At 35.8% G+C, this 66,979-nt stretch overlaps 4 protein-coding genes and 1 non-coding gene across 6 annotated transcripts; all 5 read left to right on the forward strand.

Moving 5' to 3' along the window:
* Nucleotides 1–19,314: 19,314 nt before the first annotated feature.
* On the forward strand, nt 19,315–21,861 carry LOC125478330 (aspartyl protease AED3-like). The gene is made up of 3 exons (XM_048586473.1): nt 19,315–19,812; nt 20,205–20,679; nt 21,110–21,861. Exons 1-3 carry the CDS (start codon nt 19,342–19,344, stop codon nt 21,466–21,468), a joined length of 1,305 nt encoding a protein of 434 aa, XP_048442430.1. The 5' UTR covers nt 19,315–19,341; the 3' UTR covers nt 21,469–21,861.
* A 7,750-nt stretch (nt 21,862–29,611) lies between these two features.
* LOC103961855 (protein spotted leaf 11) lies at nt 29,612–30,785 on the forward strand. Its single transcript, XM_009374492.3, has one exon. It carries the CDS (start codon nt 29,646–29,648, stop codon nt 30,603–30,605), a length of 960 nt encoding a protein of 319 aa, XP_009372767.2. The 5' UTR covers nt 29,612–29,645; the 3' UTR covers nt 30,606–30,785.
* A 15,048-nt stretch (nt 30,786–45,833) lies between these two features.
* Nucleotides 45,834–45,907, forward strand: TRNAN-GUU. Its single transcript has one exon. It is a non-coding gene; the product is annotated as a tRNA-Asn (tRNA).
* Nucleotides 45,908–49,584: 3,677 nt separating this feature from the next.
* LOC125478173 (trihelix transcription factor ASIL2-like) lies at nt 49,585–51,718 on the forward strand. Its single transcript, XM_048585947.1, has 2 exons — nt 49,585–50,652; nt 51,094–51,718. The coding sequence occupies exons 1-2, from the start codon at nt 49,990–49,992 to the stop codon at nt 51,490–51,492; spliced, it is 1,062 nt and encodes a 353-aa protein (XP_048441904.1). The 5' UTR covers nt 49,585–49,989; the 3' UTR covers nt 51,493–51,718.
* Nucleotides 51,719–53,567: 1,849 nt separating this feature from the next.
* LOC125478191 (thioredoxin-like protein CITRX, chloroplastic) lies at nt 53,568–56,023 on the forward strand. 2 transcript variants are annotated; one of them, XM_048586018.1, is made up of 4 exons: nt 53,568–53,863; nt 54,228–54,350; nt 55,187–55,267; nt 55,566–56,023. In XM_048586018.1, the coding sequence occupies exons 1-4, from the start codon at nt 53,627–53,629 to the stop codon at nt 55,680–55,682; spliced, it is 558 nt and encodes a 185-aa protein (XP_048441975.1). In that variant the 5' UTR covers nt 53,568–53,626; the 3' UTR covers nt 55,683–56,023. The 2 variants fall into 2 exon arrangements, with proteins under 2 accessions (XP_048441975.1, XP_048441976.1); XM_048586019.1 differs by lacking the exon at nt 55,187–55,267.
* The last annotated feature ends 10,956 nt before the right edge of the window (nt 56,024–66,979 follow it).

The raw sequence follows: 66,979 nt of genomic DNA on the forward strand, positions 1-66,979 counted from the left end.
AATTTAAGAAGCATTTGATTCTTTCTACTGCATTCGATACTTTCTACTGCATTTGATTCTTTCTACTGCTATTCAAATCAGCTATTCAAATCACACGTTTAACATTTGATTCTTTCTACTGCACAAAGGCACTTCACCCATAAAATTCTAAATCGAAAGATATCAGGAAACCGAAAAACCAATGTTTGAATTCATCCGTATCGAATCAGCGTAATAACAATTCCTCACCAACCCATCAACAATCGAGTGCGCGTGCAGCAAAATCACAAAGTGAAACCCTACACTGAACTGCAATTTCACCCTAATCCCTAAATAACAAAAACCCATCGCAAATCACAAACCCTTACCTTGATTTTGGGACTTGATTCCCGTTGGCTTCAACATTCGTGTGGCTACCCGTCGTTTAGAACGAGAAGGAAGAGAGAAGTCTATGGGAAAGAGAGAGGAAGACCGAGAGGAAGAGGATAAGAGGAAGAGGAAGAGGTCTGCAATTTCCAACCAAAACCGAAAGTCTGCAATTTCCAACCAAAACCGAAAGTCTGCAATTTAAGCAAAACCGAGAGGAAGAGGATAAGAGGAAGAGGAAGAGGTCTGAAAAGAGGTCTACGGAAAGAAAAACCGAGAGGGAAAGAGGATAGGATATATGGTTGGAAAATTTGGAAAAATTGAAAAAAAGCGCCTATTTTTTGTTAAGGACCGCCAAAATTATCAACTGGCGTGACGCAGTTTTACAATTTGACGTCACGCAAAGTGGTTTTGCGCTACGATTAAAGCGTCGCGCAAGGTTTTTTTTTTTTTTTTTTTTTTAAGTATTAAAAAAATTACCAAAAATGTGACTTTACTCCTTTCAAGTTCAATTTTTATTTCACATAAACACCACAATAATATATTATTCTAAAAAAAACCCATAATAATTTTTTTTACATATATATCATTCAATTTCTTAAGTGTTATAAGTAGAAATTAAATAAATTAAAATCTACTTAGTAAATTCATATACCATTGCACTTGATGGGAAACACATTGTACGAAACTAGTTTCAACAATCCAACCGTCAAACTTGTTCGTATATGCTTCGAGATCGCATACGCCAAAAATAGGAAAAAAAAAACATTTAGAGATCAAGTAACGCGACAAAACTTTTCGACGGTTATAAATGAAAAATAACGATTTAACGGTAGTTTTAACTCCGATTTTGATGATTTTTTACAGCTACACTCCTTGACCCTATATGAATACAATGAACTAATTCGATCGTCAATTTAATGTATTTACACAAGTGGATACCACAAAATCTTATGTTATACTTAATGAAAGTATTAATAAACTCTAAGTGTTAGTAAATCTACCATTTTGATGGGAAACACATTGTACGAAACTAGTTTCAACGATCCAACCGTCAAACTTGTTCGTATATGCTTCGAGATCGCATACGCCAAAAATAGGGAAAAAAAAACATTTAGAGATCAAGTAACGCGACAAAACTTTTCGACGGTTATAAATGAAAAATAACGATTTAACGGTAGTTTTAACTCCGATTTTGATGATTTTTTACAGCTACACTCCTTGACCCTATATGAATACAATGAACTAATTCGATCGTCAATTTAATGTATTTACACAAGTGGATACCACAAAATCTTATGTTATACTTAATGAAAGTATTAATAAACTCTAAGTGTTAGTAAATCTACCATTTTGATGGGAAACACATTGTACGAAACTAGTTTCAACGATCCAACCATCAAACTTGTTCGTATATGCTTTGAGATCGCATACGCCAAAAATAGGAAAAAAAAAAGGGGAAACTTGATATAGGTCCAATTTTTTGAGCCAATAGTAGGAATAATCCAATTTATTAAAATAAGTCCAATTCCTTAAAGCTTATTATTTTATTATCAATAATTATCTCTTAAATTATAAGATTTATTATAAAAATCAAATTTCTTCCTAATTATCTCTTTGATTTTTTTTTTTTTTTGTTCTTTCTTGTTCTTTATCCCTTTTTAAACCCCATTTATAGATTTTATTTTTTATTTTTATAATCAACCTATATCACAGGTTAATTATATTTATCTACCTATATGATAGATTCTTTTTTATAATCAAGTAAGATTCATGTGTCTTGCTTACCGGATACAAATAGATTAAGGAACGGAGAGAATTGGAGAACGTTTAGAACAGAGATGGGGGACGTTTAGAACAGAGATGGGGGAGGGAGGTAGTTTCTGCAACTAGTTTGCAGTTTCTACCACCCAAACTGAGAAAAAAAGTCGTCGACTTTGCGTGACGCATATGGCGTCGCGCAAAACATCTTTGCGCGACGCAAGTGCATGTACGTCGCGCAAAGATGTTTTGCGTGACGCCACATACGTCACGCAAAGATGTTTTGCGCGACGTACGTCCACTTGCGTCGCGCAAAGCTCTTTTGCGCGACGCATGTAGCCTTGCGTCACGCAAAGTCAACAGAAAAAGCGGTAAACCTTACTTGGTTTAGCGCCAAAATCTTGCGTGACGCCACATACGTCACGCAAAGATGTTTTGCGCGACGTACGTGCACATGCGTCGCGCAAAGCTGTTTTGCCCGACTCATGTAGCCCTGCGTCACGCAAAGTCAATAGAAAACCTTACTTGATTTAGCGCCAAAATCTTGCGGGACACAAAAAACGTCGCGCAAATGGCCTTTGCGCGACTGCACTTTGCGCGACGAAGATTGGCGTCGCGCAATCCCGTTTTGCGCGACGTAGGTGCCCTTACGTCGCGCAAAGTATGTTTGCGCGACGCCAATCTTCGTCGCGCAAAGGCCATTTGCGCGACGTTTTTTGTTTAGCGTCACGCAAACATACTTTGCGCGACGCATTTAGCTGCGTCGCGCAAAGTGCAGTCGCGCAAACATGTTTTTGTACTAGTGTCCTTTGTCTGAATATCCTAAAGCAAGCAAAATGAAGGCAAAATGAAGGATACAGTACTACAATACAATCCAATTGTTCAGTGACGTGAGGTACAGACAATAAGTGATGAGAAAATGATGGAACCAATAAACAATTATGTAACGGAATAGAGAGTGTAAGCGACACTGTTCCCGCTCCAACAACAGCAGCAGTAGTACCATTGGCAGTTGCCACACACTTTCTATGAGAAACTTTCATGGACTGAAACAAAGTTCTATCATACATCATATGATCCGTTGCACCAGAATCTAAAATCCAACTGTATTTGCCATTTAATAATACGCAAAATGACAATCACAAGTACACGGCAATCACAGCACCCTACCAATTACGGAACCACAAGCTGCAAGAACGAACAAGTAGCAGCCACTCACGACAACCACCCACGGTAGAATAGACGATTTTTTTCCTGCAGAGGAAATCGCAGCAAACACACGGCTGCACAGTTTGAAATACTTACGGTAGTAGTAGAAAAAATACTTCAAGTCTGTTGCTCTTACACGGGCATATATCACAGCAATTGCGAGCCGCAATTACAAGCAGCAACAATTGTTAAAACACACACGGCACAATTGCAAAGCACCACAACATTTGTAAAGCACACACGTCACAATTGCAAAGCAGCAACAATTGTGAAACACACACGACACAATTGCAAATCGACACAACAATTGTACGCGATGCACGAACCCTAGCTCTTTATGCCAAATAGAAATTTACGGCTTAATTTCTCTATATTCTACAATTCTGAATAAAAGGTACATACAATCCTTGTTACAAAAGAAAACAAAATAAAGAACACAATATTCTTCCTAAAACATGACTTTAATAATTATAAAAATATTTACATTCTTTTTTTTCTTAAATATTGACTTATTCCAATGTATAAAACAGGAAAGCAGAAGGATCAAACAAAACCAGGTAGGGTTTGAAATCATGGAAATGACAAAAACTCCCGTCGCAGGCAAACACATGCCATAAAGGTTTCTGCTTTCCACAATTCCCTTTCTATTTGCAACTTTTCTCTATTTTTATAATTTGAGTATCAGATCCATTTTTTTTTTCAATTGATGACAACAACTATCTAGTACCAAACATAACTAATATGTATTTAAAAGAGAAAAGACATAACTAATATGTATCTTCTTTTTAATAACTGCGAAATATTCGAATTTAAGACATGTTTCAATAGTATATATGATCAACAAAATATCACTACGTTAAGTACTACCTTGTTGTTTACGTAACACATATCATATATGTTAGTAATGTGATTTAACACTGCTAGAAGATCTTATAGTCAACACAAGAGTAAGTGGTAGAGATTTTGATAATTACATATAAATTTAGGTCGGCCATGACTATTTGGCGGCCTTATTTAAGGCAAAACCAAAATGAATTCCTTGTAATCGGGTCAAGATCCTCTTCAAATCTCCCTCTACGTAGATATACTCATATACATAATGGCGTAACTACACCATAGAGATGGCAATTCAAACAGTTAAACCCAATAATTGTGGATAACTACTCGGATGAAACGGATTTGTAGATGAAAATGCGGTTATATTTCGGATATGGAGAAAAACTAGAAATATTATTCGGTTATTGTTTCAAATTTGGTTATAGGGTCCTGATTCGTATCCGTCACCAAAGCCGATCCGAATAATACATATTATATATAAATATAATTTATATATAATAAATATAGTATTGTATAATATGTACGTATATTCATCGAACCCATTACCTTGAGAATTACAAAAGTTGCATTTTGTGAGAAAGTTCAATAGTTTTGAATCAAACCAATAAGAATCCAATGATGCTTAGGGGAGAGATCAAACATAAGCCAACATCATCAATGTATCTATTGTATTACAATGACGAAATTAGTATCTATTGTATTATAATGCTTCAATTGAACGAAAATATTTTTGGTATTGACGTATATGGATAAAACCGTTAACCGATGGAGAATCCACCACCCAGTGGGTATGATTATGAATAATCTCCGATGGTTAATTTGAGGTCATAAATATGGTTAATTTTTGTGGTTATAGAGATGGATATAACATTTCCGTTTCCAAGTCGAATCGTTGTCATCCCTACTACACCACAGCTACCATGGACTATATCTCAAGTAGCCTTTTTGAAAGGAAAAAAAAAAAAAAAAAAGGACTTCTATTATATTTATTCACCCTAAATATCATATAGCCATTATGCATCCTAGATTAATTTTTCATTCAATTAATAAAAACAATCCCTTAGTAAACACTCATGTTAACTCCTAACCCTAAACTCTCCATACGTTCTCCTCATTTTTCTTTGATTTGTGGTCAAGATTCTTGTTAGTGGCCAACATATCATCCTACAAAAATTAGCTAGCCCGCGCTCTACAAAATTTCTATTTCCACCCTTGGATATACCATTAGACAATTAAACAACTTTGGTGTATTGCTTATTTATAGTTTGAGAGACTGCAGAGAGAGAGAGAGAGAGAGAGGAGTTGATGCTTTCTGGATTAATTACTGTCCAAAAGAAAAATGGCATCCCATGTTAAAAAGTCTAGGTTTGAAATGATAATATAGTCCTACAAATTAATTATCTTATCTTATCTTAATGACCTTTGTCGCCAGTATTAACTTTATTTAGCACTACATAGCTCAAAGCTGAGGGATCTTGATATGGTTTAATTTGGTTATTAAAGAAATCACTCGTTACGAAAATAAAGTGTTTCAGTCGGCACTCAACAAAGTAGTCAGTCAACACTCAGGACTAGATTCCTAGTGGAAACCTTAATATTATTATTGAAAAGGACCCTCCGATTTGTACCGATATTATATACACATTTGATAGCGATCTTGATTCATGATACCTAGCTAGTTCGTTGTGCACCACAAAACGTGCAAACATCACAAGTATTTGCTATTTGTTTCCACAAAGCCTTATGTTCAATTAGCAACATATATATATTATTCAAATTCAATCACAGTGCACGTGGTTACTTTGACTCGAGCAAATCGAATTAAGTCAGTAAGACCATCTTCAACTGAAGAAAGGTCAGAGGGATCCCTTTAACCTTATAGCCTTCTAAGAAATTATATTTTAATAGATAGTATTAGACTATATTTTATACCATCTCTAACCGAAGAGGCCAAAGGGTCATTAGCCAAACTTAATTTATTATTTTAATTAAAGTAATATGGTTACTTAACTTAAACTGCCATATTAAAATACGGTTTTCAGACCTATTTTGAGTGTCACTTGTCGCCAAATAAATAAGCCTCTGGATTTCTTTTTGTTCTATAATCTCAATAATTTTTTTTGATAGGATTTCAAGTGACACATGTCGCTAACGTGAGTAACTCTCCAAATTTCTTATCTAGATGTAATCTCAATAATTTTTCGGATAGGATTTCAAGTGCCACATGTTTAGATGTAATTGGTTGTGCAAAGTTTAGATACGATTCTTATCTACGTGGCACTTCTTATCTTCAACTTCCAATGTTAATAAATAGTTTAGATATTGGGGTATAATTCACATACCTTCATCTTTACCCTCTTCAATATCTCTTTCAATTCAAGTTTGCAATGAATTCCAACTTTGGATCCTCTTCGCATTCCAACTGGGGATCCTCATCCAATTCCGAATTGGAAGATAAATAGGTGCATATGAGACGAGAAAATGAGAAGTCGATAAAGAAGATGAAGCATGATGCAACACAACATATATGGTAGCAATGGCTAGGGTCCTGGCATGTGAGGCAACTGAAGAACAACCTCAATAGGGTGGCTTTGTTGCAGGTCACTCTCACAAACCACGAAATAGAGATATGGCGCATGAGATTTTGATGAACAACTACTTCAACTCCAACTCGGTGTACACAAAAGAGGATTTCAGGCGTCGTTTCCAGATGAAGCGTCATGTCTTCGAGCGTTTACTTCATGATGTCCAACATGTCAATCTATAATTTCGACAGAATATGGATAGAGCAGGTCGCCCTAGTTTCTCACCTCATCAAAAGGTTACTATTGCACTCCAAATGCTAGCCTATGCCTCTCTAACTGATGCGATAGATGATACATATGGTATGTTTGAGTCTGCATGCCTTGATAATCATGCTGAATTTTGCCACACAGTTGTTCAGATTTACAAAGAAGAGTACCTTCGTGAACCAAATCAAGCAAATCTAGATCGGCTCCTTCGCAAAGCTAAAGACGTTGGTTTTCCGAGTATGATAGGGCCATTAGATTGCATGCATTAGCAGTAAAAAAACTATCCCACTGGATTGCAAGGAAGATTTAGCAAAAGATCGAGAAAGGCAACTATTATGTTAGAGGCGGTTGCCTCGTTTGACACATGGATCTGACATGCTTTCTTTGTCCAAGCAATTGCAAACCATGTGGATGACGCCTAAACATAGTTTACCTTACACTAAGAGGCATACCGAAAAGATGTTGAGAAAGCCTTCGGTATTCTACAAGCATAGTGGAAGATTATTAAGGAACTGAAAAGAGGGTGGAGTCGAGATAAATTGAACTCCATCATGATGTTGTACATCATATTACACAATATGATTGTGGAGGATGAGCGAGATGGCTATATTGATGGAGAGTCTGATGACAACCAAGATGATCCAAATAGGTCAAAAGGGCTCGTGCGAAAAAATATGAGGGGCCTAATTTACCTTTAGATCCAAGAACTAGTAAATCTCTTGATGAGGAACCATAGGATGATACGTTCCGTGCCACAAATAAGTATGTACAACAGAATCTTGTTGCACATATTTGGGCCAAAAGAACCATAGAATAGGCGTTTAAGTTTTATATTGTTAAATGTTGTTTAAGTTTGAATAACTCCCCCAAGTAGTATTAGGGTGGAGATTGTGTTGTTTAATATTGTTTAATTTAAAATGAGGTAAGATAGTATGAAACGGTGAAAATTATGTGAAAAATGGTGTAGGAATGAATTAGGTATTTATAGGAAAGTCCCAAAAAAAAAAATTTCAAATACAACAGTAACTTGGCGTCAGCTAGCCGTTGCTAGCTGGCATCAGGTAGCCATTGCATTCAAACAATTGGGCTGGCCTGGGGCTGGTTGGTTGCACTTGGCCAACCGGTTGGCCTGTTTTATCATTTTTGGGCCAATGGGGCCCACGAGCCATTTGGCCTAGCCTTCAGTTGGAGACGGTTTTTATGTCATTTCAAGCTATTTTTAGCCCTATAACCCTTCGGCCGAGTTGGTTGGAGATGACCTAAATACTTTTAACAGGTTATGCTACAAACCCCTTAAATTATATTTTCTTATTAACAATGTTCTAAAAAGCGACCTAGGCGCTGGGCATCAGGCTGCCGCCGCGATTATTCCAAAAGTGTTCAACAAATCAGAAAGGGTATTAGGCGGCCGACTAGGTGGGCTAGGTGGCCTCGGCGGCGGACTAGGCGGTTTTGTTCAAAAAATAATATACATATCGTTGTTTCACAACATCGCCTAAAAGAGGAGGCGTTCACATAATATTGAAGAGAGAAAGTGAGAGAGCATGAGGGAAGAGGGAGTGATGTTGAATTAGAATAACAGATTTGTAATTGCAGGGATAAACAAGAAATCGACTTAGACAGTTGGGATTTCTTCGACCGAGCATGCAATTTTCTTTGATGCGCTTGAGGTTTTGGGAAAGGGATGTGCTATCCACACACTACATTTTACTTCTGACACACTCCTTGATAATTTATATCTGTTGATCTTCTTCAACTCATTTGATCCGATGACCTAAAATTAAAAAAGTGTGTGAGAAGTAAAATAGGGTGTATGGATATCACACCTCTTGGGAAATTTTACAAAGGAAAAAGAACATGGGCACAACAGGAAAATTTTACAAAGGAAGAAGAAGATGGGTGGAGCAATCGAAGGCAAAGAAGAGGAAACAAAAAGATAAAAGGCTTTTGTGTTTTCCAAGGCCTCAATAACCCATCCCCTCTTTTTGACCGGTGCCCACTACTTTCCACCAGTGTCCACTACTTTCCATTATTAATTACCCACCTTTAATCTTCAATTAATTACCCACCTTTAATCTTCAATTAATTACCCACTACCAACTTATAATTATAATAAAATAAAATTTTTACCCTCTCCACTAGTAAATATGTTATGTATGGGTAATGTTGGTTTCTGTTAGTTTTGTTAGAGAGACTAAATCTTATCTATGAGTTTCATACAAATATAATTTTTTGTACGTGTTAATATACACTTATTTACAAAATATACAAAAAAATTACCTGAATCCGGGGTGCCAAGCTGTCTAAATACTAGGCGTCAACCCATCGACCAACTAGCACTTAGCTTTTTTTAGAGCCTTGCTTATTAATCACCAGTTCAAGAACATAGAAACCCAAAAACTAATCTTAATTTGCCCTTTCTGAGAAGGATATTATATTGTGTGCCAGTATGTACGGAGAATGTCCAGTTTTACGTGCTCATTCGTCAAACCATGGAACCACGTGATGTTGTATGAGACAACATGTAATGCTATTATTCATGACAAACTTGTACTGGCAAACATTATATAATGAGAAGAAAATTTCCTCAAATTACAAACTAATTCCTTTTTACTACGTCGGTGTATGGTTTTTTCCTTTCTACTGCTTAATGGCTATAAAGCATGTCCCAAATTACAATGTTAATTATTCTCTCACAAAAGTAGTATTCGTACACATATATTGTATACATTCATAATTCTATAGCAGTGCGTTTCTCTTACAGTTGAAGGGTCTCTCAAATACCCCATTTGATCTGTTTCGTGCTGTTGCCATTCATCAGAATTGGTCAACTTTGCAAATCTTAATTCAAGAATTATAAATGAACTGGAATTTAATGCATATTTTATAATTGTGAAGAAAAAATTATTAAACAAAATAAAATCTAGTAAATTTTGTGTTTTGTCTTTTAATAGTCTGGGACTAATAAAGTAGTCCGAAAAATAAAACGTGAAGATTGAACAAAACTTTTTAATGTCAATCTTTACTGTTCATTTTTTTCAGAATACTCAACAATATAACTGAACTATTGAGAAAGTTTTTAAAAATTTAACAATTCAAATTCTTTTATAATAACGAAGAGTATGCCTGTACAATTTATCGAAAACAAAATTACATTTTTAGCGGAAGCATGAGGACAAGTCTAGTCAAATATCCATGAAACCTTAACAGATTATGACTGAAGGGTGAAAATATTTAGGAGAGAAAAAACAGGAAAACGGAAGGATGAAACAAAACCAGATAGGGTTTGAAATCATGGAATTTAACCCGAAGGGGGAAGATGAAATCATGGAAATGACAGAAACTCCTGTCACAGAGACAAACATGCCATAAAGCTTTCTGCTTTCCACTTTTCCCTTTCTATCTGTAACTTTCTCTATTTTTAAAATTTGAGTATCAGATCGATTTTATTTTTATCGACAATAAACCATCTAGTAGCCGACATAAGTAATATCTTCTTTTTAGTAACTGTGAGGGATTCAAATTCAAGGCATGTGTCAACAATACGTTCAACAAAATATCACTAGGTTAAGTATTTTTACTTTGTTTAATGAATTCTCTTTTCCGAATCTCATTGGGTTCTCTGATACAACACATAAACGTTCTAATTTTCATGATTATTTTATGATCCTATTCTTTATTTTTTTTCACTCTTTTAACTTTTTACAACGACCTATTTTCTTGTTTGACAAAAGGTTCATTTATATACAATAATTGAATTGTTTACGTAACACATTTCGTAGTGTAAGTGGTAGAGATTTTGATCACTACATATAAATTTATGTCGGCCGTGTACGAATCTCCCTTTGCGTAGATATATATTCATATACCCAGTGGCGGAACTACACTACGACTTCCATGAACTATAGCCAGGTAGCCCTTTTGAAAAGTAATTAACTTCTATATATGTCTATTAATTCACCCCAAATATCATATTAGCCTCCCTAAATTTAACTCTGTAATTCATTCTCCAGTAAAATTTGTAGCCAGTATGCATCCTAGATTAATTGTTACTCAATTAATCAACACTAAACAGTCATGTTTTTAATTCTTAACCTAAACTCTCCATGTTTTCATTTTTAAGCAGTATTCTCTCTTCTTCAAATTCTCCTCCCCTTCAGTCTCTTCTATTTGAACGGTCATAAGTAAGTCACGCCGACATCTTATGTTTACTTCTTTGTAGAGAAAGAAAGATAAAAAGAAAAATGAAAGGAGATAAGGAGAATTTGAAGAAAATAATCCTACTTTTCTCATTTTCTTTTACTTGTCTTCAAGATTCTTGTTAGTGGCCATCATATCACCCTACAAAAAAGTAGCTAGCCAGCGCACCGTTTACAAAATTTCTTGTTCCGCCCTTGGATATACCATTAGACAATTAAACAACTTTGGTGTCTTGCTTATTATAGTTTGAGAGAATGCACAGAGAGAGAGAGAGAGAGAGAGAGAGAGAGAGAGAGGTTGATGCTTTCTGGACCAATTGCAGTCCAAAAGAAAAATTGCATCCCATGTTAAAAAATCTAGGTTTGAAATGATAAGATGGTCGTGCGAACTAATTTATCTTATCTTAAATGACCTTTGTCACCAGTAACAACTTTTTAGCATTACATAGCTCAAAGCTGAGTGATCTTGATATGGTTTAATTTGGTCATTACAGTAATCATTCATTATGAAAATAGGGTATGTTAGTCAGCAATCAGCATAGTCAGTCGGCATTATGAAAATAGGGTATGTTAGTGAGCAATCAGCATAGTCAGTCGGCACACAGGACCAGATTTATAAAAGAAAACCTAATATTATTACTAATATGTATTGAGAATGAATGCTATATTGATGGGTGGATGGATCTTGCATGGGCTTATAAGAGGTTGGGCTACTCCATTGTGTTGTCCACGTGTTAAGCTTCAAAATTTACCACACATGAGGGGACGTATTGAGAATGAGTCCCACATTGATGGGAGTGACGACCTTGCATGGACTTATAAGAGGTTAAGCTACTCCCCATATTACCAATTCTCAACTTTCTTCAATCTGCACCAATATTGTACGCACACATGGCAGCGACCTTGATTCAGAATACCCAACTAGTTCGTTGTGCACCACAAAACGTGCAAACATCACAAGGATAACTCTATAAGTATATATTACTCAAATTCAATCACAGTGCCCGTGATTCCTTTGTTTGAGCGAATCGAATCAAGTCAGTAAATACTCTTAACCGGTTATGCTACAATCCCCTTAAATTATACTTTCTAATAGAACTAATCTTAATTTGCCCTTTTTGAGAAGGATTATATTGTGTGTCAGAATGTAAAGAGAATGTCTAGATTTGCGTGCTCATTCTTCAAAGGAAAATTTTATTTAAGCCCCTCTAACCTATTTCTACACCTAATTTATTCTTTGCACCCATTTGATTTTTAACTAAACTATTAATATCTCTTTAAACCTAAATTTAATACCTAATATACCCCATAAAATATGTGGATTTATTTTTACACTCATTTGATTTTTAGAAGCTAAATTTGATGTGTTTAGACCTAAGTTCTTTGCATGGTTTTCCACAACACAAAAGCTGATAATTCAATTGTTACCTACAGAATATGCATGCATGCTAAAAATCACTGCAAAAAGCAATGTGTATAGTGATGGGGTTGTCCTTTTGGAGATCATAACTGGAAAGGCCAAAAAGGGCTAACACCCCAGTGGGGAAAGCTAGTACACACATAAACAAAAACCGGAGAAGGCTACATGTTGGGAGAGGTGACAGGTTGCGTTCGGGTAAGTGCTTACCTGATTTTCTAACAGAGTGGAGTACCGCTCTTATAGCGTGGAAGCTACTACACAAATAACTTCTACCATAATTAACGGTTAGACTTGTGGTATTGAGTCAGTTTACTTGGTTTGCTTCTAGTGACAGAGGCTTTACGTGCTTCAATAGGAATTCAACCGGTGTCTCATCTAACGGGTTTTAAGTGCACTTATACTTGTTGAGAATGTGTCAACTCGCACAATTTTCACCTCACTAACGCAAGCCCTATAACGTACCAATGAAAATTGTATACAAATGAAACTTCTAAAATAGAAAAGCTTGTTGATTTCTTGTGTGTGCTCAATTAACGATTTCATTGTAGTGTGCTAGATTCGAGCATATTTTAACATTACAAATGCCATAAGAAACTGAACTTTCAATTAAAACAATCAGTATAAAAGTAGCAAATGAGGAGTCCATTTATGGGCAATTCAACCAGTTACTGGGTCCTTTCACATCGGACATTTTTCATCATTGGATGTTTTCATTGTTGTTTTAGCCGGAAGGTAGGATGCTTTCGTTGTATTTGTTGAAAAGAATTACAGTAAAGTAACTTCTACACTCTAAAAATTGAAATCAAACGAACAAAAAATTCATAAATTGAGTCATACCTTGGTTGGAGGATTCAAAACTTCAAAATCATCATCCATCAATAAAAAAAATTAAAAAAAAAAACTTATTTTTCTCTATGAAAGCTATTAGGGTTTTAGCCAGATTGAAATAGAATAAACAAGGAGCGATCGTAGGTTTTAATTATAGTGTTTGGGTTTATTGATAAATTTGAGTTTTATTATTAATTTCATTTTATACTTAATAGTAATTATGCAATAGGATAAAATAGACAATTAACATTTAAAATTTAAATTTAATGTAAAAAAAAATTAAATAAGTTTAAATAAAATTTCCCTTCTTGAAACTATGGAACTACTTGATTTTGTCGTATGAGACAACATGTAATGCTGTTAAACATGACAAATTTGTTCTCACAAGTCCCAAATATTATACTATGAGGAATTTTTTTCTCATCAAACTAATTCTTTTTTTATTATGTCGGTGTTTGTATTTTTCTTTCTACTTCTTAATGGCAATAAAGCATGTCCCAAATCATAATGTTAAGGTTTTTAGCCAAAATAGTCACTAATATAGGTATACTTTTTCATTTTGATCTTTGAGATTTGAAATCGATAGAAATGGTTTCTGAGTTTGTCTACCATCAACCATTTTGTTCATTCTCTGAAAAAATCTCTATTAAATAAGGATAAAATGAAGAAAATACGCTCAATTTTGTCAAATCTTTTTGGTCCATTGTTTACTAAATCGAGGGTATTTTGTCATTTTGGTCCTTATTTAACAGAAATTTTCATGGAAAGATCAAAATGATTGATGCTAAACAAAGTCAAGGACCACTTTTATTGATTTTAAATCTCATGAATCAAAGTGAGGAGTTATGCCAATTTTAGAGACTAATTTAGCTAAAAAGCCAAATGTTAATTATTCTCACAAAAGTTGTATATATGCATACACACATATATATTACATACATTTATAGTTTAATTTATAGTAGTGCGTATCTCTGGAAGTTGAAGGGTCTCTCAAACACCACCATTTGATCTGTTTCATGCTGTTGTCCATCCATCACAATTGCAACTTCGCAAATCTTAATTCAAGAATTATACCAGAACTGCAATTTGATACATCTTTTAACATTGTGAAAGAAAAAATTATTTAAAATAAAAAAATAAAAGCTAGTAACTTTTGGGGTTTTTGTCTTAATAATCCGAAACTATTAAGTAGACCAAAACATAAACGGTGAAGATTAAACAAAAAAAAAAATAGTATGAATATTCACCGTTCATCCAGACTACGCACTAATATTACTGAACTATTGAAATGATTTCAACCGCCCGTGGCCCCAAATCAAAGGGCCCCAAAATTTTTTATTAGTATATATGAAAAGATAAGAAATGTAAACATTTAATATTATGAAATATAAAATTAATCTTTTAAAGCTCAAACAACTTTTTTTTTTTTTTTTCTTCTTAAGGATCCGACTCTAGTAGGGCTCGTACGAATTATATATTGACCGAACAAAAAACATTTAATGGTACCTTGCGGCTATCTCTTCCCAAACCTAGCATGCAAACAACATTCCCTTTTTTTTTTTTTTTTTTTTTTTGCCCTTTTTCATTCTCCCCTTCTCAATCTCCCTTCAAGTATCTCTTTTAAGTTCCTAACCCAGTTTTAGTTCCTTCCGAATATAAGAAAAAATATCATATATTTTAACAAACGATATTATCTACATTCAGATAAGGGAGGTGGGCATAATCTCACAAGAGACTGATAATAATATAGTTCAAATTTGCCTTTAGTGAGAATCGAACCTAAGACCTCTCACTTACAAGTAAAGATGAATACCATTATTAGATCGTAGTACCAAGTGATAAGCAAGGCTAAATGGAACACATGAAAAAGATAATTTGATTCAAGTTGTTGAATAATTACTTTAAGCCAATTATGACACTTGAAAGGTTGAATGGATTGACAATTTTGTGCATTGAGAATAATATGCTGTAAGTATTTGATTTTCAAAATATGGTTGATGATTTTAACTCTAAAATTGTACGAAGCAGAAATTGAAAATGTATTTTTATATATTTATTTCTGTCAAACTATTATGTTTGTTTTTCATAGATGTATCAAAATTTTTTTTATTTTTTTATTTTATGCAAGTGACCATTCACCACAGTGGTGAAAAAGAATTGAGTTCTTGTATGACAGCATGAGTTCGAACTCTATTGGTGGCTAATCTAACATATAATATAATAAAATACATCGATTGACAAAAACAGTATATATACTTTTATTATTTTTTATTTTTTCTTGTGAATATAATGAGTAAGAAAAGACCGTAATTTTTAGTTTTTGCCCTGAGCCTCTAAAAACTCAGAAACTGCCACGTCGAGATTGTAAATCAAACTTGCATGTCACATTTTTCACTTTCAAGTGCCAAAACCAAATAACAATATTTGGCTTTAGTACTCGAGAGTGAAAATATCACTTCTATCTCAAATTATCATGGGAACTTAAACTATATATTATATTTCTATTCTCAATTCTGCGTGCTACAACCAAATTAATCACGATACATTGCTTTAGCACTCATAAAGTGGAAAATACCACCTGTAAACATAGTGTGGGCTCTACCTAACAGTAATCCAGTGTTTAGGGTTTGTAGAGTTCTTTTTATTGTTAAGAATGAATTTCACATTAATAAGGAAGGACCACTGTATGAGTTTATAAGTAAGTTGGGCTACTCCTGATATTACCAATTGGTTTTATGGTGGAACCCTAAGTTTTTTCATGGTATTAGAGCAAGTTGTCCTACGTGTGAAGCCCAATGAACACACATGCTCCACGTCATCCTGTTTGTGTTGTCCACATGTTAAGTTTTAAAATTCGCCACATATGTGGAGGTGTGTTGAGAATGAATCTCGCATTAATAGAAGAATGAACCTTGCATGAATTTTCAAATAAGTTGTGTTACTCCACGTATTACCAATTAATTTATTATGAAATCCCAACTTTCTCCATCTATTGTTATATTGCTTACTATAAATGGGTATAAAAATTCCGGGCTCCATACCACATGGGGAGTTACAGTGAAACCCACTAAAGACTTAATGAGAGCGTCTCTTTGTGGCGTGCACCAAAATGTTACGTGGCTGGGATCATTACGAACCAAAACAAGATTGCTGGCATGCCAGAAAAGTAAAATATATGCAAGCAGTATGGCCCAATTTATTGAAAACGAAAGTATCAAAAGACAATCAACGGTGCTGTTACTTGAAAGTGAACACAAAGCGTGTATTCTCTTTTTTATTGTTAACTTAATTAGGCACTAATACATTGGGGACCGTTTATAAACAAATACATTTTGATGCTTATGTTCTTTGATTTCAAATTATTAACTTCTAACAAGTCTGCGTGTTTATCATCTTGCAATGCATGGGGCTCAGCTCCACGAGTTTCGTCTTCCCCCTGACTTTATAGTATGCATATGTATTATCAAATTGCTTCGTGTAATACTAGTAGCTATACATTTCCAATGAGTAATGTTAGGGAGACTAAATTTACAAATTAAATTATGCATCACCAATAAGAATGAACATGTGTATCGACGCTTAAGTTATAAATAAATCATCACTTCCATGCCCTTTAGTTTTCAAAATTTAGTCTTCTTAGTATTATTCATTTTCAATTGTTGCTGCATATTACTATCTAAAGATTGTCAATCATTAATTATAGTATGTTTTGTCAACATTTTATCGGATCAGCCACACACTACTAATCACACAAATAATGTTCTCAACTTAACAAACCACACAGTTCAATTGGCATGTATTATATCATTATTACTCATAATGTGAAAATTATTTCTCTCTCTAGTTATGAATTTCTGCAAAGTGTTTTTTGTTTCTAGCACAATCGCGATAGTATAAGGGAATTTTATTGATATGGAAAAGCTCATAATTAATAGTGCAACCAAGCAACAAGCTTCAAACTATATCTAATTAAGATTAACGTTGGCGGACAACAAAAATAAAAAATAAAAATAAATAAAAAAAAGGAGGAAAGCCAAATGCAATCTCTTCTATATATATGACGCACTGCAAATTAAGTTCCAAATCTTACCACGTAATTCGCAAAAACATCCTCCAAGCAATTTCCTTCTCTAACTGTATAAGAAAAACGCAACCGTAAATATGCCATAAACAATTTATCCAATGAACTTTAAGAAACCATAGGATATCCATAGAGCCAACTGATAGAAGGTGAACAGACATACATAGAATATGTGTAATTGTATATGTAAGATGATATATCCCTCAAATTTATGAACTGAGATAAAGAGTCACCTCATTTAAGAACCTCAAAGCATTGTTATGGAGATATTTTTCAGTATGATTGGAACATGGGGTGGTATATTCAGAGTTAGTCTTGAGAATTTGAGGGCTCTAGGCAAGCTTTCGAAATGGGGTCCTAAAGTTCTATGACCACCTGACCCTTTGTACATTGATATGTATAAAAAAAAATCATTAAATACATAAAAAGTCTATTTCTATATCAAATATCATTAAAAATAATTATAAATATATATATATACACACACACAAACATTACTTAAATATTAGATCTCTCGCATTTTTAGACCAAATGTTTCCTAATTAAATTTCCATAATCTAATTTTTCAACCAATTCTTTTTCAATTGCCTATGATTTTATTTTTTGATATTTTTATTGAATTTGATTTGTAAATATATATTTTGGGGCTCCTCCGATGTGGGGGCCCAAGGCGAGCGCCTACTTCGGCAATCCTCACAGCTGGCCTTGGGTGCATCACATGTCACTGTATAATTGGTAAAATACTTAAGTTAAAAAATTAACAATTGAAAAAAAAAAAAAAAAAAAGAAGCTTTTCTCCACTTATAATAACACGTAATGTACTATTCATATTCTGGGCACAAATAAAAAATTTCTCCATCAGGTGCTCGAAGCTTAACATATTTTCAAGCGTAATAAAGACATGTCATTACTCATAAATTTTTAATCTCTCCATTCTCTAGATCTCTAGTTAAGCAAGTGGTCATAAAATTAGAGCGAATCAGCAGAGTAAAAGATTGGACATCGCCAAAGGCATAAGGCTGTCGGCCTACAAAACAAAATGGAGTACAGTCTGTTATACCAAAACCACTCCACTAACACAAGTCTACAATATATTGTATGCCATCCACTAGACATACCATGACGGATCTCCCATTTCCCTCATCCTACATCTCTCTCTCTCTCTCTCTCTCTCTCTCTCTCTCTCTCAACATACCTTACCAATAAAATATCGTAAAAGATTAACTATATTTCTTTTTGTTAACACCATAAGATATTGAAGTTGTATCAATTTATGTATTTGGTTGGATTAATTATTTAATCATTCATTTAATTGATGATGTAATGTGTGTGAGACCTTTATGTGGTCTAATGTGTAAGTCACATTTGTACCATATTAACAACAAAACTCATCAATCATAATGGATTGGACATTCAAAAGAAACCATACAACTTCAAAACCTTAGAATGCAATCGAGAAAATTAAAACCTCATAGCCTATTTTAAAACCATCTTTTTTATTTTAAAGCTAAAATTGTATATTTACACTAAAGAATTGAAAGAATAAATTGGTTGTGAACTTACCATTTTGGAGTGCCATTTTCGAGATTCAAATCTAAGGGTGTAAAATTTAGTTAACGCTAAAATAAAATACAATTTTAAAAGGGAAGTGTTATTGACACTCCAAAAATCTCATTCTACAATCCTCATGAGTGTATTTTTCTTTCTAAATATAGAAAATTTGGAGTGTAAATTGATAATTTTGAAGTACCAATAACAATTCCCTTTTAAAAGGGGAAAAACAAAAGGCCACATAAATTTGACTGCCAAACTATATATAAACACATACTCCCCTACAGACTTAATCATCAGACATTTATACTCTCAGCCATGGCCACCCTCTCTCATGTCTTGTCACTATCCCTCCTCTTCCTCTCCTTAGCCCATGGCCTCAACAACCCTCAATGTAGTGAGACCAAGGAGCAAGGCTCAACCCTCCAAATCTTCCATGTCTACAGCCCATGCTCTCCCTTCAGACCCTCCAAACCAATGTCATGGGAGGAGAGTGTCCTCCAAATGCAGGCCAAGGACCAGGCCAGGCTTCAGTTCCTGTCCAGCCTCGTCGCCAAAAAATCGGTTGTTCCGATCGCCTCTGGCCGGCAGATCATTCAGAGCCCCACTTACATTGTGAAGGCTAAGATCGGCACACCACCTCAGACTTTGCTCATGGCTGTTGACACTAGCAGCGATGCTGCTTGGGTTCCATGCAATGGCTGCGTTGGCTGCTCCTCCAGTGTGTTTAACTCTGCCAAATCCACAACCTACAAGAACCTTGGCTGCCAAGCTGCTCAGTGCAAGCAGGTACTCATAATTAATTTCATATAAACTTCAGAAAGAAAGGGAAAAAAAAATTGAAATTCCCAACTTTTGTCATCTTTTCACTGTATTTAAACCAATTTTGCCTGTTATGTTGTCTAACAAATTGTAAATCTAGATCATTGATTACGTGTAAATTTGTTTAAAAAGCAAGTGACCGTTTAAACAAATCGAATACGTGTGTGATTATCCAGCTAAGCATATCTCGTAACCATTTCAAAAATGCTAAAAAGTCCCTAACATGGTTTAATAGTGAATGAGATCTCTAAAAGTAGATCCTCTTTTATGCACTCTCTATTTTAATAGGTTAATAATTCGTGCTTTACTAAAATGGGACAAAATGATACACTAACATTGTGCATGTGATTACTCTTCAGGTCCCCAACCCCACTTGCTTAGGCGGCTCCTGCGGTTTCAACATGACTTACGGTAGCTCCAGCATAGCAGCTAACCTCTCACAAGAAACCTTCACCCTAGCCACCGACTCCGTCCCCGGCTACACATTCGGTTGCATCCAGAAGGCCACTGGCAGCTCCGTTCCGCCACAGGGTCTTCTGGGGCTTGGCCGGGGACCATTGTCACTTCTATCCCAAACCCAAAACCTCTATCAATCCACATTCTCATACTGCCTCCCCAGCTTCAAGTCCCCAAACTTTTCTGGATCATTGAGACTTGGCCCTGTTGGGCAGCCCAAGAGGATCAAGTACACCCCACTGCTCAAGAACCCTAGAAGATCATCACTCTATTATGTGAACTTAAATGCAATTAGGGTTGGCAGGAGAATTGTTGATATCCCTCCTGCTGCTTTGGCATTCAATCCCACCACTGGTTCAGGGACCATCTTTGATTCAGGTAACATTGCCAAACAACTATTTTTTCAATTAAAAAAATAATTATTATCTTAACTAAAAGAATTTTGGTAATGAATGGTATTTTGGATCCTTGCTGATTGAGGGGTCTAGTCACAAAGCTGACTTTAAATGTACATTGTCTGTGATCATGTGACTAGCCCACATGCCATGATTTGACTAGAGGACCCCTCTTGGACTTAAACTAGGTTTGGGATTTATCTTCAGGGTATTCTACACATAAGGGTTTTTAGGCCACTAAATTCTTGATTTAAGATCTAATGATCAAGATTAATGACCAAAAAAATTCTTGATGTATAGAATACAACAAAGAATAGTAAAATTTTCACAATTAGTTTTGACCTCAGGTGATGCTCGTAAGTATATGTCTCACAATCATTACAAATAACATTTTCGTGTTTTGCGTTAATCAGGAACCGTGTTCACTCGATTAGTGCAACCGGCCTACCTCGCCGTCCGAAACGAGTTCCGAAGGCGAGTGGGCCCAAAAATACCGGTGACATCCCTAGGCGGGTTCGACACATGCTACTCAGTCCCCTTTGTCGTGCCTACGATAACGTTCATGTTCTCGGGCATGAACGTGACACTGCCACAGGACAACATTGTAATCCACAGCACAGCTGGTAGCATCACATGTCTAGCCATGGCAGCCTCACCAGACAACTTGAACTCGGTGCTAAATGTCATTGCCAATATGCAGCAACAGAACCACAGAGTGCTCATTGATGTGCCAAACTCAAGGCTTGGTGTGGCCCGTGAGGCCTGCACTTAGTCAATCTTTTGTTGCCCTTCCCCCAAACTCCCACGACTATCTGTGGCCAACTACTGTAAACGTAGTACTATTTTTAGCTTGGGTTTTTTCTTCTTTGTGGGGTTATTTTGGCCTTTGTATCAAAGTTATTGTTGGACGTCAAGGACACAAAAGTGGGATATTGATAGGAAAGGTCCAAAATTTAAGTGTTCTTGTAGGTTTACACCGACAAATGTCACGAGGAAGGGATCTCAATCTCAAGGTCTAGCTTTGTGTCTTTTTCTCTGGTTGGATTGGTTTAGATAGGTATCAGCACAGTGTCACGGGTTATTTTTGCAAGATGCTTGCAGCAAGAACCCTGTCCATTTCCAAGGTTTTTAATTCAATAAAATTTTCCGTCATCCTTTGAAGATATAGTACTGTGTGAGATTTGATTGCTTTACACACATGCAAAACATAAGACTTATTATATGTTACATATATGAGGATTTACATATGTCACAATTCCAGTTTGATTTGTGTTCGGCTCAGAAAACATACAAGTTGAGCTTAAACAAAATATTATGGTTCATTTAAAAATTCTTTTAAAATGATCGAAAGTGTTTTTGATGAAAATGTTTTTGAAATCATCCTCAATAAAAATGTAAGTGAATTTTGAAAAAACACTTAAAGTATTTCCAGCAACCAACACATAATTGGTGCTTGTTGCAGCAAACATTTCAAGTACTTCTAAAACCTTAAAATATTTTTTCTAAAAACGTTATTAGTCATTTTAAAAGCAATTCCAATCTAATCCCATAATGTTTTTTTAAACAAAAATAAATAAATAAAAAACGAGTTTGAGCTTTTCAATACTGGGCTCATAAAACTTGTCAGTTGCTCTCGGTCTTCAATTTGGTTCAAGGCTTCAAGCTCGACTCCTTAAACTTGTGAGTTGCTCTCGGTCTTCAATTTGGTTCAAGGCTTCAAGCTCGACTCCTTTCGGCAAAGTTTGGGTCATAAAAGTTACACGTTTTTATATTATAATTAAAATAAAGATGCCAACAAAATTGAATCCAAATATTATACTGGTTTAACAAATTCTAACTTACTTATTTGTATTCATTAGTTTTCCATTCTTTAAATTACTTGTATTTGGTCAACCAATTTTCTCTTTTCATTAAGTTAAACCAAAATTGAGTTCAAATGTGTTTCTAAAATGACTTGAGTCGAGTCAAGCATAAAATGGAGTTGGATTCACAAATGAGCTAGGCAATTAAGTCGAGACTGATTATAATACTTGCTTGTATTTAATACAATCATTATTTGACCATTGAGCTAATGATTTTTTTTAGTGACAAAAACTAGTAGCGGTTAACAAACAACGGTTTTTATGAGGTGGTATAGTTTTAGGATAAGGATACCAGGTGGTTTAGGGTTTTAACCTAACTTCCTTATGTCAAGGTCCGATTCCGACATACGTCCAGGATCGACACATGACATCACCAAGTACCAGTATATCTAACATACCTTATCTCCGGGATATGAACAAAGCACAACTTAAGATTCGAACTGCGTAGTAATTTTTCGTTTACTCTATGGTTGCATCTAACCTCTTTGTTAGACTACCTACGTACTCTTCGACGAGATCAAGTCATCCGTAGTTCACCATTTGTTAAACTCTGAACTTTTCCTAAAACACTTCCTAGTAGAAAACATACAATACCACACTACACATCAACCATAAGCCAAACAAGAGTTGTCATCTTGCCATTCACACACACATATGCTTTCCAACACCAATGCACAATCATGTCAATTAATAACTCATACAATACACCAAAATGCAGGGCTAGAGCGACATAGTTTGGTCGAAGCCTACATCTCTAAAACTTTCTCAATTTAGACCAAATCCAACAAATCAACAAAGTCAAGGATGTGATTTTGGACCTCAACGAAATCCAACAACATCGGGTTACGGACCACTCAACGGAACCAAAATACTAAGCGGGATTCCGGACCACTCAATGAAATTGTGGAGTAGAAGGGATTCCGGACCTCTCAATGGAATCCAAGTGGATACAATTTCGGACCACTCAACGAAATCATGGAGAACAATGGATATCGGATCACTCAACGAAATCCAAAGCATTATACGATTCTGGACCACTCAACGGAATCCAGACAGAGCAGGGAACCAAACCATTCAATGGAACCCCAGCAGAACCCAGCACCTGACCATTCAACAGAACTGACCGGAAGTCCAAGAAACATAACAACGGCTTGAAGAAACAAGACATGAATCAAGTTACTAAATTCATGAAAGCTCAACGAAATGAAACAAGCACAAGTACTAAATTTAGAATGGACCAACGAAGCAAGAAATGAAATGATATCGAAGCAACGAATCCCCATGACAATGGGTTAATGGTCCACTACTAGCCTTCACATTTAACAAACAATCCAACATGAATTTCACAAATATTCCCTATGCACAAGTCAAATCACATTTTATAATAGATCGATGGCTAATTATTAAAAATAACATTTTAATAAAAATCACATTTATAAAATCAAGTCATATCCACAAAGGATACTGATAGGTACATTATTTATCATATTTTCATATTAATTATCCCTAAGTTTTGTTAAGGAATTGATTATAAAAGAGCCTTATTACTTTCCTTTTCTCAGTTTCAGCCATTCTGTGCACTTAGGACGTTTTTGGTGATAATTCGACTTTCCGGAGGAGTTTTGATGCAAGGCTAATTGGTAAAGGAAGTTAAGAGGTTGAAGATCGTTGTGTCCAAATTTCATAATTTTCCATGGAGCCATTCATTCCAGTTTCACAAATGAATCCCACAGAAGTTGTTTTCCTGTCAGAATTGCACAGTTGTAGGAGAATGAAGATTTGAAGGCTTTCCCAATTTTTCCTAGTGACGTGCAATATATGCTTGGAAAGATAAGAGATAAAGCTACATTTCCATATTTTTACAGAATTTTCCAGAAGATAAATCGACCCCAAAACTGGCGTGCAAGACAGATGACCAGGGCCAGTTTTTTCGTAATTTTCTCTGAAATTCGTTAGCTAGATAAATTTGTTATCAAAATCCTTCTCCAAATCTACCTCTTCCTCCCTATACCTTTGCAATTTTCTCTGGCCTACAACCATATGTGATTGTTACTGTAAAATTATTTTTTTGAGAATTATATTTCTTTATAAATAAAATAAGAGAATTTGAGAGGCATGGCTTTTGCTCATGGAAGATAAAAGAGACGACAAAAGGGTTGAGGAAGAACATTAATAGGTGGGCACCATATTTCTAATTTATTGTTTTATTAATTATTTGTATTTTAATGAATTCTTACCGTTAAGTTAGCTGTTTAGTTTGTTGTGCAAATTACATCCCGATGTTAAATGGTGAGGGGAAAGGCATGAAAGGGAAAGGATAAGGTGCCTTGCATTGATCCCAAACAGAATATCGTAAAAAATTGGAAAAAAAAAATGAACACATCAGGTTGCGAACACGACACTGTCTTATTGAGCAAGACGCGTAACACCACCGCAGCTGCCTAAAGTTGTTGATTAAACCAAGGTTTCAAAATTTATAGGCTTATGGAAATACATCCCTATCAATTTTTGGTGCCTCTCAAGTTTTTGAGGCCCCGGACAGTCGCCTTGCTAGCCCTGGGACAGGGCGGGCCCTGCAGATGATGGGTTTCCCAAGCTAAGAAGGATTCTTCCCTAGTTTGTGTCATTAACTGTTTAGGAGTTTGTTTTATTTTAGGAGAGTTTCTCCCAGACTTTTGAGGGTTTTCTAGTATAAATAAGGTCCCTAAGCTCTCTCTAATATATCCATCCATCCACCCCCGCATAACCCATATCACCCACATCATACTACCATTCACCATCTCCGCAAATAATGAAGAAGAGCTTAGGGACGTGCTTTGCCATGGACTTCGGGTTCTATCTTTCTCTTCTCTTCTTCCCATCTCAGTCATACACATCACACCCAGATTGCTGCTCTAGCAAATTTGGAGCCTTCCAGATTAGTGGTTAATTAATATTTTACCCCTGCATTTAACCGCTAATTTCTCATTCGTTAAAACTCCGTTTCACAAACGATTTTCACCTACGCACTCATAAGGTTGAGCTTTATCCAAATATATAAATAAAAGTGACAAAACATATAGGAATTTAATACCTCCTCGAAAAGTTCGTTTAGTTCATTAAGGGCGTTTTCGTCCTTTTACTTATCGGAAAGAAAAGAAAAACTATATGCTGTAATTATAAAAGCGTCGAAACTAAGAATATGAAATACGTAATTTTCAATACTGAAATCCAAGGACGGGATTTTGCACCTTATATGTCTAGGGTTTATAAACATGGAAATAAGCAAGGATCAAAGGGTATCGGTGTAATACAAGCCTAGCCACTTTGATTCCTTTGTTGTTTAGATAGAGAGGAATTATGTAGAGAAAATATTAGGGTTTAGGGTTGCATGAAACTTACCACTCTAGGTCTTCCTCTCTCCCTTACATAGAGCCAGAGACGGATCTACAGAGGGACCTGGGAGGTCCCAGGACCCCTCGGCAATCCTAAAATGTTGCTAGAAATTTTTTGGAGGACCCCTCATACTCGAACACGAGGCCTGTGCAGACTGTCTGTGCTGCAGCAGCAGCAGGTTGCACCTTGCAACAGAGAAAAAGACAACAGGGGAGAAGAAAGAAAACAGGGCATTTAAAAAAATTGGTCCAAAACGCAGTGTTTTGGCCAATTTGTTATTTATTTATTTATTTTTTTTTTTTTTTTTAAAACCAATGAGACAAACCTTTGCAATTGGTCTACCGTTTGCAACATGATTCCATAATTTTTTTGAAAGTCTAGCCCCACATGGGCCATCTTTCCCGTCCCGAGAGTCCATTTTGCTTCTCCTTTCCCCGTTTCACTGCTTTTCCCCCTAATCCCCCCATCTTTCTTATATTCACCCAAAACCCTAAATTTCTAATCCCACCCAATCCCATATTATAATTACATTACTCCAATATCATACATCCACTTGTTTCAATTCTCACGGATCAAGATAGATTGGCACTTCAAGATCAACTTGATATTTACATTCATTTTGTGCGTTATGATAATGATTTTTCTCAATTGCGGGGAATTAATGAGCTTGCTAAGAAAATGGTGGAGAAAGGGTTGCATCGAACATTTGCATATGTATATTTGCTTGTTCAGTTGGCTTTGGTTTTACCGGTTGCAATTGCTTCAGGGGAGAGGGCATTTTCTGCTATGAATATCATTAAGGGTCCACTTCGCAACAAAATGGGAGATCAATGGTTGAGTGACAGTTTAGTTGTTTACAGTAAGAAAGATGTTTTTTCATGTATTGGTAATGAAGCTATCATGACACATTTTCAGACTATGAAACTTCGTCGTGGACGCTTGAATTAGGATTTTATAGCTTGTAATGTTGTTTTGCACATGATTTTTGAATGAAATGTATTATATTTAACTTTCAATGTTATTTTTGTCCATTAATTTTTTAACCTTTATTATTGGGACCTCCCGAGTTTAAAATTCTGGATCCCCCACTGCATAGAGCTCAATGTAGGTGCTCACAAATATTTCCTCAGGGGGCCAAGCCTTTCGGTTTCGCTTAGAAATGAGAGGTTTTAAGTTCAAATCTCATATATGACGAATTCGATATCCAATTAAGCTGCCTATTATGTGGTTTAACCGAACTCTCATTCCCTCTATTATAATTCAACCCACGAAGCTCCTTTTTCTTTAGGCCCAAAGAGAAAGCAGGCTCTCTCCAAAGAGACAGAAACCCCCTCACCCCAACTTTTGGTCTATGTCTAATCCTTTTAACTATGTTGGCCCACTTCATATTTTTTGGGCATTACAATATTGATTAATATAAAATCATATGATAAAGTAGATATTATCAAAGGCTGACGTAAGACTCGTGTCACTGCCATTGACAAAAGTCTTACATTTCCATGAGACTAATTGACTCTTGGTGCCACTGCCACACCAACTTCAAGCCTCCTCTCCTTCGAATTTGATTCTATTCTGATTCAAATTGCAGGCATCTTAAAGATTCTCACATTATAATTATTCATTGTATATCATGTAATTAAAAATTATTTGAATTTTCTTATTTAAAATTAAACACAAATACACTTAAAAAAAACTAACTTTACAATATACAATAAACAATTAAAATATAAAGATCTCTAAAATCCCAAAAAAAATAAAATTCTGAAAATATCCTCATCCCCCTCCTTTCATCTTTTAAACTATTTTTCTGTTTGATGCCATTCGTTCAAGCGCCGCCAACCTGCACACCCTACTTTTAGTAGTTGGTTGCGTTGCCATCATCAATAAAATCAATTTACAATACTATTTCTAATAAATATAATTTCTCTCTCTTAATCTTTTTTAGTAATTACATATTCTCAACGTTGATTTATATAGGATAGTGTTATCTACATATTCATTTATATTTCTTACATAATTTTTACAATTTTCAATCATTATATCGAATTAATTGAAAAAAATTAACACCAAAAATTAATAAAGGTGTATGCTAAATAAAAATAGATCTGTAAATAATAATATCTTGTATATATAGTCATCAATTCAGGAAGATGATTAAAATTGAACAGTCTGGATTTCGTGGTCAGGAGAATCCTCATCCTGAGCTCAATAGAGGATCCTCTTCCATCAATTCGCTCGAGGGCTGATATCTAGTTATCTCCCAAACCAACAGCTTTCAAATTAATTTGCTTTCAAATTTGAAAATCAACTATATAGAATGAATTAACTGTTAATATTCATTATATTTTTAATCAAATCGCTAATATATGTTATATTTTTTAAATCAAACCAATACAATAACAGTAAACCGATTTTATGTAAACTTTTATTCCAAACCGCCCGATCATTCGCGTCAAGGACGGGGTCATACAAAGGCTGAGTGTGGAGTCAGAACCAACCATTCCCAGTGGAATTAAATTATTTTCTTCATTACACGAATCATATATAACGTGCAGTTAGGTCATCAATCATCATCCTTTTGAAAAACAAAATAATAAAGCAAATTCCCCACTTTCTGTAAACTTATATTTCAAAACATAAGTATACATCCACCATCATCATCCGCTTGTTGTACAGTAAATTTTTTTTTTTTTTAACTAATTGATTATCTATACTAAAAAAAAGAAGGTGAGTTTAGTCTCATAATGAGTTAGTAATAATATAGTTTAAGTACGTCTTTGGAGAAAATCAAATCTAAGATATTTCACTTGCAAATGAAGAAAAATAATATTAGACCATAGTACTATGTGGTGTACAATAAATACTTTTAAATATGGTTTATTAAAAATGAACATTACCGTTCACCAAGAGGAAATAACCCGAGTGAGGATCCTCGCCGGATCCTCTAATCACATCTGTTCATCGTACATTCAGTTTTTTGTCAGATACTATTTATATTCAATTTTAAATAAAAAAATTTACAATAATTTTTTACCACACGATATACGATGAACGGATGTGATTGGAGGATTCCGAGGATCCTCTTGGAAATAACCCGACATCCATACACATTTACTCTTTTTACTTTTTTTGTCGAAAGTTTTTATTTATTTATTATAAGTGATAGTTTACACTAACATATTATAATAGGAACAAGAAAAGAATTTAAATTCAAAATACAGTGAGTTAGGAAGAAAAAAAAACTCTAACCATAGCTCTTTTAGAAGTATTTTTAAAATGACTAAAAATTTTTCTAATAAAAATATTTTTAGAAACAATTCTTTTTAAAAATGTAAATACTAGAAAGATACTTAAAAGTACTTCCTAAAGAAGCACATAACTGAAATTCAAAAAACAATTTTTTTCTAAAAACACAAACAAACCGCTCAACAATCCAGCATTTTCACTATTTCTTGTTAATTGACATGCAAGTTTGGCGGGGAGAGGGAGGAAAGAGAAGTGCACATAACGCACGAAAGGTTGACCAATTCCGAGTTCGTAACTTGTCAACTCGCACGCACTTCCATTTCAAACACAACTAACCACTCAGCACCCATATCATTCCTGCTATCAAAATCTTATCCCTTTCCTCTTGCAATCATCCCAACAAACACGACCCAAATCCCAGAGTTCCAGATCCAAACACAATCAGACGCACACAGACATCGCAAAAATGGAAGTGAAGGTCCGTACGGTTCGGTCCTTGGTCTCCAAGCTCAGCTCCGTCTCCTCCCAAACCCGAGCCGACGCTCTCAAAGAGCTTCGCCTCATCACCAAGCTCGACCCAGACAGCCGCCCCCTCGTCGCCGAATCCGGCGCCATACCTTACTTGTCCGAAACCCTCTTCGACTCCTCCTCTTCCCTCCAAGACGACGCCGCCGCCGCCCTCCTAAACGTCTCCATCTCCTGCCGCCACTCCCTCATCTCCACCCGCGGCCTCCTCGACGCTCTCTCCCACGTTCTCCGCCACCACGCATCCCCTTCCTCCTCCCCCTTCGCCGTCCAGTCCTCCGCCGCCACCCTCCACAGCCTCCTCGTCGTCGACGACTACCGCCCCATGATCGGCTCCAAGCGCGACATCGTCTACTCTCTGATCGACATCGTCAAGAGCCCCAATTCTCCCGCGCGGTCGGTGAAGGACGCGCTGAAGGCGCTGTTCGGGATCGCTCTCTACGCGCTCAACCGCGGCGCGCTGGTGGAGCTCGGGGCCGTTCCCGCGCTTTTTACTTTGGTGGTGAAGGACGGGCGCGTGGGGATCGTGGAGGACGCCACGGCTGTGATCGCTCAGGTGGCCGGGTGCGAGGAGAGCGAGGAAGCGTTTCAGAGGGTTTCCGGGGTCAGGGTTTTGGCCGATTTGCTGGATCTCTCGACCGGGTCCAGCTTGAGGAGCAAGGAGAACGCGGTGGGTGCGCTGCTTAATCTGTCCAGGTGCGGCGGAGAGAGGGCGCTGAGGGAGGTGAGGGAGGAGGGGCTGGGAGTGGTGGATGGGATTGCTGATGTGGCGGAGAGTGGCAGCGCAAAAGCGAAGAGCAAGGCAGTTGCGCTGCTGAAGGTGGTTGATGGCGGGAGCGGATCCATTGCCAGCGTTTTCAGAGATCCGCGGTTTCATTCTCTACTAAACCAAACTTCGTAAATTTGGTGTTAATTTTTTTTTTAATAATTATTATTATTATTATTTTTTTTTTAGTGATGTAGATATTGTAGATTTTACGAGTTCAATGTATGATAATTAGGAATGATTGATTAACCTTTTCATTAAAAAAAAAAAGAAAAGAAAAGGAAGGAATGATTGACTGATTGATTAACATCTTCAGGTGGTGTTGAATTATCAATTTTTTTGTCCGACAAAAATAGAGCATTGGTATTGTTGCTTTGATCTATGACTAGCTATTGCCGTTAAATTTAAGATACGATTAGATGAACTTAATTTGTAAGATTTTTCTTCTTGCCTTGAGCTAAAATTGAATTCTGTCTAGATAAATTTATCTTACACTGTCGATTTTAAGTCCAGATAAAAGAGGAGGGGCAAGAGAGGACGTTAGGTGGTCGATAGCAGATATTTCGTTCTTACGTCAAATTCTTATCATAATAAATCTTACACGAAAGCAAACTCTACTTAGTGGAATAGGATTTTGTTGTTGTTGTTTGTCTTGAGCTGAAAGGCTTCAGGGAAGAGGTTTCCCTTTGGATAATTTGCACTCGGTGGTTTATTAGGTTGTTTTATGGGTTATCTTTCTGGCTTAGTGTTAATTAATTTATCATCAACAAGTTAAGCCCCTTTTGTTGACCACCAATATGGATGGAATCTTTTAAAAGATTGAGTAATGCTATTCATGTTTTTATACAACATTTCATACCATCTGAGGTGGTATTTGATATGAACAACCACATCATTTGAATTAATCAGATTTTTAAATTTAGTTTATTATTTAATAAACTAATAATTAAGAAAAACTAATTAATTAAATGATGATTGTGGTATACGAGGAGTCTTTCTCCTTCATTTCCTTGAGTTTTGCAAATTTTTCAAATGATGTGGCTGTCCATATCAGATGCTACCTAAGGTGATATAAAAATATAGTATGAATAATATTACTCTAAAAGATTAGCCACCGAGTATCTCTATCACAATTAATTATCGGTTGAGGCTTTTGGGCCACCAAAACTTGTGCTTTTTGGGCCACCAAAACTTGTTGCTTTTTGACTTATAATCCATGTTGCTAACCTAGTTGCCATTTTGCTTCGGAAAATGATGAAGGCGTACATTCCTTTCTTGATAATTAAAAATAATATTCGTTTTTGGTGGTTGATTTATTCATTTGATATTACAATTAAAAAAAATATATATAAGAAGATTAAAAAAAGTGTAAAAATTACCTCCGTTCTTTTTTCTAGAATTTCTTTCTTCCTAGGCTTTCTTTATGTTTGTTTTATTTTCTTCTGAGAAACTTAGTTGTTTTATGTAAAAGCTCGTTATATGTAATCTGTCTTTTCTCATTAAGAAGAGACATTTTGTCACGTGTGTACAGATATTTTTTTATCTTATTCAATTACTTTGTTTATTTTGTTAATAATAGTAGATAGATGTTGGTAGGAAAATTGAATTGATTAGTGTTTGTTTTCTAGAAGTATGGTTTGTCAAACAGCTCAAAAGTGAGACGGGTAGGCGGTGGACCTTTTTATTGGAATTAAATCGTGATATTCATGTTTTTTAAAATGAAAAAAAAAAAAAAAAAGAATCGTCATTCTGGACAACCAAAAGCGAGTTTTCAATTGTCAAACTTGTTTCTTTATTTTTTATTTGGGTTTAAAGATTTTTTTGCCTTTTTTTTTTATTTTTTGCTGAGTTGTCAAACCTATTTCTCTATCGAGGGAACTAATTGTCAAACTACATAAAAACGTGCTTTTGATGTAGCTGTCTGTTTTTAGGCAAGAAATCCAAGAATTTTTGGTGGCACTGGCACGAGAAAAAATGGTTGAAATGTCTACTATTTGAAAGAGAGTAAAACGGTCTGAAATCCCAAGAGCTAGTCTTTCAAATGTATAATATTGTTAACACACCATGTTCTGCTAACCAACTTCAATTGTAATTGAATGATAACATGACGTCTGTTTGTTCGATACATACCTAAATTTATTAGTAACTTAGGGCGAAACGAACTTGTGGCCGCGAGGCTGTAGCTAATTTGGAATGCAAATGTTGAATCACAAGCCACTCGATGCTATGTCGTGTGATTATATCTTTGAACCCCATAGAAAGAACGTTAAAGAAAGGATGTCATTTAATGGTCATTTTATCAAGAAAGTCCATGCTTTGGGGACCATTTCGATAAGCTCATCCTATATCCCTCCATCTGTTCGAAGTAACGGTATCATTAGTATCAAACAGTCAATTAAACTAGTTAAATGTTTTCTAAGTGCCACTGTTGTATTTGTAATAGGCGTGTTACTGTTGGTTCTGCCAACCGAAAGAGTTAGTTACTTAGTTAGTTGTTAGTTAATGTTAAAGTTTGCATCACAAGTAAATCGACTTCTAATTAGGGACTGTGTCGTAAGTGAGGTACTGGCTCATTCTTGATTCTTCTCTATGCCTTGCTTTGAAGGGCTTCACTATTTTCTTAATGAATACCAAATAATATTCATTGGCTCGTAGACCACCTCTTCCACTTCCTTTTGCTCATCGGACTAACACTTCAGAGGTTGAAATCCTCGTCTTTAATTAGATCCTGGCTTTCAGATTTGGGTTCGGGTTTATTTTCTGATGCAGCAGCATTAGCATTTGCTTGTTCAAGCACGGCGACAGTATGCATAATTTTCTCTTTTGGTATTATGTACAATTATTTTGGAAGTATTATTCTCAGTCTAAAATTCTCATTTTGTACTTTAAAATTTCTATATTTAGAAATAAAAATACAATTATGAGGAGTGCAAATTAAAATTTTTAGAATGCTAATAACGGTTCTCTTTTTTTATTCTTCATGATGATATAGGCTTCTCACTTACAGTTATCTTGGTTTTATTTGTTTCACTTTTCTTCTAAAAAGACTTCAAATAAAAGGGTAAAAAGTGTTGGAAAAATTCCCACTGCTAATGAAATAATTAGGTCCATTGCTGAGGACATTAAATGGCTTGCCTCATCATTCGAGCTAGTAGAATAGAATCATGTCTACAGAGAAACTTAACAGCAGATGCTATTACTTCCCTTAGACATAGTTGTATTAATTTATATATTTGGGATGCGTGTGTTCCTCCCCAAGCAAAAAATGCTATCTTGTATGATTATCAAGGCCTTGGGTGTCACTGAGGTTTCTCTTTAATTTAATCTTCTTCTTTCTTAAAAAATAAAATAAAATAAAAAATTCCCACTGTGACCTAGGGGTGGAAATTTTTACCAAATTACCATACCAATCGTCATACCAACCATACCATACCAAATTATTACCAAAAATTTGTACCAATTAGTAATGATACGGTATTTGTATCGTACCATACTGTTTCAGTATGGTGCTGGTATCCAAAACCAATACCGATGGTATACCATACCTACCAATATTATTAATATTATATTATGTTTTTATTCATATAATTATTTGAGGGAAAAATTAATAATAATTATTGTAGAAGTGTAAAAAATGTAATAAAAACTGAAATATGAGTTGATGTCATATAATTTGTAGAAACTTTATAAACATCAAACAATATTTTCACTAACCGTTAAACTTTGAACATAATATCAATGATCCAAACCGTTCATCTTCTTGCATCCTCTAATAGATCATGTTTTCAAAAAAGAAAATCTGAAGAAAAAAAAACAAAATTTGATGAGAAAAAATGAAGCGTAAATGTAAACAACAATCAACGGTTAAATTTTGATCTATGATTTATATGATTATAATGGTGAATTTCAAAGTTAAGCTCTTCACGAAAGTTGTCAAATTTGTCATTACGAGCGTTTATATATTTTTTCTATATTTTTTACACTTCTACATTAATTAAAAAATATTAGATTTTGGGCAAACTAAGTGCGTAAAACAAAGTGGCAATTACCATTGGCATACCATATCAACCAAACTATTTGGTATACTGTTATTAGGTACACCAAAAGTTTGGTACGGTAATGGTAATAGATTTTGCCGTACCAAATATTTGGTATGATAATTGGTATAGAGATTTTGGTACTGGTAATATACCAAAACCACCCTTACAGTGCTACCTAGTGCCGCTTATTTGAGAGTAACACTTAGTACACGTGTAATTATTTCATAAGCCATTAAATGCTAAATTTGTGTGCTCACACCAAAGAAACCCTTGCATACAATTAATTTTTTTTTTTTATACAACAATATGTTTACACTAAAGAGTGGGGAGAGGGGAGAATAAATTTGCAATATGCTTCCACTAAAGAGTGGGGAGAGGGGAGAATAAATTTGTTAATAACTCGTCATCTACAAAATTTGAACCTAAAGACCTTTCACTTACAAGTGAAGAGAAATAACACTAAACTATATTACTAAGTAGCTACAATTAATACAACATTAATTGGAGAGATGGAGCCATGAAGGGACAAGGATGGTCCTAGACCTATCCTGACATTTTTCCACACATAACAGTTTAGTGAAATACATATGATTTTCAAGATTTTTCTGTAGACTCAAGGCACCAATCTGACGTTTTTATTTTACTTTCTTTCATTGGGTTTGATTTGAGGTTGATGGCTCCTATGGACTTTAGGCTATTCATTACTTGTGAGCTTTGAGGAGGAGGGAGAGAGGAAGAAAGTTAAAGAGGCATGAATTTAGGTTTATGGAAGAGAATGATGTGGATGACACCATACCAGACCCAAACAACGGTGGTAGGTTGCTTACCACGTGGCAGAGTAAAATTAGGAAAGCGTATCAAATTGAGAATTTTGGACCCTTCTAGGCTTAAGTCATGGCTCAATCACTGATTGTACATGAGGGTATTATCTTACCTCCTATAGTGAGACTAGACAAGTAGTTTTAAGTTTGTATGGGAAAGCTTTTTTCTTTTATGATTATGTGTGAAGATAGGATATAAAGGGAACTTTCATAAAAAGGGTTTGGACCAAATTTATTTTAACTAAAAACTATATAACTTTATTTAATGAAAAATAACTATATATTAATGAAAATCCCTTAAATTTTAATAAAAGGACAAAAGAACTTAAATTTTAATGAAAATGACACAATTTTAATATATATAAAAATAAATAAAAAATAAATGACTCGCGGTGACACACCCCAACCGGAGTCGAGATGTGCTGGCAGTCATGTGAGGATGACGTAGCCAAGTGTGCAACAGAAGTGATAATTATGCGAAAACATGGGTAATAATAAAAAAAAAATGAAACTCAAACTTAATTAGACTAGAAATAAGTGTGTAAAAGTGAACATAACCAAACACAAGTATTCAGAGCATAGGTATCAACAGTGCAGTCAGACAAACGAAGTACTAATTATACAAACAGGGAGAAGTTCCCTACAGTTATTTAGTAGATCGTCAAAACCGCCAAGAAGTCCTTGTGAGCCACCAAGATCTACAGCTACCTAGGACCTAGAGGGGGCAAAACAAAAGGGTGAATGGGTAAAAACAAAACATTTGAAAACACATTTATCTTTTTTGAACATAATAACCCCTCATTGTAAAATCCGTATAGCCTCCAGAAAATAATACTACGTGTATACATAGGAATACCAATGTACAAGGCTAGTAAAAACTGAAGTATGTCATGTCATAACGTTTCCGCACGAAAAGATGTAAGCTAGGTGAAATCAACATAAAATAATATGCCAGTCGAAGTCACCTAATGTGACATGTACGACTGGACCTATAGCTCATCAATATATGCTAGCACACGAGTTGGAACCACCTATTGTGGTCTATACGACAGGGCTGGGTGTAATATGTACGCTCAAGTGCTACGATCACATATAGGCTGTGTGAATATTCGCGGGTCATCTACAAGTCGGAACCACCTATTGTGGTCTGTACGACAGGGCTGGCACCAAACTTGGATCCAAGGTTAGCGTGTGGTACGAGAGGTGAACATCACGTGAAAGACTGTGCCCTGGCCTCGGGCGGGAGCACTAACACCGGGGTGCAACAATGATGAGCTCTAAATGTATCTATGCATAACAATGTGCAATGCTTAAAATAATGCATCTATGCATATACTCACTTGAAGCTTACCTGGACATTCGCAGCATCAAGCGATATAATTCACGATTTATAATAATGCAATACTTAAAATGTAACTCATTTTCGACATGGAATTTAAAGCATAAATCATTTTAAAAATGTTCTGGAAACCACGATACACACACACACACACACACACACACACACACACACACACACATATATAGAAAGCAAATGCCCACTCACTATTAAGTAGTAGGAACATGCATTTGCTTTCTATATATTTTTGTGTGTGTGTGTGTGTGTGTGTGTGTGTGTGTATTGTTTGATGCTACGAAGCCCAGGTAAGCTTCAGGTGAGTCTATTGTGATGGTATTGGTTGCATTGCACATTGTTATGCATAAATGCATTTAGAGCTCATCATTGCTGCACATTGGTGTTAGTGTTCCTGCCCGAGGCCAAGACACAGTCCTTCATGTGATGTTCACCTCTCGTACCGCATGCTGACCTTGGATCCAAGTTTGATGCCAGCCCTGTCGTACAACCATAATAGGTGGTTCCGACTCATAGGTGACCCGCAATTATTCTCACAGCCTTCACATGATCGTAGCACTTGAGCGTACATATTACACCCAGCCCTGTCGTACAAACCACAATAGGTGGGTCCGACTCGTGTGCTAGCATATATTGATGAGCTATAGGTCCAGTCGTACATGTCACATTAGGTGACTTCGACTGGCATATTATTTTATGTTGATTTCACCTGGCTTACATCTTTTAGTGCGGAAACGTTATGACATGCTGTACTTTAGTTTTTACTGGCCTTGTGCATTGGTATTCGTATTTATATACGTAGTATTATTTTCTGGAGATTATAGGAGTTTTACAGTGAGGGGTTATTATGTTCAGAAAAGATAAATGTGTTTTCAAACGTTTTGTTTTTACCCACTCACCCTTCTGTTTTGCACCCTTCCAGGTCCTAGGTAGTTGTACATCTTAGTGGCTCATGAGGAGTTCTCGATAGTTCTGATGATCTACTAAACAACTATAGGGATCTTCTCCCCGTTTATATAATTAGTACTTTGTTTGTGTAACTGCACTGTTGATACCTATGCTTTGAATACTTGTGTTTGGTTATGTTCACTTTTACACACTTATTTCTAGTCTAATTAAGTTTGAATTTTGTTTTTTTTTTTTAATTTTTTATTATTATTACCTATGTTTTCACATAATTATCACTTATGTTGCGCACTTGCCTATGTCACCCTTACGTGACGGCTAGCACGTCTCGACTTCGGTCGGGGTTTATCACGCGAGCCCTGTACTTCCATCACAGACACAATTTATGAAACTAAACACTATTTATAAAACTGAACATTACTACACTATTTATTGGTTCAATTTCATAAACATTGCCTAGTTCTTGGTCCACTTTCATAAATAATGCTTAGTTCTTGGTCATGTTTCATACATAGTGCATAGTTATTGGGTCCAATTTCATAAATAATGTATAGTAATTGGTAAAGTTTCATAAATAATGTCTCTTTATTGGTCTGGTTTCATAAATAGTGCCTAGTTCTTGGTCATGTTTCCTAAATATTGTCTAGTTCTTAATCCAGTTTCATAAATATTGTATAGTTCAGTTTCATAAATAGTTTCCACCTATTGGTTTAGTTTTGGAAATAATGTCTAATTCTTGGTTTCGTTTCATAAATAATGTCTACTTATTGGTCCAGTTTCATAAATAATGTCTATATATTGGTCTAGTTTCATGAATAATGTCTACTTATTGGTTAAGTTTTATAAATAGTGTTTAATTTTTTGTTCAGTTTCATAAGGTTTGAAATTTCGATCATTTTTGGTCCTGTAAAAGCATCACTTGCGCAAAAAACGATGAACCCAGAAGTGATCTTTTAGATCAAAACCTTGAGAAGATTATATTCTCAATAATTATATTTAAAACGTTGTTTTCATTTACCAAATTAAAATTTCCTCACATTTTTTACATACCTACAATAATAAGTGTAGCTCTCTATTCAATTTCTTGAGCTTAGGTGTCTTCTTGGAGAAATTATTTCTTGTGCTCGTAACACAAATGGTACACCAAGTGTTATTATGTAAATGGTGGGAAATTTTATTTTTTATGTTATTAATTTTTTAACACAAGAATCTCACAACTTGTATAAAAATGCGCGGTGTACCACTTTGTGTTCCGGGCACATTGAAAAATCTCTTGTCATCTTGACTACTATTGGAAAACAACACAAAAATAAAACTGGGGAATGTAATTCAATTTGAAGGCTTTTTCTTATTCTAAGCGGGAAAAAAAAAATGAAAAAAAAGTAGAGTGGAAAAGGGGGATGCGCCTAGTGCAAGTTGGGTTTTTTATTTTGTTGTTGTTATTGTTTATTTTTTAATAGTTCTTTTATCTTTTTCATTAAATAAAGTTAGTAGATGATTTTTTATTAAATTGCAAAGATTTGAAGTCATTTTTATTAATTTTCTTTTGTTTTATAGCAATAGGTGTGCATAAGTATTGTTGACTTTTTGGCTTTAATCGTCATTTGGCAAACACATAAATTGAAAATGTCAAAATTGAGAATTGTCGACTTTTTGGGTTTAATCGTCTCTAGCTATGCTTGCCTTGAAGATTTTTAATGATACACTGGTGTATGAGATGTACCGGTATTTAAATGAATAAATTAAAAATGTCAAAATTTAATCATCTGATACATTAGTGCATATCATAGGCCAATGCATTGAAGGATTTTCACTTGCATTGTCAATTAAAAAGTAAATGAGTATTGTGGTAAATTTCTTATTCTTATTGCAATATAATAATATAAATAAAAATATGGAATACATCATTAACAAGCTGGAATAGCTCAGTTAGCTACAGTGTGTGGCCCTTAACCATAACATCAGAGGTTTAAGCCCTCCTTCTAGCGGTTTTTTACTTCCATTTTGATGTGGTAAAAACTAACACACAAATTAAACATTTTTTAGACAATTATAGTATACGTAAGTAGGGATCGTTTTAAGCCGGGGATTAGAAGGGATGCTAATCAACACAAATTAGACTCTAATAACTCAAAACTGACTAGACTGACTCAAAGCAGCGCAAAACAAACAAATTGACTCAAAACAGGAACTAAAGGGTGATTTGGATGAATTCTAGACTTAACTTGACTCAAAACACTAATGGGGGATAGGTTTGAATGAAATTTAAAACTAAAACTAAGTAACTTGCAGAAAACAAACTAATTGATACTAAATTAGGGTGAATGAAGGGGGTGAAAGGCTAGCTAGAGGGTCCTTCTCCACACATGACACATATGCAACACAAATCGATCTCCAATTACTATTCCTATAAACTATGAATGACAATGCCTCAAGTTAATCATGAACTGCACAAATTAACCATCAGATTTTCCTAACTTCATTGAATTGGACTCAGTGACGCAATCAAATTATTCTTATCAAATTCCCTATATGAATTGCATGATAGAGATACATATTAAAGATCATTAAGTTCTATGAAAATCATAAGCATTGACATGACATTCATAACTATGAAAAGCATGATACTCCTACCAGAAATTTACTTAACACAATCATGACTAGTGATTTCCAATACTTATAAATATAAGTTCATAACTATTTGGTGAAATTCCCTTATATTTTAGCATCAAATTCATGCATGCAAACTAAGTAGGCCTCCTTAATCAACATACAAGAATAAGTTATCAATCAAACAAATAAGTAAATTGCAGTCATGATTTATGAAACAATAACTGGATGTAATCAATTCATATCACACATATGTTCATGGCTTTGAATTCACCTCTAACTAAAACGAAATTAGTTCCACATGTCTATCATAACTGAAAACCAAATGAAAACAAACATTGAACTAAAAACTAAAGACATAATACACCTAGAAACGCTGCAACAATCCAAAGGCCTTGGATGGCAGGCATGGCTCCAAGCTCTCCTTCCTTTCAAGCTACGGCACTAAGTGTTTATTCTCTGAAAATCCAACTCTTGTGTGTGGTGTGTTTCTATTTTAATTTTTATTATGCAACACCCTTGATTGTATTTATAAGCTGAGGGCACGGCACAAAAGTTGTTTTGGAGAAGGATTTGGCACTCCAATCCCACACGGAAAAGGCTAATTGTAAGGCAGAAACCAGGGAGGATAAGGACTAGAATATTCGGCAGGTTCCTAGCAGAAAGGAAAAGGGTGTGGCTTCTAGAACCAAGTTTTTAAGTGCCCTAATCTGAAAATAATTTCCCCTTGCAACTGGAATTTAGGTAGAATAGGATTAAGATGAGGTAAGATAAGATAAAGTTAGTTTGGATAATGTTCCTTCCCTTTATCTAATTCCTTATCTTCTGTGTCTTGAATTAGTTTCCCCATCTCTTTAGCACATTCATAGCCTCATTTGAACTTCAAAAACGTCCATCCACCTCGCTCCATGCATGTGCTATCCATTACAAGTCCAAAACTGCTCTAGAACGCTCCAAAATGCCATTTCTTGCCAACTTTGCCATTTGGACCTACAAACACACGAAAACGGCTTAAAACACTCTAATAAATAGAAACTAACTTACTAAATGCAAAGAAACAAGCTAACAAAGTTGCATAAATATGCTCCTATCACATTTCAATTTTTTACTTCCGTTCTATTATCACTTATGGCTTATAAGTAATATAAAGTCCAAAAGCTTTATGTGGTAAAAATATTATATTGGATATGTGAAATCCTAACTTATTCACCTCTCCAATTATTTAGTTTACTCCAACATCTTATAAAATGCCGTGTCTATTTACAAACATGCAATAAAGACAAGGTGAAAAAGAAAATCCAAAAACAGAGTGAGGCTTTTAATTTGTCTTTCACTACGGAGTTGGTAAAACATATAGGAGTTCTAAATACGATTGTGCACCTCTTTGGACAACTTACAAATACAATCCTTATGAATTGAACCCACATACTCCAAATGATATGGGACCATATATAGGAAACAAAACCACGTTACATAAAATATGCATGTGAGTTAGGAAACAAAACCACGTTACATACAATATGCATGAGTTAAAGATCATACATGCATCTTAAATCTCCTAACAAAGACGACACATGTTTACATAAGTCCATTTCATTAGGTTAGGCTCAAATTTAAACCAAACTCCAATAATGCAAACTCATCATCGACAAAAAATGAATGTTAGGGTGCCAGAAGGGCGGCCTGCATCAAACATAGAAACTTTCAAATAGTTGACGAACCAAAGTAGCACTTTTGTTGCTTATTAATTAATTATAAGATAAATAAACAACAAAATGCCCTACTATATAACAACAAATAAAAACGGAATTATGACAACATAACTAAAATTTAACTGAAACAAACAAAAATAAACATCTTCAACTTGTTTATAAGTTGATGCAGACAATGAATCATGTTTTCAATCTTCTTCTTCTGACTCTAAAGAGATTTATGTGTGCTAGACTGCAACCTTATATAGAGAAGCTGCCTGCTTGAGCATTTACCATGGAGAAATGGTGCTGGTTTGAATGTATGTGTAGGTGCTGTCTTCCGAAAGTCTGCAACATTCTATCGTTATTTGTTTTTCGCAAATTAAACGTATTCTTAATCATAAGAAAACAAATCAAATTTGTATTATTATTTTTTAATTTTATCTACAAATTGGGTCTGAAGTGTCTGGTAGCAATGTCTGGATGGTAAAAGATATAACTAAAATTGCAATGCCGGAAGTTGCAACTTAATCGGTAAAAGTGAATGATAGATTGATTTTTATTTTTATTTATTTTTGTCGAAAAAGTAAATGTTAGTTTACCTTTTCAGGATCTTTTTTTGAGGGAAAAAAAAAAAAACAAAAAAAAACAAAACCTTGAGGGCAACTAATATACGTAAGAGTCAAACAGAATCGTCTACCTTGCAAATGTCGGCACCACATGTAACCAGACACATTAAGAATTAAGTTGGATGCCCAAAATTAGCTTATGGACATTAGCTGTAAAGATTTTGCTTCTTAATGGTTGCACTACACTAAAAAAATAACTAGAATTCCGAAACCTTTCAAAAACTTCAATTTTTATTTTTTATTTTTTTTAAAAGTTTGATTCTCTCCCCTCCAATTCTCCCTTTAAATTTTCATCATCTTCCATCTCCTTTCTCTCACAATTTTCACACTATCGTTTTCTCTCTATAAAGGAGTCAACAAAAGAGTGTTAACGTGACTTTATCGTAACCGTTCAAATAGGATGTGAGAGAAGAAGAAGAAAAAAAGAGGGGAGATGATCATACTCCTTGTAAAAATGAGGCATGATGCAGTCAATAATTTCGGACAATTTTTGAACCGTTGAAGCATATGTGGGTCAGAATACATGAACTATATATCTAATTTCAATAAAGGGTGTGATATCCATACACCCCTTTTTACTTTTCACACACTCTTCTAATTTTCAGCCGTCAGATCAGATGAATTGAGGAAGATCAACAGACAGAAATTAATAAGGGATGTGTGGATAGCACACCCCTTTCAATAAATAATCTATTGGAACATGAAATTAACGGGTACTTAATTTGTGAAGATTTTTTTACAAGAACCAACTTTATCCCATAATTGTCATTAGCCAGTCTAATCTTTGCCCTCATCATTGTCTTAAGTTTAATTAAGTTGATCAGTTTCTTTCTTAAGTCTACTCGAATTCAATTAGACTATACGTCACTCACTCAATGTCCTGAAAGCTCACCAATTTCTCTTGTTGTATTAAGCACATTTTTTTTAATTCTTCAGGATGATATAGGCTTTGCACTTTCGGTTATCTTGATTTTATTTCTTTGACTTTTCTCCCAAACAAAAAAATTAAAATAAAAAAGGCTAGAAAGTGTTGGAAAAATTCCCACTGATGCGTAGTGCTACTTTTGACAATATACGATTTAAGAGCAAATTCGTCTTATGCTCTCTCTTAGCACACGGGTACTTATTTCATTAGACATTAAATTTGTGTGCTCACACCAAAGAAACCCTTGTACACAATTAATAATTTTCTATACGACAATATGTTTACGCTAAAGAGTGGAGGGAGGGAGGAAGAAATTGATTACTAACTTGTTATTTATAAAATTTGGACATAAGATATCTTATTTACAAATGAAGATAAATATTACTAGACTTTAGTGCTAAATAGCTAGAACTAAAACCACATTAATTCAATACAGAGGTAGAGCCATAAAGAGTTAAGGATTGTCCAAGGCCCATCATGACTTCTCTTTTTTTTTTTTTTTTTTTTTTTTTTTTTACATAGAAAAGTTTAGTGCAATGCTGATTACTAACTTGTTATTTATAAAATTTGGACATAAGATATCTTATTTACAAATGAAGATAAATATTACTAGACCTTAGTTCTAAGTAGCTAGAACTAATACCACATTAATTCAATACAGAGGTAGAGCCATAAAGAGTTAAGGATTGTCCAAGGCCCATTATGACTTCTCTTTTTTTTTCTTTTTTTTTTTTTTTTTTTTTTTTTACATAGAAAAGTTTAGTGCAATGCTTATGATCATTTTAAGGTTTTTTCGTAGACTCAGAGCCCCAATCCAACATTTTTACTTTAATTGTTTTTCATTAGATTTGATTTGAGGTTGGTGGCTTCTATGGAGTTCAGGCAATTCGTTTCTTGTGAGCTATGAGGATGAGGGAGAGAGGATGGAACTCAAAGAGGCTTGGGATTTCAGTTTAAGGAAGAGGATGATAAGGATAATATCATACCAGACCCAAACGACAGTGATCAGTTAGTCATCACACGAGAGAGTAATTTTTATAAGATTAAGAAAGTGTTTCAAATTGAGACTTTTAAGCCTCTTCTAAGCTAAAATTTTAACTTCGGCACTAATTGTACATAAGGGTATTATCTTACCTCTTATGGTGACTATACAAGTTGTTTTAAGTTTGTATGAGAGAGTTTTTTTTCTTTTAAGATCATGTGTAAATATAGGATTGCTTTATAGCAATGGTGTGTACATAATTATTGTCGAATTCTTGGCTCTAATCGTCTTTAGCGAACACCCAACATTATGCTTATCTTTGCCGTGCATAAATTAATGACAATTAACCTGTACATCAACATAATTTTAAGAGTACATTGTAGCAACGATCTCTCAACTTTAACTCAATTTGAGGAATGGCCCCTTAACTAAAAATCCATTACTGTTGGTCCCTCAACTCATCAAAACGTGCAGTTATGGTCCCTCAACTAAAAACTCACCAATGGTCCCTCAACTCTAATCCAATTAGAGAAATTGTTCCTCAACTTTAACCTAATTGTCACAATGGTATTTTCAACATAACTTATTTTGACAAAATTCTGACGAAATTGACAAAAATGACCATAGCTACACGTTTTGATAAGTTGAGGGGCCAATGATAATTGATTTTTAGTTAAGAGACCATTACTCCAATTTACCCTAATTTTAATGTTTGGGAAAGAAAAAACATAATTTTAAAGGAAAACTAATGAAAATGTCTTAAAAATTTTGAGTTTTAACAAAAATGACAAAATAAAGGGTAAAGTGAATAGTACCATGATTGATTTTTTAGTGTAAAAATGTGGTTTTTAATTAAAGTAAATGGTACCGAAAGTTTTTCGTTAAAGTTTCTTAATTTTAATGTAACTCCTCTGCAATTTTAATTCATGATTGAGACAAGACTAACCCATATACCAAACACAATGCAAGGTCTGCTTACCTTGGTGATTTTTAGCGATCCACTTTGATGTATGAGATATATCGGTGTTTAAACAATTAGATTAAGAATGTCAAAATTTCGACGTCTAATATATTGAACCCAAATACTCTATGGATCCAAAAAATCTGAGTATGAGAATCAAATGATCCAGATCGTTAAAATTTGATCCAATGGCTACAATTATTATAACTTTTAGAGAAACCCCTTGTTTGTAACTATTGGATCAAATTTCAACGATCCGGATCATTTGAACCTTAAGCTTAGATTTTTTATATCCGAATAGGATCTGGGTACTAATATATTAGTGTATGTCAGGTGTCTTTTCACTTGCGGGTTAAAAAGTAAATAAGTGGTGTTGTAAATTTCTTTGTCTTGATTAACATAAAATATTATATGAAAATAAAATCTGGAACATGCCACCAAGAAGCTGGAATAGCTCAGTTGGTTAGAGCGTGTGGCTGTTAACCACAAGGTCGGAGGTTCGACCCCTCCTTCTAGCGAAATATGTTTTTCACTTTTTAATTTATGTTTTTAACTTCCATGCCAACTCATTTTCTAAACATATTAGAATCCAAATCTCTATGTTTACACTTCATAGTTTTTTATTGTAAGGTTTTTGTGTAGTGTGTGGATACGTTCATGGATATTGTTTGTTCGGGGAGCCGAAAGTTTATCGCACGGTAGATTTGTTGCTAATGTTTGGTACATTTGATTTGTGAACAAAATAGTAATTGGTACAATTAATTACGTAGATATCATAGTTGATTCGTTCAGTTTTATTTTTACTATTTAGGTATGTTTGTTGGTATATATACGCTTAATATGAAACTAAGTACACTTAAAATTATGGTATTACGACTAATTGCTACGTACTATTGCAAAAGTAAATTTATCCGTACATAGTTGCTATGTTTTAAAATGAACATAAACACTCCCAGAATTAAATTTGATTTCATAAAAGTATGATATTGTATCACAACTATTGGTAGGTGCCATTGCGGAGGTACATTTGTTTTTACCGAATTTCATTTTTACAAGAAGTGTGCTATTCACACATCCTAAATTACTTCTCACACATTTCTTGTTAATTTCTGTTCGTTGATCTTCTTTAATTCATCCGATCCAACGGCCGGCCAAATATTAAAAATTTATTTGAAAAGTAAAATGGGATGTATGGATATCTCACCATTTTACAAACGCTCGTACAAGATCGTTCGCTTCCTCCCCTCGCCCCCTCGCCCCGGCGTCCACTCCTCCGCAACCGTGGAGACCCTTACGTTCTCCCCTTTCTCTCCACGACCCCCCTTACTTTCTTGCTGGTCCTTAGTGCTGCCCAACACTTTTTCTCCCCCATTATTTTGTCGGCGCCCAACTTTTCTAGCTCTGATGCAGGTGTCAGACTTATTTCTCAAGATTTATTCCCGTACAGGGCTTCTCCCCTGTTTTGGAGCTAGATTTGCCGGTTTGGGTTACTGTTTTTGGTTGTTGGTTAGTCAGATCCTCCCTCTATTGCTTGCTTTTTCGTGTTTTGTGGCTCTTCTCGACTGTTTAATGGCGGCTACGCCTTCCTCTGGCGGTCTTGGCTTGCGGGTTGCAGCGGACCGCACTAGTTGCAGGTGGTGATGGGTCAATCGATGAAATCAAGCCTACCGGAGGATTTCGTTTTCTCGAATTTGTGTAGTTTCAGTGTAGGTTTGTTTGTACCGCTTCTAACGGGTAATGTCTCGCTTGCGAGTGATGTGGCCAATTTGTGAGCGGTGGTTTGATGTGACCCCAATTGTTTGACTTGGTTTTACATTCTGGCCTCGCTTTGCCAAGGGGTGGTTTTGATGTGGACTTGCTTGTTCTAGCAATGACATTACATGGATTGCGGTAGAAATCTATTTCGTTTGTACCGTAAATGCTTGTACTGGTGCGTGTGTGGTTGTGGTTGTCAATTAGGAGGTTATTATTAACTCTAGTTGTGAGTTACCTTCAGATCAATTTATTTGATCATTGGAGATTATACTCATGTGACAACTCTTGTAATTGTTGTGGATTCTTTCAGATTGTAATCAAGTAATGAAATTTTACTATCATTTCTTTTCCAAAAAAAAAAAAAAAAAAAAAAAAAAGAAGCCAATCACTTTCAGGGATTCAAAATGTATCGAAATAATCGTTTCATCTTTCCAACATATTGGAACGTCTCAAAATAACCAATTTATATCGTACCCAAGTTCCTTTTTTTTTTTCTTTTTTTTTTTTTTTTTTTTTACTTTTTTTAATTTTAAAATTATTTATTTATATTGTACTATGTTGAAAATATATACCATACCAGTAGTTTGTAACGTATCAAAATTAACGTTATGTAGCAAACCCAAATTGAAAGTATATAGTGTACCAATGGTTTGTTATGTACTAAAATTAGTATTATGTAGCGTACCATGGAATTATATAATGTACCAAATTAGTATTTTATAACGTACCCTAAAATTGTATAGTGTACCAGCGGTGTGTCATAATAGTTTGTTACATACCAAAATTAGCATTTTATTACATACCAATAGTTTTCTCAAGCATTGCACAATTTGAATACAGGCATTGACCTTTGCCAATTACTGAATTTGATTGGTAATTGAATTGTGCCATGATGGCTAGTACTAGAAAATGCTAGAGAAACCATTTTTTAAAACCATATTTAGTAATTTGGTGTGGCGATTAATGATTGAATTGTTTGATTTGTTTCATCACAATAATATCTTTTAAATGATCATAATGGTAGAAGAATATTTTTGTATGAATCGTGTTCCAGCCCCCAGGGTTAAAAGAGCATCAATAGCATGCTGGCCAAGAACCATTCAAAGGTTAAGCGAGTATAACCTTGTCAGTATTTAGGTTGCTACCCAATGTGCCTTGAGAATCCTTATTCAAGTTGGAGGTTGTAAACGTAGATTGGCTGTAACTTGAATTGTAAGAGAGAACAGAATAGTAGAAATATGGTTAGCCACATTGGCTAGGTGAAAGACCAAACTAGCCTCAATCGAGAACGAAAAATTTGTTTTTTCAATCACCGGACGAGAGACATATACCACTAGTGTCGATATGACGAGGCTAGACATTAGTGCCTTACAAGTGATGAGAGAAGAATCTCTTTTGCATGTGTGTATGCATATGCAAAAGAGAAATTGATCATATGGGTAAAAAAGATTGAACCAAAATAATTTGTTAACAATAAAATTGTTTAAAGTTTTCAGGAAGATGTTAGCAGGGGTGGAATTTTCTTGAACCGAAAACCAACCAAACCGGCCGACTTATTTACCGACTTTCAGTTACCTACATATTTCGGTTCTGTTTGATATAACTGATGGTTCAGATTTATTCGTTTTATTATTTTTCCGATTCATTCGTTCTATTATTTTTGTAAAAGTAAACATGCCCTCAAAGGAACGATTCTACAATTAAACAAATCAAACAAATTTAATTTCATGGCGTGGTGTGGCAGTGGCAGTGTGGCACACCAGTGACCAGTCCACCAACAATGGTCGGGCAGATTTAGTATGTGGTGCCAAATAGAAATAGATGCAGAGCGAAGCCGTTGCTCCAAAAGGTATCACAACACAACTACTTACTCAAGTGGTGATGAATCCACCAAAAGTTTATAGAGAAAAAAAGGGCATAAATAAAGCAAAGGCCAAAATTAGGAGGGCACAAAAGGGGAAGCTATGTTTGAATGGCGGTCGCATATTGGATGGTGGTGGGGAGGAGCAGAAGGAGATCGATGGTTGATAATATTGGGTGGTGAATTGGTGATTGGGATGGAGGAGTGGGTGACAGACCCACGTGACTGACCCACCACCACCACTATCACCACCACTGCACTCCCTCCCTCCCTCCCTCTCTCTGTCTCTCACTCTCTCACTCTCTCAGGATTACTGAAGGCCAAGTGGATGTCTTGGTTGGCTTCACATCAACGCTAACAGCCAAAACAATCCAACCACAACAATAAAACAAACATGCCCACAATCACATAACTCCACCCCCAAAAGTGAAAAGGAAAAGTTTACAGGTTCCATCATTAACTAATTTGACTAAAGTGATCCGTTTTACTTGGTTGCCCACTTACATTCAGCCTTTCCCCTTCTTTCCCTTCCCTTTCTCCTCATCTCCCTCTAATGTTAGTCAGCACTGGCTTTTTCTCTCTCTTTATATATGTAAGATTCGAACGCAAGATCTTAGATACAATTACCGATCTTAACTACATAAAGTTATTTTTGTGTATGTATCAGACGGTGATTAACAGTTAAAGAGAAATGACTCTTTATAAGAGGCCATCTATATTCGAAAATTTTACGTGCATAAATAAACGCTCTTATCTACTTGTGCTATATGTTCTCACCCCTTTCTCTCTCTTACTTTTTATTGGCTATTTCTTTTTCTCTCTAACATGCTAGTGGTTCTCCTTTCCTTTTACCATTCCTTGAGCTGAAACTTGTTTGATGGGAGGAAGATGTTAGCAGCTTACACAAAAGGGTAAAATTTGTACAAGCATTTGGGGAGAGAGAGAGAGAGAGAGAGAAAGAAAGAGAGAGGGGGAGAGAGAGAGATGGACAACGAAACAAACCAAGAAAGCACATCTCTACTCCCAAACAATTACACCACCACAACCACCAAGGAATTAGAGTCTCCTCCGAGATCAAAACCTGCTCAACAGCCTCCTCTCGGCGGCAGCGGCAGTGACAGGCTAAAAAGAGATGAGTGGAGTGAAGGGGCAGTTTCTACCCTCCTTGAAGCCTATGAGACCAAATGGGCTCTCAGAAACAGAGCCAAACTCAAAGGCCATGACTGGGAAGATGTGGCGACACACGTATCATCACGCGCCAACTGTACCAAGGCTCCCAAGACCCAGACTCAGTGCAAGAACAAGATTGAGTCCATGAAGAAACGGTACCGTTCTGAATCCGCCACTGCTGATGGGTCATCCTGGCCTCTGTATCCTAGGCTTGATCTTTTGTTACGTGGCAGTGGACCATCCCCAACAGCAGCAGCGGCAGCTGCTGCCGCTGCTGCTGCAACTGTTCCTCCCTCGCTGCAGCCACCACTACCACTGCATCCCCCACTCCCTCAGAACAATCATCCTCTGATGCTATTGGAGCCATCGGGTCCAGCGCCACTACCGCCGCCGCCACCACTTCCTGCTCCTCCTCCACTTATGGGGACTGCCCAGAATTCCTTTGGATCCAATGGTGTTGATCATAGGGTGGCCAAGGTCAGTCTACATGGCACCCCCTCCCCTGTTTTTTTTATTTTTTATGTTTTTATTTTTTAAAATTTTGTTCTTGTTTTTAGCCATTTCCCTTTAATTATATTTTGATAATTTGATTTTTCACTTATTTCTCAGATTAGATAAATAAACAGGCCTTATTTCTTGAGGTTATTGTTTTTTAGCATTCAAATTTTGTTGAAGACGATTGTGTTTTCAATTTTTTAGTACTCGTATATTAAGATATTAGAACCAAATATATCCCACAATAATGCCACCGGCCCATAGGAATCATATAATTGCATATTTTCTAAAGGGTAGTGGAAATTGAACTCTGTTTGGGGCAGCATACTGCTCTGACCAACTGATATAACCAATATTTGCATTCAAATAATGTAAAAGATAGATTGTAAAATGTAAGTCTCACTGAATTAATTTAACCTGCAGGAAGATGGAGGGGGGATGAAATTATCAGATCATGCATCAGACAAGAACCCTTTGGAGGTAGACAGTAGCACACCAGCTCTCTATAGTGACAAGGAAAAACTAAGGTCCAGGAGAATGAAGAGAAAAATCGAGAAAAAGAAGCGGCGGAGGCGGGAGGAAGTAGAGGTAGCAGAGAGCATAAGATGGTTAGCAGAAGTTGTGGTAAGATCAGAGCAAGCAAGAATGGATACAATGAGGGAGATAGAGAGGATGAGAGCCGAGGCAGAGGCGAAGCGAGGAGAAATGGATCTCAAGCGCACCGAAATTATTGCGAACACGCAGTTGGAGATTGCAAGGCTGTTTGCAGCAGCAGGTGTTGGCAAAGGGGTTGATTCTTCATTGAGAATTGGAAGAAGTTAACTGAGGAAAAGTGTTGAAACTTTGAGAGTATGATATAAATATATATATGTATGTACAGAATTTATGTAGCATTGGATATTGAGAGAGAAGAAAGGAGAGCTTTCGGAAGCAAAAGTGAGGGAGAGTCGACTGATTAACATGTAATATAATCCGAATGAAGTAGTTATTGTCGTACAATAACATATCTTACCTCAATTGTAATCTACACGTTCTCTCTTTCAGCCAGTAATATCAGTGCTTAGACCTAGAAGGTTACATTGCATCGGTTACTTGCTGTTTGCCAAACACATGCTCGTTATCTAACATTGTTGTTTCCATTGCATGTGATCTAGTATCTTAGTGAATAAGTTGTTGAGTTTCCAACCATGCGTCCAGGATTCGAAACTCTCCTTTCTCCTAAGTATTGTTGTTTCCATAAGTCATCACGATCTCTAGTGTAAGTGTTCAAGATGGGGGATCTCACAGGTTTGAGGAGAAGCTAACAAGCTAAGGGGTTCGGAATGTTGTGATCTATTTTTTACAATTGCGCGACATATTTGATAAGTTGAGTGAATTATTTAATGCCTTCAATGGATTGGGAAATGGAAAATCCACCGAACAAGTTCACTGACCACGATCAACTTCATAAGTAGACAGATAGTATGCTAAATGTGATATAAACATCAAAAGATAGTAAAACGTAACAAGAAAGATCTTTCTCATGATTCATCAACGAAATGAATCAGTGATATGTCATTGTTTTTGAAGTGATGTAGGCTGGGATTATAAATATGAAAGTTGGTAGTGTTATTCTGATATAATTAATTGTCTACCCAAGAACACTAACTAAACAAAGGAAAAAAAAAATGGAAAGTAGGTATAACAACCTAGCTATAGGAACTAATTAGTTCCTAATATAGTGACAGTCTATTCTCGAAGTTAAAAGAGTTTTCAGTTGAATGCCTTTTTTTGGTTGATAAATAGACAGAAAATAATACGTATCTATTTATGGGAAGTGATTTTCACCCATTATTTTTAGCTTCTAACGCATCTTTGTTTAATCTTGACTATTGATTTCGCGTTATTTGTTCAATCTGATGGCTTTAGATTAAGAGGGATGTGTGAGAAACTAAAAATGGTGTGTAAAAATCACTTCCTAACTTATTTGGAATGAAAACTAGAGTGATTCCAAATCCCTATATATTATTTTGATTCATGACTTTTTAATCGTTTGTTATCACACATGGAATTAAAACAGTTGTGACCCATAGCAAACAAGACTACAAGGTTTAGTCATCATCCTCGGTCTATGATTGGAGTCGGTGGCAACCTCTCGTCCACCCTTTGAGCTTGTCTCGGGTCTAGGTTTTATGCCTCTTTCCTCCCCAAATGTTATGACAGTAGTGTCATGTGTTCTTTGCATTCGCTTTTATGTTTTGGATGCACTTTTATTGATTCTTGTGGACTGTTTTTCTCTCTGGACTTATTCTTCTTTCTGTTAGCATTTTATATTAATGAAACTTATTATGATTGACAAAAAATATTAAATCGGTAATTCAGCTTGAAAAATCAGGATTCAAATTAATGGAAAGTAAACATTTTATGTAAGTAATTACAGTCTTATTCTCCTGGATCCCATGGTCCAAGTAAATAGTGGTAGCTTCAACAGTTAGTGGTCATTTAGTTTTTGTCTGTACTATTTTATCTATCGAAAAAGTAAATCGAATAATAGATAACCATGAATTTACTGAATCAAGGGGTCTTAGACCTAATTTAGTATTCTTAAAGTACAACAGAAACAATTTATTAAAAAAATATAGCAATCCTAAACTGGCCCTTAGAGAAGGAGAGTTGAACTAAACGTAATGGTAGGATTTTTACCCTCCACTCCAAACTTAAATCACATAACTTTCCAATTTCAAGTAAACATCACATAGGAGTTGAATTTACAAATCGTCTTATGGACTGTACAAATGGGCTTTTGTATGGGCTCCGTTAACGAAATAGACTTCACACCACTCCAACCCAAATGGGCCCAGTAACCGCATCTAAACGTGTTTGTCTGCTGGGATTTATTGATTTCGTTTCGGATTTTGGATTACAGTCGAGTCATATAGTGTAGAACGGATTACTCTTTGAGCTCTGTAGAAAAAAAATGGCTCTCTTCCAAACACAAACACCTCCTCCTATCTACAGCCATGGCTTTAGCTTCAAAACCCACAGCTACTCTCCCGTGGCCTTACCATATCATCTCCCACCGCCTTCCCTCCCTCTTTCTGTCTCCTCCATGAAAACCCACCACCAAAGCTCACTCGTTTCTCCCTCAACAGTGAAAAGAAAGTTGCTTTGCAGCCCCCCTCATGGTAAACATGTCAGAGAAGATTATCTTGTGGTAAGTTATTCCTGCAAATGCTTGTTTACTTTAGCATTTTAATTACCCATTACAAGTCGGTTATTTTTTTCTTCAATTCATGAGTTTTTCCTACTTAAAAGTGGTATTGGTTTGATGGGTTGGTTTGTATTTCCAAATTATTTATCTTTTTGGTGAGAAAAATGCAGTAAAATGAAGAATTAGGACGTTTGAATTTAGTTTCAGGGCTTTACTTCTGTTTGGGAAATGGGAAAGTATGGAAATTTTCTTTTCATTAGGCTTTGTTTGAAAACCAAGTTGGGGTTTGGAGTTTTATTTAATTTCCTTCCTTCATACGTCCGGAATTATAAATTTGAGCTTAATTAATTCTTGTATGGGAGGGCAGAAGAAGGTGTCGGCCCAGGAGGTCCAGGAACTGGTAAAAGGAGACAGAGATGTACCCATTATTGTTGATTTCTTTGCAACATGGTGTGGACCCTGTATATTGATGGCTCAAGAACTTGAAATGGTATGCTGTGGTGCTTTGTATTAAAATTTCAGATATTAGTTAAATTCCAAAAATTTGTACTTTGATATCGATATCATACAGTTTGTTGGAGGATTTCTATTATGCTGAACTGAAATATGAAGCTTTCGAGCACTTCCTTCCTAATCTTTTGTGTCTGTTGTGGTGATTGAAAACATTTTACGCGGAATGTGATTGCATACTGTGCAACGTGTATGTATCTTTATCAAACACGCACAAAATTTGGTAAGATGAGGAGGAAGTAATGAACAATTAGATCCAGCATTAAATCACTCCCTCGTATGTTTTAGTTTTGATTGTAGAAAGAGATGATTTAGCAACCCTTTTTTACTTTTCGTAGACTAGGATTCTCCTCATGAAATGAACCGGAGGATTATTCACCGTTTTCTATGATTATTCAGTATGGTTATAGGGATTGGTTATTCGCCGTTTTCTATGATTCTCACATTTAGTTTCTTTTGGGATACAAACATGGTAAAGTTTCAGTGCCATTTGACTATCGTGGACCTAATTGCCGTCTGTTGGTTTGATTAACAGACCACTGGAAACCAAAATGCTTTCACAACTGAAGTTACTCTTCTATTTTGTTGATAGTTTGATTTGCGGTTTAAATATTTTTGGTTGATGTAGAGTACTCCACCTTGTATCTAAATTTGTTAATTTTCTCTAATTTGTTATATTCACTTAAGTTGCAGTTTTATAGAGGGTTGTAAAAGTTTCATACAGCAAGTCTATATAATATAAGCACCTGACAAATGATGATTTCCGAGATTTGCAAACATAGAAGTAACGTTGAAAACGTTTAATTTCCATAACAGCTCGCTGTAGAGTATGAGAGCAATGTACGAATTATAAAGGTTGATACAGATGATGAGTACGAATTTGCACGCGACATGCAGGTAATTGTTTTTCTTCCGTGCTTTGAAGCCATCCTTGTTGCCCTGAAATTTCTTTATGTAATTTTTGGCATCTAATAATCTTTATGAGCCTTACAAATTTATGCATCTGTAGCTAGATTTGCTCGTAGAAAGATAGTTCTACATCGTACGAGATTTTGTGTTAGTCTCAGTGATAAGTATTGTGGATAAACTGGGTGGAATTTTCTTATTATCTATGCTTGAATGACATCTATGTTTGAAAGCAACGAATTAATTTAGTGGCAAATAACTGAAAAAAGAATGCTTCATTTTGAATCAGGTACGAGGATTGCCGACATTGTTATTTATCAGTCCAGATTCGAGTAAAGATGCCATCCGGACTGAAGGGCTCATCCCGTTGCAGATGATGCGGGATATCATTGATAACGAACTGTGAAGGAGTACGTGATTTCTTGCTACATAAATGTGGGGGGCATGCTCTCGTTTTGTAATGGTACAAGCATTACCATCACTGTTTGAGTTTTGTTATGTCCTAATTAATTTACCGACTGATGTATCGCCTTGGAGTGAACAGTTTTGTAGCCATAAGATAGCGAGTAGATGTGGTCGTTGTAGGCATGTTTAAATGTAAGGATGCGTGTCCGTCACACATCCTCGCACAGTTAGAGGTGCAGGGATGTTTTGTGATGGTACGAGAATTACCGTTCTTACTATTGTTTAGTGATCGTACCTAAACCCTAAACCTATAAGATAATAAGACTTTGCCTCTTTTTATTAGGCTGCAAGTTCATGGTAGTCACCAAACCAGCAGTTTGCAAGTGTTATTAAAGTTAAATGGATTTGGTTTGATTAATTAGTGCCTTGCTGCATATCGCAAATTTGTTAAAATAGATTTTGTGGAGGCAAAAGGCAAAGGTTAGGCTTTTTAGTCAAAATAGTCTCTGAGATTTGCATTACTCATTATTTTGGTCTTTGAGATTTAAAATCAATAAAAGTGATCCTTGAGTTTGTCTATTATTAATCATTTTGATCATTTTTTGAAAAATTATGTTAAATAAGGATCAAATGACAAAAATACTTTCAATTTAATAAACAACGGGCCAAAATGATTAGACAAAAATTGAGGGTATTTTTGTCATTTTATTCTTATTTAATGGAGATTTTTCAAGGAAGGACCAAAATGATTGATGGTGGACAAATTCAGACACCGCTTCTACTGATTTCAAATATAAGGGACCATATTGGATAAAAAGCCCAAAGATCATGGGGGTCAAGGAAGAAAGTGGGAGATGGCCCTAATTGTAAAAGAGATTTTTTTCACTGTCGAAAACACAATTTGGTATATCAAGTGTCATAATACAAGTGGTTAAATACTTGAAGAAAAAAAAAAAATTCAACCACTTATATTTTGACACAATGTATACCATATTTTCAGCATATTGAAAAATATCTCCAATTGAACAAGATGAAGGATTAATTGAAATTAAATTATTAGATTTCACAAGAATCTTGAAATTGATATAAGCTTAATTTTTTAGCTGCGCCTTTTAAAACTCCATTTTAATTTTATTTTGCCAATTGTAACTCAAAAGTTATCACTTTGCTCCCTGAAAACTTAAAATTCGTTTCACTTTGACTTGTGGACTCTCACTTATCCCTAAAACTTAAGGGTCCAACATGTTTATGAGTTAATATTAAAACAATCAAACGATATTAAATTTAAAAGAAATTAAAGAGATTAAAAAAATAAAAAATAAATTGATTAGTCTAATGCATCCAAATCAAATTCACATAAGAAATTAATAAACCAAGCAATGTGTAGTAAATTTTGAGTTTCATAAAGATGACTTTCAAGTTTGAAGGAGCAAAATGAGATCAAAATTGAGTTTTAATGGAGGCAAAGTAAAGCGAACCTTAAGTTTCAAGAAGTAAAATGATGACTTTTGAGTTATAGAGAGCAAAATAAAGTTAAAATGAAGTAATAGCTAAAAATAAGTCATTAATATATTTGAAGGTTTGGATTGGCATGATTAGAATAAGGTCGACCACGGGGTGGTTACTGGTTGGAGACACCCTTTAAAGAAGATATATATGACAGCTAAATCCTATGTCTTTCTAGTCCGTCTTCCTTTTCCCTTGTCGCCAAAAGTCACAGGCTGCTGCACTCAATTTCTCCAGTTAACTAACGCAGGAAGAGAAAATGAGCATGTGAAAATCATTGTTATGTTTAATGTGTAGACTGTATGATGCCTCTTTGGAAATATATATCCCAACTGATGAATAGATATCCCGACTTTTCATCTGTCGGCTATAAGGCGGTTGTTAGGGCTGGGAATTCTAAGAGGGTGTGGTCAAATAATAAGGATTTGAAAGGATTTTAAAATACTTTTTTTTAAAGTGATAGATTTGATAGGATGGTAGAATTCTTACAACATTCGAAAGGATTTTTCAAGGATTATTATAGATTTTTATTAGCGATTTGAATGGAGTTTGAGAGATTTTATTGTCATTTAAAAAATTATTTTTTAAATAGAAAATAAGATTAAAATAAAAAATTTATTAAAAAAAAAAAGAAAAGAAGGTGATGTCGGAGCATCTTCCTGATTCTCGTGGACCTTACAAATTCATTTGAAGCAGCACGATGGTTGGGACAGAAGAAATGAGGAGCAAAGGAATGAGGGTGCTATCACAAGACTTTTTACTGATGCATCATCTCTTAAGAGGGAGGACCAACCAAGAATGTTTGTAGCAGAGAATGATTGATATCCTCAGTGAGAGAGAAACAGAAAGAGAGTGGGGGTTGAAATAGCAGTTTAACCGGCAAAATAGCTGAGTAACTACTGCATTTCCCAGTCTATTGTGGTTAACTGATAGGGATAAAAGGTGATGCTGGCGAAGATTGAATATACAATAGGAGAAGAGGGACGAGGGGATGAGAGGACATGGGTCGGACAAAGTTGATGTGAGAGAGAGTAGCTGCTTGAAATGAAAACCTAAGGGTGAAGATAGGATTCTTTATAGTCTTTTTTATGCGTATCGATACTATCAAATTCTACATAAAATCTTTGTTCAGTGAAAATGTCAGAAATTGAGAAGAGTATGTGTCGAAGATTTAAAAAAAAAAAAAACCGTTATATGGATAGCAGTGCACCACCCAAACAAAATGTATCACTAAATTATAATTGTGCCAAACAAGCAAGAAGCGTACAGCTATCTCATAGCTAGCAGTCGATGCAGTCGATATAATCTAAATCTATTAGCTAACAATATTTACATAGAATTAGAAATGACGACGTGTCCGGCCTCCGGACCGGCCGGCGAGAAGGCGAGAAACACGAGAGCAGCCATTATGCCAACCGGAAATAACAAGAGCATCAATGGAGGAGGAGGCAGCGGCGGTAGTATCAACGGAAGAACCCCCAAGAACAACGCCAGGCACGCCAGCACCAGAGCGGACCCCAAGCTCAAACACTGCACCATGATATCAACGACGTCGTCAGACTTCCGACGACCATGTCTGTCCTCAATCGGCACCTCACCAACGAAAATGCCTGAATGCAGCCTCCAGCAAACGACAAGTGCACCGGAAATTTTTATGAATACCGAGAACACAAATACTCCAACTTCAAGAGAAAGGCAATGAAGGAATGAAGGCCTTGACACGTGACGGCTTCTATATAGGGATTTGGATCCTCTCCTGTGCCCAAGGATAGGATTCTCCAAACCAAGACACGGAGACCGTTAGATTTTTATCCAACGGTTATAAACAGAAGATCTCTTTAAAGTTATAATAATTATAATTGTTAGATGAAAATCCAATGGTCCACGTGTCTTGGTCAGGAGGATCCTTTTCTTGAGCTCAGAAGAGGATTCAAACCCTCTATATATAGGATGGTATACGTGTAGGAGTGGCTATCTGGTGGATGAGCTTGTGAGGAGTTGTGATGAGGCTGATGTAATGAGAGCCGTTGATTTGGGGAACTATAAAAGTAATGTGAGGAACCAGGGAGTGGATTGTTGTTTGGTTGATTGTAAGAAAAATCCTGTTTGGGGTGATGGTCCGAATCGGGGAGAATCAGAGCTTCAGATACCAAGATATTCGGCTGATACGTTCAGCACTTTTACTGCAAATTTTAATACTTTAATTGTTGGGTTAGATCATAGGTGTCATTCTCATGTTTTATTTGTCTTTTTAAGTACACTATTTTACTTGTCATTAAAACCTACGATCTTGTAATATTTTGATGAGCTTGTAAATGAAAAGTTTTAGATTTGAATCTTGTTAGTAATTGTTTCGATACTAATTTATTCATCAATCTCATTAATGTAAATATATTGTATATAAAAAAAAAATACAATTCTACTTCAGTGTTTTTTTATTTAGGGCAATTACTTTTACTCTTGATTATTTTTTTTTTAATTTCATTTTACACGAAAATGAGTGAAAGTTGATACTCTTAAATTTATACCTCTTCGAACAAAGCAAAAACTTAAATGTTAACACATGATTTATATTTTGGTTAGCTCTATCCTTATATTGTATTAAGTTGGATGCTAATAAACGCTTATAGCTAAGTTGGTTAAGACTATTCTTCTTTACACTTGAGGCCTCAAGTTTGAATTCATCATCCTGCAATATCGCTTGCATCAAAAGAAAAGGTTACATATCTAAATGCATTTTGAGAACTTCTAAATTTTATATTTAGATATATTTTGCTTGAAATTTCAATAAAATTACCAAACCCTATAGATGTACAATATGAATGAGACTATTCCAGAAATGGTAAACTACGATTCTCTAGTCACGACAACTCATGTAAGACGCAAGTACATTTTAGTGTATGGCTGCGAAATTGTTCACTCATAACAAATTGCTACAACTCAAATGTGAAAAATCTTTTCTTTTAGAACAATTGTCCGACCCAAAAAGTTCGACTACACAATAGTTGGTCAAAATTTTGGACTTTGAATACGTGTCAAACGTGACAAAAAATGTTCATGACTTCGATCTGAACTTTAGGCATCTTATGTCCAATATTTATATGTATATGATGATCTTTTTTGGTAATTAAAAATAGGGTAAAGTTTTGTTCAATACCTAAAGTGATAGTAGTACTTACCATCATATTTATTATCATTAAATGAGTTTATGTTTAGAGATCTGTGTCTATCTATCAAACAAACTTCGAAACTCAAACTCATCAAATAGTGATAACATATATTCTTATTTGGTTTTTTAAGTATTGCTGAAGTAATATTGAAAGAGAAAACTTTTATCTAATGCTTCACACTTAATGCATATTCTCTCGTGCTTAAATCACTAACAATGCAGAAGAGATTTAACGAAACGCAAGAGTGAATGTCTGATGACCACAAGTTATAGCTCGTGCGTCTAAAAAAAATAACGACAGAAAGACGTGCATATATATATATTTGGTATTTGGTATAAATTAAAATCTATATCCCATATGCATGCACGATAAGATTGATGATGACCCTGGAAAGATTGACGTTTTCCCGGAGTCCAAGAATGCTTGCCTCCACACGGCCATTTCTTGTCCCAGCAATGGTCGTGTGGGACTGAAATCGCAAGTTCCCATTTTGGCACAGTTGAGTTGGGTTGCGTCTCAGTTCAATGGATGAACACCAATGCAGCGTCAACGCACGACTTTTTTCATTCCAAACATGATCATTGTCTTGCACAAATAAGTCCGATCGAACAATTATGCCAATGTTGACTGTTAAGTTAATATAAAAAAATATTATGGCATGATAATAATGTGAAAAAAAAGTTAATGTAACTGGTGGACGGTAGTAGTGTATATTCTTGCATCTTCAACTTATTGTAACTCGAATTCATCTTCTTTATTTTCGTAATGTAGACAAAATTAATGTAGATCCTACTGTTTGTAAAGAAAAAGAAAAGTTACTGATCATATAAATTGCGTTCTATATAGTATATAAATGATCATCTATAGGTATGCATATTTGGCGGCACCTATATTTCACTACATAGAAAGCCTTGAATTCAAATCTCATCAACACTATTTGTTGATGTAAAGAAAAATACGATCATGCCATGATCTACAATGTAAACTAAAACCAATATATATAAAAGACGGATTCATGGTACTACTTTTTTTACCCAATTTTTTACACACATTTTTGTGGAGCTCACTTCATAATGTATTACAACGATCCGAATTACCGTCTATCTTTTAGGTCTTTACTCAAAGATTTTGTTATTAGAAATCACCTAAATCTGAAACTATATAATCGTTGGATTAAGCCATTGGATTAAGTTTTTAAGGTTTCTTTGTAGAATTGTATTCGTCCATTTTCTTAACTACAAATGCATGTCTTATGAGCAACCCCAGCGTTGCAAAGGCCCCCTAGAGCAACTCACTATTGAAGCCACCCATTGAACAGTAACTGTCTTTTGCATATTCATCTCTAAATTGAATAGCCATGGCAATAGGTAATAAAATATTAGTATTTTTTCGTCACCCAATCCATACATCTCCATCACCCTTTCCCTTTTTCCCCTCACTTGACCGGTTCTTCCTCTCTCTCCCTCTCTCTCTCCCTCTCTCTCTCCCTTCCTCTCTCACTCTCTTTTCTTTCTATCTCTCTTTTCCTTTTCTTTCTTTCTCTCCCTCTTTTCCAGCTCACTCTCGTGAGCTCTCTTCTTCCTTCCTCTTCAAACCTTCAACAAATCAAGCTAAAAAATAATATTTTTGGAATCCTTGGAACTCAAGGAACCCAACCATGGCCTTGTATGCGGCATCGATGCATGGTGCGAGGTCCTACCATTGAAGCCGAGAGTTTAAGCTCTCAATCTCGAACCCAGGTGATGTTTCTATCACTATCTTGTGTTCTTGAGCTTTAAATCTTGTTGTGTTGCAATTCTTGTGGTTTAATTCGATGGCTTAATTCCTTGCATGCATCCCATTCTTCTTCCATATTCCGACAAAGGAAAACAGACGAATTCGAGCTGGGTTACCCTGAGGTCAGTCAGACATCACACAGCCATCAGGCTCTCGGGCCATAGATTCCCTTCTAGCTTGTCCACTAGGCCTACCCCTAGCCCCATTGCCTGGATGGACTGGAGCCAATTGCTGGGGCAACTGGGGGATTGGAATCGCCGGTCTATTGGGCTAAAGAGCACGTTGGAGTTGCTCTAATGGTTTTGGATGTGTCTAATTTTTTGCAAAGGTAATCTATGAATGCTATTATAAAAGATAGATAGTTCGGATCATTAAAATACATTACCGAGTGAGCCTTACAAAAACTGTGTCAAAAGCTATGTAAAAAAAGTGGTACCAAGAATCTGCATGTCTCTAAAGAAATATTACTCAAGTTAGTAAACGTTTCATCGTTTGGTTGTTCTTATGAATTTTTTTTTATTAATTATAGGTGTTGATGTACAAAATCAACAAGGACTTTGGTACAACAGAAAGTGTCAAGTTTGTGACATTCGCTAGGTTGCTCTGGTCATTAGTGTGGATAAGTATGTACATGAATAGAGACAGGGAAGCAAATAACACAAAATGTACGTGGTTCACCCAGATTGGCTACGTCCACGGAGTAGAGGAGTTCTCATTAGTTGTGAAGGGTTTACACAAATACATAGGTTCAAGCTCTTTTTTTGTGAGTTCTAGTGAATAGTTTAGTACAAATGACATTAGGGATTGTTGTGGGAGAATGATCCCCTTTTATAGAAGAGAGTTTCTAGCTTTGTTCTGACATCGACACGTGTCGTGTTGTGATTGGCCTCTGATATCGACATGTGTCGCGTTGTGATTGGCTTCTGATACCGACATATGTCGTGTTGTGATTGGCCTCCTGGTTGGAGGAAAAGTCTTGTGGGTCCTTGACGATATGCTGTTGACCGGTGCTTAGTAGTTTCGGGATTGGTCAAGGATGGTGCAAACAGTGCTCCCCTAAGTTCCCGAGTGAGGGAAGCTCCTTGGTTAGGGACTTGCAAGATCCAAGCCATTGAGTAATCACGAAACTTCGAAGTACCAAAGTGTGGTGTTGCCTTCACTTGCATTCTCTGTCCTGTAAGTAGATGTGACATCTTCTCTTGGAAGTACGTTTCCTTCATCCAGGAGTGGTATCTTTGGTTGGCGTTGACGCACAAGATAATGTATCATTTTCATTTAAAGCTTACTTGTAGTTTCGGGTTTGGTCAAGTGCGATACAAACCATATAGTAGGAGTCCCCCAAGTCTATAAGCGAGGAGATCTGCTGAATGAGGTGACAAACAAGGTAAGCAATCAAGGTTCCAAGCAATCAGTCTCAGATTGGTAGGTTGATCTCGGCTGATTGTACTCATTCTCCCTGTCTCTCATTCAACAATAAGGATAAAGAGAAGAAACAGGGAGAAGAAATGATATGAGGTACTCTTGTTTTTGGAGAAAACGGATGAATTGGCACGTGCTTTGTTGTACTTGACTTTCCACAGGTGTATTCTTGAACTGGGCTGGAGGGTTTTCTGGTTTCCTCCAAAAGAGCGAGCCGACTCCAGAATTTGAAGGTCAAAACAAGTTCGTTAGACCTGGAGTATGCTCGATCCTGATGATATAGGATACTTTTGCTGTTTGACAAAGTAGTAGATGTGGTATGGCGAAGCTTTGTTCTTCGACGACGGTCCTAGCAAAAGGTTGTTGGGGCTTCTCGATCTCTTCAATTAAAGCAATGATGCCGAGCTTGGATTTGACTTAGACTCTTCCGTTTGGATTATGCGGTTCCACAAGAAAGGGCGTCGTGCTGTAACGATATGTTCTAGCTCGTCGTTGAACCTTCTGCTTCAATCTTTTGTATAGCAGAAATGGTGCGCAACCTTTGCATTTAAATGGTCCTTCAGAGCACTACTTCTCAGTGACTCATCCATGCTTGGCAGCTTCAGTGTAAAGAGCCAATATCGTACCAACTGTTCTGAGGTATTTACCGAAGGAATTCATGACCTTGATAACAGTTGAGGATGAGTACTCGAGCGCAATGCTAGGCAAGCGACCAGGTAAAGCTTCCGAGCAATCAGTTCTAGATCGGAAGTTTGATTTCAGGTTCTGATTGATTGCATTCTTTCTCCTTGTTCTGCAGGTAAGAGCAAAGGCAAAAGAAAAGACAGAGAAAAAGCATGATATGGGATACTCTTGCTTTCAACCTGATGAGATGAGATATTCTTGCTCTGATGTGGCTGGTTGGTATGGGTATTATCGAAGGAGAAGAAAACAGAGTATTTCGAGATGCTAGATTGGGAGTGCCATTTCGGATGTGAGGAAGGGTTGAGCATTTTTTTTTATTTGGCAGGTCTGCTTGGCTGTGGAGGATGGAGGTCGACATATATAGGAATTATCCCAACAGCGAGTGGTAATGCTGTTCCTTTACCCTTCTCGATCAAAGCAATGTAGTGGTCGCTGCAAGGTTCACGTGTTTTAACTTTGTCAGAGCACTTTGAAAAAGTGGTCTGTGGTATCCGGAAAGCTGATGTTGCGTGTGAGGATTGTGGACAAATTTTATTCAATGAAATCCGACTTTTTGAAGTTCAGGGAGTGCCTCTTCGATTTCTGAGCAGGTAATCTTGTTAGGGATATGGTTCTCGAGATTCGGAGAGCGGTGCCTCTTTGATTTCTAGGCAAGCAGTCTTGTTGGGAGTGTTTTCTCAGATGTGAAGAAAAGTTGGGCATTTTTGCAAGTTTGCTTTGCCAAGGAGCACAGAGGTTGACACATATAAGGATTTTCCAATAATCAAGCAGTGGTGCTATTCCTTTATCTTTGTGGGTAATAGTAGCGTAATTGGGCCTTCAACATTTACCTGTCTTAACTTTGTCAGAGTTCTTTGGCAAAGTTGTCCTTGGTATCCGAGGAACTGATGTCGCGTTTGGAAATTGCTAATAAATTTTAACCCAGGAAATCCGCTTCTCGAAATTTGGAGAGTGGTGCCTCTTCGATTTTTGAACAAGCAGCCATATTGAAGATCTGGCTCTTTCTTTTATAGGAGCACCAATTAAGTTCAAGAAGTCCGTTCTGAAAGTTATTGCTTGTAGGAATTTTTCCCTTATCTTTGTACCTCTGAAACTTACTGTACTTGATTTTTTTCTTCATCTTTTCTGAGAATGTCTGGCCCGTTCGACCGTCGTTTGGACTTGAATGTTGTAGAAGAGGTAGCCATGTCTCCTCAGGATAACATATGGCGCCCATCCTTCTTATCTCATACTGGTCCCCTTACTATTGGGGACTCTGTGATGAAGAATGATATGACCGCTGCGGTGGTGGCCAAGAATCTTCTCACTCCCAAAAACAATAGACTACTTTCCAAACGATTCGATGAGTTGGTTGTTAAAGATTCTCTGGCTTTCAGTGTTCAGTGTGCAAGTTCTGTGTCTAATATGGCCCAACGCCTATTTGCTCGAACTCGCCAAGTTGAATCATTGGCAGCTGAAGTGATAAGTCTCAAACAGAATATCAGAGGGCTTAAGCACGAGAATAGACAGTTGCACATGCTCGCACATAGTTATGCTACAACCATGAAGAGAAAGCTTGACCAGTTACAGGAATCCGAGGGTCAGATTTTAAATGATCATCAGAGGTTTGTGAGTTTGTTCGAAAGGCATTTATTGCCTTCGTCCTCTGGGGCTGTACCACATATTAAAGCTCCAAATGATTAACCTCTGGTGCCTCCTCTTTCTGGGGTTCTGCCCAGTACTGAGGCTCCAAATATTCACCCTCTAGTGCCTCCTATTTCTGGGGCTTTACCGAGTGTTGAGACTTCTCCTGAGCAACCTTTGTGAAGGCGCTCTCCTGTTTGTTTGTTTTGATTCATGTGTATGCACGTATTTGTAATTTATCGAAGATATCAATAAATAAGCTTTACTTCATTCAATGTGTTGTGTTAAATACACTAAGGTATCATTCACTAAGTTCTTTGAATTTTTTATTTTGTTGAAGTTTGCATGTTGAAACTTCGTGGGTGGACCCTGTAGGTTGAAGTAGTGCTCCCTTAATTTCTTGAGCGAGGAAAACTTCTCGGTTGGGGACTTGAAAAATCCAAGGCACTAAGTAGTCGTGAAATTTCTGAGTACCAAGGTGTAGTAGTATATGGTAGAAGTTCCTCAAGTCTCCGGTCGAGGGAGTTGACGAGGGAGGTGTCTTGCTAGTAAGCAATTTTCCAAACAAAACTTCACCATTTTCCTTTCTAAGTGGTTGCCCAAAACTCCTCATTCATATATATTTGGTATAAAAGTTGTTAGGCTCAAAGAAGGGTAGGTCTAGGCTTATTTCTTTTTTTTTTATTATTTATTTAATATATATATATATATTTTTTTTTTTTTTGAATTTTCGAATTTTTTATTTTTTATTTTTGAATTTTCGAAATTTTATTTTATTTTTATTTTTATTTTATTTTATTTTATTTTTTTTAATGGGTGAAGCTTTGATGTTGAAGCTTTGTAGGTGAAGTTTTTGTGTTGAAGCTTTGTAGGTTAAGCTTTGGTGTTGAAGCTTTGTCGGTGAAGCTTTTGTGTTGAGGCTTTGTAGGTGAAGCTTTTGTGTTGAAGCTTTTGTATTGAAACTTTGTTGGGCACCATAACTTGACTTTGCTTCACACTATCTTGATCAAGAGTGTGTGAAGCTTTTGAGAATTGTAGTTGCTCTCCATTAATGAAGCTTTGTTTGATGTTGAAGCTTTGTAGGTGTGTAGTTGAGAGTTGAACCTTTGTAGGTGAAGTT

Source organism: the organism of the source record quoted next, unplaced genomic scaffold, assembly GCF_019419815.1.
Source record: "Pyrus x bretschneideri cultivar Hongxiangsu unplaced genomic scaffold, Pyrus_bretschneideri_v1 Contig24, whole genome shotgun sequence".
Classification (NCBI taxonomy): domain Eukaryota; kingdom Viridiplantae; phylum Streptophyta; class Magnoliopsida; order Rosales; family Rosaceae; genus Pyrus; species Pyrus x bretschneideri.

Bases quoted from the DNA above. Each gene is read 5' to 3' on its own strand.
- LOC125478330 (XM_048586473.1), top strand. From the start codon at position 19,342: ATGGCCACCCTCTCTCATGTCTTGTCACTATCCCTCCTCTTCCTCTCC. The intron at 19,813-20,204 runs GTACTCATAATT...ATTACTCTTCAG, and splicing joins AAGCTGCTCAGTGCAAGCAG to GTCCCCAACCCCACTTGCTT. The intron at 20,680-21,109 runs GTAACATTGCCA...TGCGTTAATCAG, and splicing joins AGGGACCATCTTTGATTCAG to GAACCGTGTTCACTCGATTA.
- LOC103961855 (XM_009374492.3), top strand. From the start codon at position 29,646: ATGGAAGTGAAGGTCCGTACGGTTCGGTCCTTGGTCTCCAAGCTCAGC.
- LOC125478173 (XM_048585947.1), top strand. From the start codon at position 49,990: ATGGACAACGAAACAAACCAAGAAAGCACATCTCTACTCCCAAACAAT. The intron at 50,653-51,093 runs GTCAGTCTACAT...TTTAACCTGCAG, and splicing joins TTGATCATAGGGTGGCCAAG to GAAGATGGAGGGGGGATGAA.
- LOC125478191 (XM_048586018.1), top strand. From the start codon at position 53,627: ATGGCTCTCTTCCAAACACAAACACCTCCTCCTATCTACAGCCATGGC. The intron at 53,864-54,227 runs GTAAGTTATTCC...ATGGGAGGGCAG, and splicing joins TCAGAGAAGATTATCTTGTG to AAGAAGGTGTCGGCCCAGGA. The intron at 54,351-55,186 runs GTATGCTGTGGT...TTTCCATAACAG, and splicing joins TGGCTCAAGAACTTGAAATG to CTCGCTGTAGAGTATGAGAG.